General features: G+C 35.5%; 1 long non-coding RNA gene across 1 annotated transcript; it reads left to right on the forward strand.

Annotated features, from left to right (window-relative positions):
- The first annotated feature begins 41446 nt into the window (after positions 1–41446).
- On the forward strand, positions 41447–42580 carry LOC111512016 (uncharacterized). The gene is made up of 2 exons (XR_002723014.2): positions 41447–42283; positions 42338–42580. It is a non-coding gene; the product is annotated as an uncharacterized lncRNA (long non-coding RNA).
- Positions 42581–63713: the final 21133 nt, after the last annotated feature.

Raw genomic sequence — 63713 nt, forward strand, 5'->3', positions numbered from 1 at the left:
AAACCATGTGATACATTAGATAAATTAGAGCAATTATGGAAGAAACAGAAATTCTTTTATAATGATATTTTCAGGCCATGCATCACTATTTAGCAACAGTTGCTTACATGATTCCGATACACCCAGTTTGAAAGAACTATTTTTTCCCTTTGTATTTAATTTGAAACACTTAATAACTTCATTCGGGAAGGCTTCATCCAGAAACGATCGCATAACTTCATAATCTATCTGCCCCTTTATTTTTCCGACATACAGCCATGCTAAATCATCATCTTTTTCAACGCCTTGGATCTTCATGTTCAGCTTTTTGTTGGATCCGATAAGCAGAATCTGGGATTTATCAACTGGACTAATATTAGTTTGAGACTTTCACACGGAAGGTTTGCTGTAATTCACATTCACATTGGTGTTTATTTTATTGGATTTTATTTCAGATGTTTCACTTCTTTCGTTTGGTTTTTTACTTTTTGTTCGGTATGGGTGTTCAGGTTTGACACCTTTTTATCTGTATTCAACCGAAGATTTGACGAAATTTGTTGCTTGTTATCGGAACTAGCTTTTTACCATCTGGTCAGATAGTTTATCTTGAAGTAAACACTCACGTTCAAGTTGCTGGCATTTTTTCGAAATAAACATGCACTCGGATGAACAATTTTTTGAGACATGATCGCCACTAACTACAGAGTTTTTCTCTGGATTCAAGTTTTGAATGGATTTTAGAAAACTTTGTAAAATCTTGTTTTCACCGAAAGTATCGGGAAGAATTTTAGTCACAATTAGATCAATTATTTCACTTTTCTTCAGCTTATTTAGCTCCGTTGATAACACAACCTGCTCAGTCGACGACATGTCGGTTATTAATTAAGAACTATAATTGATAGATGCTATAACGAAATGGGTCGCGATAAAGTGAAAATCTCATAATGAACCACGTTACAACGTGGTAGGAGATCATCACGGAAAATGAGAAATGAAACTTTCTGTGTTTTTTACAACTTATGTTTGTTACTAATGCTACTGCAGTTTCGTCCTTTTGGGACATTATCAAAATATTTATTGTATTAATTTAAAAATTTATTATTCGTTACAAATACAAGTGGTAAAAAACTGAAGGATTCATGTTTCATGAAAATATTATATCAAAGTGATCGTGAATACGTTATTATGGATTTACATCAAGTATCGGGCAATTCTATCACATTTCCAAATTGAACATCCTGTTGAAAACTTGTTGAGTATTAATTCTTCTATTTGCTCACCAACAGCATGGAATGAAATGTTTGGCGGCTGATTTCCATCATTTTCTTCAACATCCTTGTCAATGTTTTCCAAACCTCCCAATCTTCAAAAACGTCCTTTCAGTAGCATATTTTCCACAACTACTCTCTTAGCTGAAAGTCGTCTATTGACACTTAAAAACCCTGTGTCTGAATATGGTGTCACAATCCATTCTAAGTTTGGATACACTCAATCGTCCGATAAAAAATATGACTGATGATCTCAGAATTTTCTGATATTCTTGCATATAGAGCTGATCTTCCTATCAGTCTTGCTTTATGCAACGACACTGATTCATCACGAAATACATCTAAAAACTTTTTACTTTTGTCCACAATACCATCGACCTAAAGTCGATGATATTCCATAATGGAAACCCCCCTCCCCCCACATGCCCCCTCCCGGGTTGTGTGCCCAGGTCGCAAGCTCCCTCCTTACGGAATTGCTTCCGCAGGTTTGGACCTGGCGATCCTTTCCTTCCACCCCCGTTTCTTAAGGAAACGGTCCTCAATCCAGCTGCTGGCACTTCAGCAAGATTGATATCTAACCTCTTTTGGTTGGAAACCAGCCTTTAGGAGCTTTTATTTCCCTATCTAGCTTCTCGTTTTGAATTTTATTTGGCTCTTGTTTGTCGCGGTATTCCTAATTGAATTTTTGCATGGGGGCCCCCAAAACTAACGGCGGCCAGAGTTGTGATAGACGGGCGTTTCCCAGTGAAGCTGGGAAATGTGATTTTGAAAATGAATCGCGGTTTTCCTGAAAGAGAATATATGGTTAGTACATTTTAAAATGCTATACTTGCCGGAGCCGCCTGACGGCGACTCGTGGGGGCGGTCTCTGATTTTGTTTGGTCGGCCTTGGATGTTTGTCCCTTTCTCGGAACCTGGGGTCATCCATGTTCAACGCATCGTGTAGATCGCGAAACGCTGGATTTAAGTGCGATCTGATTCTATCGAACGTGCTTTCTGCATGTTCTCTCATATACACGTCCACATACTGCGTGTCCAGTCCTAGATCTCTGTATATGAATCTGTTTGGGATGTAATACGGTGCATTTTACGGCGGCCCTTACGCTCGTGTTCATAAATGCTTGGATCTTCTTTCTGTATGTCTGCGCGCACTGGCCCCAGGCAGTGCATGCATACAGTATTATCGGCATTAGGATCGTTCTGATCATCAGTAGCTTGACTTTCAGTGCCATGTAACTACTTCTTCCTATGATCGGCGCCAGGCGTCTTCTGGCCTGTTTGGCCATTCCTATTCTCTGTTGTACGTGTTCCTGGAATGTTGGCTTCTTGTCTAGGATGACCCCGAGATATGTTGCTTTGTTTGTCCACGGAATCTCGTGTCCGTTGAAGATGACGTTGCCTTCCGGTTGTACGAACCTGCGGGTGAACAGTATCGCCTGACTCTTGTCAGGGTTGATACTGATCTTCCACAGGTTAGCCCACTCCTCTAATCTGTCTGCCTGTTGTTGTAGGTATCTTGTAACGAGTACTTGACTCCTAGATTTCGCCAGCAGGGCCGTGTCGTCCGCGTAGAGTGCCAACTTGTTAAAGTTGTTCTCTGGCTTGGGCACGTCTGCCGTGTATACGGAGTAGAGGTGTGGTGAAAGGACTGCACCTTGCGGGACTCCTGCCTCCAGTAGTCGAACTGTTGATAATTCGTCTCCTACTTTGCAGCGGCATCGCCTGTCAGCTAGAAAAGACTGGATTAATCTTACCATTGGTTTGGAGTATCCGAAATCGCTCATCTTGGCTAGTAGCCCGTCGTGCCAAACTCTGTCGAACGCCTTGGAGACGTCTAAGAAGATAGCTCCGGTGTTGTGTCCTTTGCCAAGGTTGAAGCCTTCTGTCGCAAATTTCACTACCCTCAGGACTTGTAGCTCTGTTGAGTGTTCTGATCTAAAACCGAATTGTTCGTCGGGGAGGATCCCTAACTCTCTGGTTTGTTCTTCCAGTCTCTTCAGGATGACGCGTTCCGCCACTTTGCTCACGGATGGCAGTAAGCTTATTGGTCGGTGGTTCGCTGGAAACAGGTGGTTCTTCTTGGGCTTTGGTATGTGGATTACCGTTGCCTCTTTGAACTGGTACGGAAAGTGTTGCAGTCTGAGTATAGCATTTATGATGTTGGTTATGGCTGCTATACCGTTTCGTGGCAGCACTTTCAGTGCTCTATTTGTTATATTATCTGGGCCTGGTGCTTTCCAAGTGATAAGGCGCCTCAGAATTTCCTTCACTTCCTCAGGCGATGTCGGGGCCAGGGGTTGCGCATTATCTGTTCGTCGGTTGAGCCTCCGTACCGTTCTCTCCACCTGGTTTTCTATTTCATCTACCTCGTCTGTGAACGGGACGTCATTCTCTTTGCACTGCCTTTCGAAGTTGTCCGCGAATGCTTCCGCCTCCTCATGGTCAGTGTAGACGATTCCCTGCTCGCCATGTATTGGTGGGCAGGGTTGTCGAGGTCCGTTTCTGAGCTTTTTCTGCATTTGCCACGCAGATCTGTCTTCTGTGCTCAGTTCTTCCAGACGGGTGGTCCACTGTCTTTCTCGGATCGCTTTCAGCTCTCCTTTCAGTATCCTTTTTGCTCTATTCATGCACCTTTTGTCCATCGGTGCACGTGTTCTTTGGTACTGTCTTTTCAGGCGTCTTCTTATTCTGATTAGTTCCATCGTTTCTGGTGGAAGGTGCTCTTGGAAGTTATAGCGCGTGGCTGGGACTTCCCTCGCGCTTCTTTCCGTTGTTTGTGTGATCGCCTGCTGAAGCTGGTCCGTGGCGTTCTCCAGATCTGTTTTTGTTTCGATGCGTGGTATCTCACCCAGCGCGTCGTGTATGGTTCGCTGGAATCTTGTCCAGTCTATGATTCGCTTCGTTGGGTTGTCTGTTTCCACTTCTCCCCTTCCTATTGTGAATAGGATGGGATTGTGGTCTGACGAACCTTCATCTAGTACTTCCATCTCCGTAGTATCGACGTTCTGTACTAGTCGATGTCAAGAGTGCTTGGAACTGCGTTTGCTTGCGGGTAGTACGTTAGGCTGTTTGATGCTACCACCTCGATGTCCTCAAATTCTCCTAGTAATCTTACTATATCTCTACCTCTTGTGTTTGCAAATCTGCAATTCCATTCTGGCGACTTTGCGTTGAAGTCGCCGATGGCCACTGTGGAATGGTGATCTGGGAATAATTCTGCCATGTCGATTCTTTCTATTCTTCTACCTTGCGGAGGTAGGTATACCGATGATATTTTCAGCTGCTCGTAGCGTCTCACGTTGACTCTGACCGCTACTGCTTCGCCGATTTGGATTTCTGGTCTTCTTTCTTCGTTTTGCGCTAGGTCTGTTTTTACTAGTAGCGCAACGCCCCCTGCGGCGATGCGCCCCCTGGCCTGTCTGTCCTATATATGTTGTATCCTGGGATTCGATAGCTCTTTTCGCTTCTTAATCGTGTCTCCTGTAGTGCCATGACGTCTATGTCTAGACGTGACAGCAGTTCCAGTAGCTCGTTTCGTCTCTCTATGGAACCATTTATGTTCCATGATCCTACTAGTAAGCTTCCCGGGATTCGTGCGGGCATTACTGTCGACTGGGTGCTTGAATTGAGGCTTGCGCGATCTTTTGCTGCTCAGTCGTCAGATTTCCTAGGATTTGGATCAGCTCGCTTCCTCCGGTTTGTTGTGCCTTCGGTGCTGGCTTCCTTTGAGCTGTTTGCTGTCGGGGCCTCTGACTCTCCGTTTGTCGAGGACTGCTTCCTGCTGCTTACGAGGGTCTGGGTTTGGGGAACATTCTGCACCCCCTGTAACTTGCCGGATGCGCACCCAGGCAGTTTGCGTATTTGGCTGGCTCTTCCCTTTGTTTTTGGCATTCTCTGGTCTCATGTTGCTCTCCGCATTTTACGCAACGTGCGGTTGCGTGGCAACATCTCTGTGCATGCCCAAAATACTGGCATCGGTGGCATTGCCTTATTTCTCTTTTGTTAATTCTTTGCGGTTCCGCCCGCACGAACAAATTTACGCATGTTCTTAATGCGTAGATTTTTTCCTGGTCTTTAGGCACTTTGACCAGGAATAGCGGCAGTATTTGCCTAGTTTTTCTGGACGTCATTCTATGACATTCCAGAACCTCGAACCCTTGTTTGGTTAGGTCTGCCGCGACGTCCGCTTCCTCCACGTTCTCCGGTATCCCCCGGATTACTGCGTGGAGTGGGATTTCTTTCTTCAAGGTAAAGGTGTGGAATTCCAGGCGGAATTCCTCCATGTATCTTGTGGCTTTGCGCCACTCTTCCTCGTTATTCGTATGGATGTATATTCCATCCCTGGTGAGCCTTGCTTTGTTGTACCCGATTTTTCGGGCTTCAAGGCCTTTGGAAATCTCGTTTCATCGTTTGCTGTCGTGGACAGTGTCCATAATTGAAAGAATTCTTTCAGAGTATTTCATTTCTCTTCCGAAGTTGAAGCGAACATCACCAAATGTCACTCCATCTAGTGGACGAGGTACTAACCAACTGCATATCCGTGATAGGCCTTTTCATCATAAGATGAGCGCAAGCGTAGCTATCATATTGAAATGGCGGTAATTCAAAACATTCGTACTGTTTTAATCAACAATGGCTGGGCAAGGTATATCATCTCTACAAACAAATAAATTATTGGAAAAAACATTGATGGTTCTTCACTTGTTGATAATTCAGTTGAGGCTCATAATTGTTAACAATTAAAAAGGTGGTTGAAACGTCATGGGCGTCCGCAAAAAGGAAAAAAAGTGAGCTGATTGAGATGTTAGGTATCAGCATTTGTTTACTATCTAAAAGCATATGAAAAATAGTATTCACAGTTTTATTCTTATGAATGATGTCGATTTATTTGATGTAATTGAAAATATATTTCAGTTGACAAGAGTATTACTTATGAAACTAATAAATAAATCAAGCCATTAATATTTTTAAGCTCTACATATGACATTATTAATTAGACAAATAATATGTAAATACTGAATTGAATATGTTTAGTAATTTTTATCAAAGGAAATATTTAATACAACATAATATATATGAAATTTATGAAATTTACAGTCAAAAATGCAATAAGGAATAATGTACGTATTTTGAAATTTCTGATAGCTTAAAGGATCACGGTTTTGTTCAGTTGAATCACTTTCTCCAATGAAATGTAGTGAGCAAATATAAGTAACATCATCAATAGATTTAAATCTTCGGTCACTCCTGCCACATTTTTCTCCCATAATTCACATTTCGCACATTTTGCACATGCTTCAATATGTAATTTGCTTGATGATTTGATTTTTTTTGCGATATTCAAGACAATGCTTTGGGAAATTTATAAAATAGTATGTGTTGGTCTTGAATGATTTGTATCGTGTATCACTTTTACATACTCCATAAAAACACCGTTATGTTGTTTATTTTTACTTACCACTTTATTTTTTTTTCCACTTTTTTTACAATTAGTAAACTTCAATTTATATTATAATTTTTAAAACATGAGTTGCGGGCTCTTTAACATGGTTGTTTACAAAAAACACTACGGAAAAGATGGCTGATACTGACGCATGCGCACAAAAAAATTTTGATGAAAAGGCCTATTTGCCCGATTCCTCTTAATAAGGAAGAAAAACTTTCTTATTAGTCAGTGGGCTATGCTTGAAGACTGGCAATAAACGAATCTAAAGAAATGAACTTCAAACGTTCCAGCCGGTCTCGATATACCTACGCAGAAGGTTTAATGAACTGACGCCTATCAGAAAACAACTACTCTTCTGGCTAATACTACGAAGGGCGTTGGATTATATCCGACAGGAGTGACATTTCGTGATGTTCGCTCCAACTTCGGAAGAGGAATGAAATACTCTGAAAGAATTCCGATTTTCAATTATGGAATATCATTGACTTTAGGTCGATGATGGTCACTATCTTGCACTGACGAGTGGCTAATGAGCAAGAAACCGGTCTGCAAGTGTGTCCGTTCCAAAATTGAAGGTCGACTCTTTTAGTTGTATTGCCAATTGCATATGTAGGAAATTTTCTGTGAAGATTCCTGCACTGACGCCTGTCTGATATAATCCAACGCCCTTCGTGGTATTAGCCAGGGGAGTAGCTGTTTTCTGCTGTGTAGGTGTATCGAGACTGGCTTGAACGTTTGAAGTTCATTTCTTTAGATTTGTTCATTGCTAGTCTTCAAGCATAGCCCACTGACTAATAAGAAAATAAATTAGGTTGCCATTGATAGCTCCAATTGCTCCAAGTATCCCATCATTCCTGGAGAGATCCTGAGAAACCTGAGGTTCTTGTTATTTATCAGGCCATATTATGTATTTCTTCTTCATTGAAATGGAAAATTTCAGCACCCTTTTTGAACAATTGTGAGCTGTACTGTTAGAAACTCCAAACCTATCAGAAAACTCTCGGCAGAAATTCCTGTTAGCATGATACTATACTGATAATAGCACTGCCTTCTTTTTTGACACATTTCGTCGGCCAGGGGGATAAACAGGATTGAAAAAAGATTGTTGAAAGAGACCTGTAATATTTCAATGCTACAAATCTAATTTGTGACAAAGATTGGACATACCTATTTATAATTTCATTTATTGTTCTCCTCGATACACGTATTTCAGAATTGTTTTTTCTATTTTCGATGAGATGGAGTGCAGAAAGCATGATAAGTTTTATAGGAGTATTCATACATTATGAATCGATCGAGTTGAATGTCGATCCGCAGATAATGTCTGTGTTAAATATGTTAAATATATTTTTCCGTTAACTAGCTGTCGCTCCCCTACGAACGGCAACCCTCAAATGTCGAAACTTGTGCGAGCTAAGGACTAACGAGGTCTTACCTTTCAACGTGTGATTCTTAACACGGGTTGGACGATACCAAGTGCTAATCGATAGTTCTGCCTGCGGCTTGAACCAGGGGAATCAGTCTGCCAATATTTTGTACAAACTTGTTCTTATTGATGACAGCTGAGTTTCAACATAATGCAACTCCAACTGTTGACAAAACTATAGGGATTTTGATGAAACTCTAGGGTTCGACATTGAAGCGGATTTGCTGGGTATTGGATCATAAGTATCAAATCTAGTTCCAATAAAATATATTCATTTTCAATACTTCTTTGGTAACATTTTTCAAGATTGATTTTCAATACCTGCTATAATTCAGTATAGTTCCCAAATTTTTATTACTATTTCAACAACCATCATTTACTTGAAGACATTGCCAACAATATTACTGCAAGAGGTAATGAAGCGGAGAAAATATATCCTGGAACATTTCTATATGCCTCATTGACCTAATTATACCAGAAAATTTGACATGTTTTTGAAATATATAAATTGCAATCACAGAAATGCATAGAACGCATGCAATCGATTTCATCAATGAATTCATTGCAGTAAGCGAGAGAGATTTGATTTGCCTGATTGAAATGTGCATTCTTCAATATGAAAAATTAATCAATGAAATGGTAAAATCATAAATTAGTAGAAACCCGAAATATTTCATTGGAATTCGAGTGAGAACTATATATAGATCCATTAGAATGATGGTTTGTTTCATATGAAAATTAATGAATAAATAAATGTTTCGTCAACATTCATTAGGAAATTGTATATATTTAATCGATAATGCTGATATGAGTCTTACGTTGCACTGTATTTTATGCGTTACTACTAAAAAGTTTCTGCCATTTAATCTCGTCGACTCTCATGATTGGAATGAGTTTACAGCTCCTTTGCAACCTTTTGAAAGCCTTTCCCAACTAACAATTTAAGAACTTTCATTTCAATTGAGGAAGAGAAGATATTTGCCTTGAATTTTGAAAGTCAAAGTATCAACTAGCTCATAATTAGCAACATTGGCAAAAATTAACACATTATCATCAATGATTCTCTTTGAAATTCTATGAATTACTTTTGAAAAACATGTCAACAAGTGGCTATTCTTAACTGTCATGGCCTTGATAGCCTAAAGGAAAGGGATGATCTGAGTTCAGGTATGATATTAGGTATTATTTAGTAGGAATCAACGCCCAATCATTGATATGGTATTTTTTCGAGGTGATATACCGGACTTTATATATGGAATTCATCGTTTCTGGTGGAAGATGCTCTTGTGAGTTGAAGCGCTGGGTATATCTTCTATCGCATCGTAAATGGTGCGTTGGAATCTTTTCCAGTCGACGATTCTCTTTGTTGGATTATCTGGTTCCACTTCACCTCTTCCTATTGTAAATAGTTGTGGGTTTTGGTCTGATGATCCTTCGTCTAGTACTTCCATCTCCGTAGTAGTAATGTTTTGCACTATCGCGAAGTCGATAATGTCTGGGACTTTTTAATGTTTTAGGGATTCTGGTGCTACTACTACGACATTCTCAAATTCTTCTACTATTCTGGATATATGTCTGCCATTTTGATATCCATTCCTGCAGTTCCAGTCGCGCGATTTTGCGTTGATGTCGCCTATGATGACTGTTGGGTGATGATCTGGGAACATTTCTGCTATGCCGTTTGTCTCTAGCCGTATACCACGCGGAGGCAGGTATACCGACAAAATTCTCAGATGTTCGTTGCGTTTCAGTTTCACTCTGACCGCTACTGCTTCTTCTAGTTGTATTTCTGGTTTTTTATCTTCGTTTTGCACTAGTTCGGTTTTGCTAGTAGAGCCGCGCCCTCCGCGGCGCGGTGCCTCCCTAGCCTGTCTATCCTATACCGGGTGTCCCAGAGCTTTTAGGCCAGCAGATATCTCAGTCACCTGCAGAAAAAAATTGAAAAAAAATATGTATATCATAGAAGACCACCAGCACTTTCATGTAGCAGAGCAAAATCCACCCCCTCGCGAGCAACTCCTGCGAAACCACCCCTAACTTTTGTTTTTCAAATGGCAACCCCGTGTTGTTTGTCGTTCAACTGACAGCTCTTGTTATTTCTCAACCAACGATATATCATAATTGTTCGAGAAAATTGAATACGTTAGTGGGTACTATTAACTGGACTGATCGAATTGTTCTGCATTGTAGACACCAGAAAAAGTGGACGCTACGCAGAAAAAGAGGCGATAAAATGTTAGAACTTTTTGTGCTTCCTTTCATTCCTCTGATATCTGCATGACACATTGCCATCAGTCGTGATATTGTTGTTGTATATCAAAATGCCTTTTACCTTCACTCCCAACGAATACGTTGATATGCTTTTAATTTTTGGTGAATGCCGAAATAATAAACGTGCTGCGGAGAGGCTGTATGGGCAGCGCTTTCCTGATCGTCGACAACCAGGTCGTAATACGTTTTCGTATGTAGAAAATACCATGCGAACGGGATCATTTCCAGGAAAAACAGATCAAGTACATCCTACTCCCGTGCGAACTGAGGAAAATTGCATAAATGTGTTGGCCTACGCCGAAGCACATCCTCATATTTCGGTTCGTGCATTGGCGGTAGAGATTGGGATCAGTAAGTCATCTGTGCAAAGAATTTTCAAACAGTACAAGTATCATCCGTTCAAAATTCATTTACGCCAAGGACTCAGACCTACCGATTTCGAAAGACGAACGGCATTCATTGCTCACATTCAAGTTTTAGTCCATGACAATCCAAACATCCTCAATCAAATCTTGTGGAGTGACGAATCCCGCTTCCATAATAATGGTACTGTTAATCGACATAACATGCACTATTGGTCACAGGACAACCCTCACTGGATTAGAGAAACCAATTTTCAAACAATGTGGGGTGTGAACGTGTGGTGTGGTTTACATAATGGACGACTCATCGGGCCCCATTTTTTCCAAGACACTTTGACGGGCCACCGATATTTACATTTCTTGGAAAATTGTTTACCTGCCCTCCTGGAAGATATTCCACTTGAAGAACGACAACAAATGTGGTGGCAACAAAATGGTGCTCCTGCACATAACCATAATGTAGTTACTACATTCCTCAATGATACTTTTCGAGACCGTTGGATTGGAAATAGTGGACCTGTGCGATGGCCTGCACGTTCTCCAGATCTCACGCCATTGGACTTTTTCCTGTGGGGATATCTGAAACGAGTTACCTTCGAAACACAACCAATGAATATGGACGATTTAACCCAAAAAATTTTAGAGGCTTGTCATACCGTTACTCCGGAAATGATTAGGGCTTCCTGTACTCGCGCGCTGATTCGGCGACTTGAAGCATGTGTGGCAAGTGCTGGCCAACATTTTGAACATTTTCTGTAGTATCATGTATCAAAATACAGATGACCTTAAACATTAATATTTCATTTGTGTTTTTATTTTCTATGATTCTGCATGTCATTCTACCTACCATGATACATCATTGACCGAGAAATGAAAAAGACTGTAAGTTGAACCAAAACAAACATGGGCGTGCCATTTGAAAAACAAAAGTTAGGGGTGGTTTCTTGGGTGTTGTTTACCAGGGGGTGGATTTTGCTATGCTGCATGAAAGTGCTTGTGTTCTTCTATGATACATATTTTTGTTTTAATTTTTGTTCTGCAGGTAACTGAGATATCTGCTGGCCTAAAAGCTCTGGGACACCCGGTATAGGTTGTGTCCAAGTACGCGGTAGTTGTTTTCACTCCTTATCCTTGTCTTCTGTAGTGCCATGACGTCTATGTCGTGATAGCAGTTCCAGTAGCTCGTTTCTCCTGCCTGTGAAACCGTTGATGTTCCACGATCCTATCTTTAGCAATTCGGGATTCCGTGCCGGCATTAACGATTTCCATGTGCTTGCAGTAATGCAGCTAATACCGCATGACTGAAGTACTGACATCGGTAGTACTGCGACACTACTCTTTTGTTTATTCGTTGCGGCTCCACCCGCACGATCAGGTTAACGCATGTTCTTAGTGCGAATATTTTTCTTGGTCTTTGGGTACCTTGACCAAGAATAACGGTAGTGTTTGTCTTGGCTGCTACGTCAGCTCCTTCCATGTTCACCGGTATCCCCGGGATGACTGCGTGGAGTAGGACTACTTTCTTGAGTGTGAATGTGTGGAAGTCCAGACGAAATTCCTCCATAAACCTCGTACAGTTTTTCCATTACACCTCGTTTGTTGTGTGAATGTAAATCCCATCTTTCGTGATTCGCGCCCTATTGTACTGTATGCACCGTCTCTCCATCTTTTTAAATACCTCGTTCCATTTCTTCGCGTCGTGCATCACGATTAGCGGTGGTTTAGAAGGGTCTGTGTTCGTGTTCGAGTTTGCTGTCGAACTGGTGTCTTCGTTTGGTGGAGGAGTTGGTACGACTTCTCCGTCTTCGTTTGGCCTTACAGTTGGCCGGCTTTGTGACTGGCACCACTTCGGCACCATTTTCGATGGTTTCGTTTGGTACCACTGGTGTTATGGCTACCGTATACGTCTTAGACTTCATTACTACGTCCACGCACCACCAAACAAATATAATATAATTCCAGCTAGTCATGGAATCTCTCTGCAGTTGATTCTGTGAGATATCCACTGCGCCACCTGCAGATAAAGCCAGGAAACAACTCCACAAGCATACTCCGGGGTGGGAGTCGGAATAATGATTAATATTCCGGAAAGGTGCATTATACTACCACACGTACCTACAACTTTGTAGGTACGTATTGAAATAAAACCATCAGGCACCTGTGCAACGTCTTCGACTTGGAAGATTCGTCGCAAGTTATTTTTCCGTTGGCTGTTGCAATATGACGGTTGGGTGAGGGGTCGCTCTTTTATACGACATTCAAACTGATAGTAATAATTATCGAACTGACGTTGAAGTAATATATCTCTGCTCAGCAATTATAAACGTTTATATTCACGTTATACTGTCTAATCATCAACTTATTTACACCAAGAGGACACATGGTAACGGTGTTCGTGAGCATAATTTCGATAATGTTCACGATATGAATATTAGTTATTTTTATAGTTGAGTGCAAGAACAATCTAGTGACTTCCGGAAATTTAACTGGATTTTTTTTTCGAATAAAAAACAATTGTAGAATAGAAGAAATATACGATATAAATGATAAAAACAAAATTACTTCGAGAATGTTAATATTTCTACCACCCCGAGAAAATCTTTGACATTATTAATCACCATTTGGTATAGGATAATTTACCCTGAGAAAATGAAATTCTGAAATAACACAATTGGCCACAAGGGATAGATATATCTTTCAATCTATGAACCGAGAAATGATTATTCATTCGTTATCCTCTCGAAGATGACTTCTGTACAATTTGATTTTATTTCTCGTTCCAATAAGCGATATATCATTGAAAATTCTAGTTCTCGTTCTGCTCATTCGTGATAGGGCTTGCGCGGACTGAAACTTTAAAGATATGCATTCCTGGACCGATAAAGAATTCGATATATCTTTGGATATAGGGAAAAGGCCTTCGAAATGTCCGTAATATTTCAAATTCCTCCCTGAATCAGGCATGATACAATCTCATCTCGCTAACATTCATTTGATCAATAACTGCGAAACATGGGTGGCACTCGGGGGAGTATTTGATTGGAAATCTCACTGAATTACATTCGGAGAAATTTCAAATAGTGTAACAAAAAAAAATCATAATGAACTTCATAGTAGACATAGCAGTGTCACGAACACTATCTCAGAGGGCAGACTATTTTGCCGAATAGAGGTGAGTTCATCAACAAATGGTATATAGAATGAATCTTTTTTGACCAAGATGAATGATCACATATACTATGAAGGACTACTTGGAGACTTTCTGTGAATCAAATTATCTAAAAGAACCATTCGTTCAGGCCAGTCTCAACTCACCCAACTGTAGGTTAATGGACTAACACCAATCAGAAAACATCTACTTCCCTGGCTGACACCACGTTGAATCATATAGATATAGATTATACATATTAAACGAGGAATTGGGCGATTCGGATATGCAGTTTGTTACCTCATTCACAAGCAGATAAAAAAAGCGATTTATTTCCAACAGGAGTACCCCGTTACAGGAAATGCTATTATTACAGAGTATATATGGACTAAATATTAAAAATAAGTATATATAAATTATTCGTATAAGTAGAATGTCAAAGAGAAATGAAAAATTGAGTATATAACATAAAAAGTTACAAATCATGCAATGTTACAGTACTGACACAAAAGTTATTTATAGTATTATTACAAGTGATTATGGATACAAGATACCAAGGTGTTCAGAGAGTCGAAATAAATATCGCAGTGTTCACAGATTTTATTGAAGCTACCACTCATAGAATTCAATGGTGATCGTAGCATAATATTTGTGCGTGATGCTTCGCAATATAATTTCAGATTGTATCGACTTTCACTTCTTGGCACTAAGAAATTGATCTCGGGTAAAAGAACCGTACTGTCAATATTGTTGTTGAGTAATTTATGCAGGAATTTTATACCAAGGATAACTCTCCTATTTTCCAAAGATGTCATATCAAATCGTGTCAACAATATGTTACGATCGATGCCTCTCGTGGGGTATTGACCATCAACTTGTAGACATAAGTATTTCAGGAACTTCCTTTGTACGCTCTCAATTGATGTTTTTTGGTAATCGTAAACCGGATTCCATAACAAAGATCCATACTCCAACTTAGATCTGGCATACGCAAAATATAATAATTTTTTGCGCATATTCCTTATATGTGTTGTAAATGTTAATTTACTGTCGTATGTTATACCAAGATCTTTTATTCCATGTACGCGGTTGATTGTAGATTTGTTGATTGAATCATCGCTTTTTTGTTGTAAATGATATTATTTTACATTTGAATACGTTCAGTTGTAGACGATTATCATTACACAAAAGTTTGATTACATCTAATTCATGTTGTACACGTTGGCAGTCAGTAATGTCGTCGATTTTATAATATATCTTCAGGTCGTCTGCAAATAGTAGGCTAGGAATATTCAAATAGGTTGCTAAGTCATTAATAAAAATTAAAAATTAAAGAGGTCCAAGATTGGAACCTTGTGGTTCCCCAGATGTAACTACGTACTGAGCCGATTTGAAAGATTCATATTCGACGAATTGTTTTCTGTTAATAAGATATGATTCAATTAGAGTAAGCAGTTGGTTAGAGAGTCCCAATTTTATCAATTTGCTGAGAAGAACGTAATGGTCTATTTGATCGAAGGCTTTTTGAAACTCTAAATAAACAACATCGACTTGTTTTTGCTTGTCCAGGTACGTACAGAGATATTGATTTAAACATGCAAGATTTGTCATACATGATTTTTGTTGTACGAAACCATGCTGAGTTGGAGAAATAACTTTTTGAATATGGGAGTACATAACATTCTGCACACATATCTCGAAGAGTTTAGAAAAGGTACATAAAATTGAAATCGCCCTGTAGTTTTTGATATCGCTAAAGTCACCTTTTTTAATATCGGACAAATTTGAGCCGTTTTCTACATCTCAGGGAAGGCACAAGTTAATAAAATCAAGTTGAATATGCCTATTAGAGGTATAGAGAGAACATCGATACAGTCTTTTATCACAAGACTAGGAACATTGTCAACGCCTGCTGTGACTTTATTTCTTAATTTTTTTGAAGCAGTAATAATATCGATTTTAGAGAAGACAGGGATGTTTAATGCATCTAAATCAGAATCATGGGAATTTTCACGAAGCATATTCTCGTCCGAAACCAAGTATACACTTCTGAAATACTTGGCGAATCCATTGACAATATCGTCAGGCTTATCAAATACCTCATCATCGAGTTTCATTATTTGCGGTTTACGCGAATGTCCTTTTTTACTGTGTACGAAAGACCAGAAAGTCGAGCTGTCAGATAAAATTTTATTTTCAGCTAAGTTTGTAAATTGACTATATGCTTTTAGTTTTGACAGTTTTTCTCAGATCCAAGAATTGATTTTGATGAAATGCTGTTTTATATTTCTTATAGTTTTTATATGCTGATTCATTTTTTTATATGGCTGATAACGTCGGCGTCGAGCGATGGGGTAAATTTACGTGTTTTCAATGTTCTCAGTGGAACTGTTTGAAAGAAGATGCTGTGTAATTTTTGATATAATAAATCACATGCCGAGTCGATGTCAGTACATTCAGAAACGTCACACCATTTGGTTGTTCTGTTCAGTTCATACATAGCTGGAAAGTTTGCTTTGCGAAAATTAAATTGCTTAATAGCGCCTGTTGTATTACTAGCAAAGTCATTGATATGGGGAGTACGACAGTTCAATGAAATAGAAAGTGCAGGATGATGAACGTCTATGCTAACAAAAGGTTGATCACATTTCGAGACGATTCAATCGTCACATTTTGTTATAACTAGATCCAGTTTGCGATTATTAATATTCGTTATCGAGTTGTACTGTTGAGATTCAGTTGCTTGCATAAAGTTAAGGATGTACTGAAGTTTGGTATCATTAAAGTCTATATCGTATTTAGGAATATTGAAGTCACCAATTAATAGAAAATTCCCATTAGTAACAAAATCAGAGCTGTTCAGAAAATCGAATAATGTTTCATAGTGAATATTGGAGCAATAAGGGGGTATATAAACTACAATAATATCCAAAGTAAAGCTGCCAAGTAATAATTTGGAGCCTGCAATATCAACTTCAAGGATGTGTCTCTTAGATCCAAAAACGAAATTGGTAGCAACCTATAATTATCTCACCTTCTCACGTTCACTCATAAAATATTGCAAACCGGAACTCCACCCTATCTGCGTGATAAACTCATTTCACTATCTTTCAACAATAACAGTCGCAATCAACACCTCTTGTTTATATCCAATCATAATTCGGCTATTTTTACACGTAGTTTCTCATACATGGCAGCTAAATTGTATAACACCATACCTGTAGACTTCAAACAGTTACCTCTCAAGAACTTTAAAAAAAGACTCAAAGCTCTAATGTCAACGAGTCAATAAGTTACCACAATACTGTCCTCATGCTTATCAAATAGGTTTCGATTTCCCAGATGTTGTTTTACCATATCGCGATTTTATCATTTTGTGTTATTTCATAGTTATTTTATTTTATATCAATTTATTATTTATTTACGATACCATGCATTCTTTTATAGTTTGAAAGATTAGGTTTGAAAGCAGCTATAATTGCTGAACCTCGCCCATTCATCATATTATGTTTCATCATATCTTTCTACTGTTTATTTTTATTACGATGAATAAAGACCTGTTATTATTATTATTATTATTATTATTATCTTTGGACGCCAACAGGACACCACCTCCTCAAGTAATATTATTGGTTACCAGATCTCGATCACATCGAAATACATTATACATTGATGGGAAGATTTCTTGATTGAACATCGTCCTGAAGATTAGTCTCTGATAGGCAGACCATATCCATTTCTCCACTGAATGCGGAATTATAAAAGGCGGTTGTTTTTGTTTTTAATCCTCTAACGTTCTGGTAGTATATGGAGAGACTATGCGAATTGGGGCGATGATGAGGCGATGACAAATATGCTGTCTGTCGTTCGCCTCAGCCTTGTTCAAGAAATGATACTCTGAAAAGAATTCGATTATTGATTATGAAAAATCATCGACCTTATGTTGATGATGGGAACTACCTTGCACTGACGAGAGGCCAAATAGCCCCAAACCGGTCTGAGAGTGTGTCCGTTCCAATAATTGAAAATCGACTACGATAGATATATCGTCAACAGCATATGATTTGCAAAAATAACTCATGTGAAGGATTCTACACTGACATATGTAGGATTTAATCCAACGCCCTTCGCAGTATTAGTCAGGGTAATAGTTATTTCTTGGTAGGTGTCAGTCTAATAACATACAGTATAGGTGAGTCGAAAGTGGCCTGAATGAATTGTTCTTTCAGATAATTTGATAATTCAAGATGAATGAGGCTCACTTAGGTGTTCCTTTTCAAAGCTGAGCTTCTACATCGACCGCCGAACGAGGATCGTCCTCTTATTTGCTTGAGTAGAGCCCCAAAAACAAAGCATTCGTGATCCAACATCTCTTCATCAAAGATATATCTGGATACTAAAATCATATCATCATTCTGCAATAATTTCATATTTTATTTCAGGAATCTGAATATCAGATGATGAATATTTGAAATTACATTCTGAAACTCCGTTGTTCGTAAGGAAGGTACTACGAAAAGTATAAAGGTTAGGAGAAAAGCTTGGTGATGGTGTTTATACAAAAATATCGAAAACGTGTAAATGGAAGAAGCACAACATCAACGCTGGAAGCTCGATGGATATATATACTTCTGAGTCTAAGCTGATTTAGGACTACAGAACTTGCCTACCATCCTTCTTCTTGATCTGAAATCTATCTGTGAGAGAATAATGCTGCTGAAAGGAATTCAATTGAGAGTCAGACATCATTGGAATTGATTGTCTGAATGATGATGATCGAAAATGGTAATTAGACTACAAGCTATTGCGAGCTTAAATCGCTTTTGGAGATATCGAAAAGAATTTTGGGATTGGTGTCGGATTTCTCACAAAGTTCTAAAATCACAGACAACGAAAAAGCTGATCAGTATGCTAGACTCGTATAGTCAGCTACATATATTGGTTATGAAGCCGATGTGGGGGATCTATGATTCGTGAGAAGATCTGAAAGTGAGTTGATGAGGAATATAAAAAGGGCTGGTAGGAGACTCCTAGAAACACACTCAAAAGAAAACCTTCAGAAAAGAACGTTCCAACAGATCAGAAATCGGCTCTAACTGAACCTAGTCCATTCAGAGGACACCTGAATAAAATAGGTTGTTCAACGGATACCTCAGCTGCAGGTAATATAACTGTGATATATTGGAACTTTATACCAATGGTTGAAATAACTCATGGTTTTAATATGTGTTTATTCCTCATCAACTCCATACATACTGCTTCTCATCTATGCCCCAAAATCAATATACTATGATAACAAAGGAAGAGAAGCAGCTCGGAATATTTGATACGTATGTGGTGCACTCAATATCAAGAGGCATGTGATGTATATACAATCAAATTATTCATAGAAGACCATGATGAACATATTGTTCTATGTTTATTATGGTCTTCTATAAATTGTGCATTGCTTCTACAGTATTCTTTAAGAGACAGTTTTCGTGGAGTAGAATGCTTTTTAGTGCTTTTTGAATGTATAACCTTTCACAATTTGGAAAATAAAAGGAGATAAATCAATAGAGTATTTGCAGAAAGGCAAACTGAAGAGTGCACCGTGAGAAGTTACTTCGTAATATAAACCAGTTAGTAATTCATCTTATTCATGAATTATGCCTACAATTTCAATAATCAATAGAAAAAATTAAATTTTTATACTAATGAACAATTATACCAGAACAATTCACTGTGAACAACGCCTCAATTGCAAACAGTTATATATCCTTTAACGCACACCTTGGGAAATTATTGCGGTAAGCGTGATGAAGGTTGCAGATGCGTTGGTATTTTGCTGTGTTTTCTTCAGGTGAGTAAGTACATAACTATTTCAAAACTGAAAGGGATGGTTATTAACATACTCTTGTTCGAGTTGATTTTATTAAAAGTTTTCATTACTAGGCTCAGAAAGTAGATATTAGATTGTCTGGTAGTTTGAATGACAGGACAACCTTCAAATCATAACTGGTCTTTGAATTTTGCTTCTTTTAACTCTACAATGGGTAGTTCTCAAACGTTCTAGACCCCTCCCGAACATTACAAAATATTCCACAATTTCCGGTATGTTCTGGAATATGGTGGAATGCTCTCGAATAATTTTGACTGTTCTAGACTGTTATGAAAATTTCTATAAGGCGGAAATTTCAGTCCCTATATTCTTAAAAGCACGCCTCACAGATAAAAACAGGAAACTTTTCCTTATACAAGAGTTACAGAAATGACAATATGAAACTCTCTTGATAATTTTACAATAACCTGAATGTTCTCGAACGTTCTATATTATTTATGAACATTCCAAATCATGAAGAATGCTTTCAAATACTTCGAACTTTCTGGATTCTACTAGACTCTGACACTAGACACTGGGCTCTCTGAAGGACTAAACTTCCAGCCCATATATCTTCAAAATTACGCCCTGCAGATGAACACGGAAAACTTCTTCGTATATAAGGTAATGTAACACTATTAGAGAAAAACATGTAGTCATAAATGTTCTGCTACTTGTGCGAAGCCAAATAATTCATTCTTCACTTTCGTTAATCCTGTATTATTTGTTGTAACGAACCTGACACGATTGTTGGCACTGGGATTTTTGCGAACTGTTGTGAAGTGATCTCCCTTGTATAGTACAATATTTATATTCAGTATCTCCCATTAACGATCCGTCGAAAGCAACTCCGCAACACAATTTGATACGAAGAGGGGCATTAAACAGAAAAATACCCCAATATCGAGGCCGTAAAGTCATTCAAACATCCAGAAACTTCTGAATTATTTGTCGTGCGTTGCCATTATGGAAATTCGTTTAAAATACTGACAGATAAATGGGACAAATGGTCCGAAAAACGCCGTAAAGATTCGTTTTCCACCTTCTGGAATGCGAGCAAGACGCCACTAGCAGTTTTGAAAAAGTATAAGGGAACTTTTGACATAGATCACTTTCGCCTTGAATGAGGGGAAGAATGCGCGGGTTAAAGACCTTGAAGAGTTATGTCGTTGCGGCAGTTTTTCATGAAGGGATGAATGAAATTTCATTCAATTATGAAGCGGGAAAGTGCAATGAGAAGCGATATATTGAAGGAAGAGCATGGAGTTGAAATACGATTTCAATTAGGAAAAAAGTTTTCGGCTTTCTACTTCTACAGGGTGTTTATTAAACATGTGGCAAAAAATTAAGGGACTATTCCTTGGACTCCAGAAACAACTACTTTCAATTGAATGTTCAATTTTGTCTGTCTGTCTATCTGAAACTTCAATTACGCGCAAGAAAAAGTACTTTTAAAACATCTGATTTTATATGAACATTGAATTATACGAAAATCATTTTTTCTATTCAGTTTGTAATCCAAACATTCGTTATACATATATCAATGATGGAAACGATACACAATATAATATATGAAAGAGTTTCGATATAGAATTCCACTTAGGGGAGAGGTGGCATGAAAGGGACAAGTGTTGAAAGGGACAGTTGCTTAAACTTTTAATCTACTAACAAAATAAACGTTTGCTACTAACCGATAGATGTCTCTTGTGGTACACAATTTTACCACGAAACCTCGTGGTGTCAGTGAATACTGTTCACAAGTTGATATCTGTTGTGCGTTTGGAGCTGTCAGATTATTAAAAAGCTGTATTGAGTCATTAATGTTAATTCATAGTTATTTGAGCATTACAATTAGTGAAAGTGCGTTGAGTTAAAGTAGATACCTTGTGGATTATTGTATTATATGCTATTTGGCTGAAGGCTTGATAAGTTTTTCATAAATTTCTAAATTTCTCATCTTTGTTCCGTTGTGTTGAAAGAGACATACATTAAAGCATTGAAAGGGACATGTCCCTTTCAATACTGTGTCTTTATTTATATTGTTTTTCTGCTTACTGAAGTAGCTTTATTCAATTACAGAGTCCAAATATTGTGTAATATGGATGCTAAACCCAAAAAGAGGATAAGAAAATCCAAAGAAACTATACAGGAGGCTATAGACATGGTGTTAGATGGTAGAATGTCTATTAGATCAGCAGCATCTGATATAGGTAAATCAATGCCATCTCGACTAGTGGCACAGGCAAAAGCGTGTACTCCTGAAAATAAATTTGTTTATGAGCCACAGATTGGGAACAGAAGAGTATTTTCACTTGAAGAAGAGATAAGCTTAAGCCAATATTTAAAAATGTCCTCAAAAATGGAACATGGTCTCACTTATTCACAAATTCGAGAACTTGCGTACTAATACGCTGAGAAACTAAATGAAGAGATACCAAAAAATTGGAGATCTGACAAAAAAGCAGGAGTAGATTGGATGAAACTGTTTATGAGGAGACATCCCGAGCTGTCTCTGCGCCGCCCGGAGAAAACAAGCTTGTCGCGGGCTACTGCTTTTAATCCAACAACAGTGAAGACATTTTTCGAAAACTTGTAAAAAGTGTTAAAAAGTACTCATTTACAGGAGACAAAATTTATAATGCCGACGAAACAGGCTTAACCACTGTTACTGAGCTTCCTTCCATCATCGCTGAACGTGGAGCCAAGCAAGTCGGTCAGGTTACCTCTGCTGAACGGGGACAGCTTGTAACAATGTTGGCATTTGTTTCGGCTTCAGGTAACTACGTTCCTCCTGTATTCATATTTCCTAGGGTTCAGTTTGAGGACTTTATACTGGAAGATTGCCCTACCGGAAGCCTAGGCTTGTGTCACAAAAGTGGATGGATTACTTCTGATAACTTTTATTTGACATTTAAACATTTTGTGGAAAAAGTACGTCCATCTAAAGAAAACCCGGTGTTACTACTAATTGACAATCACGGGAGTCACATTAATATTGATGTCATATATCATGCCCGTGAAAATGGCATCATAATATTAACATTTCCGCCACACTGCAGTCATAGGCTACAGCCCTTAGACACCTCGGTATTCGGGCCAATTAGCCAATTCTGCTTTTATCAGTGCTTTCACACCCAAGAATATTTGCTTCGGATTTTCAAATGCTGGTATTTATCCGTTTGATAAAAATATATTTGCGGAACAAGATTTCCTATACGCATCTGTAACAGACCACGAAGATCCAAATAAACAAGTTGAACCAGAAAGGGCCCTCTGCTGAACCGCGTCCGTCCTGCTCCACTGACCCATCTTTAATTATATCACCTGCTTCCGTAAAACCATTTCCAAAGGCACCTCCGAGACAACTCAATCGAAGAGGAAGAAAAAGAGGAACTAGTCGCATAATCGCTGCCACACCAGAGAAAAATGAAATAGAGGAAGCCTGTGCATTAAAAAAAGTTAAACTAAACAAGATCAACACGAATGATAAAAAAAAGCAATAAAAAGGAAAGTGTTGCAAAGTAGTAGCAGTGAAAGTAGCAACGAAGAGGATGTTGTCTATGCAGACAGTGACAATTCTTTGGATTGGGAGGTTGAGGAAGAAATGAGGTTCGCCGAAAATGATTCCTTCAACGTGGATGATTTTATCGTCGTTAAATTTGCGAAAAAGAAAATAATCAGATATTTTATTGGGCAAATAAATGAAGTCATGGAAGATAGCGAAGTCAGTGTTGAGTTTTTAAAAAAAGTTAATGACAGTTCCTACTACTTTGTTTTTCCTAAGATTGATGACGTGGCTGATGACAAAAAAGGGGATATAGTACTCAAACTACCTCCACCTCTTGATAATGCCGGGACTGCAAGAGTGAAAGCTTTTACTTCATTCAATATTGATTTATCACACCTACTTCAAATGTTTCTATGTGTTCCTTTCAGCCCCAAATGTGTCCCTTTCAGCCCCAAATGTGCCCCTTTCAATCCAGTGAGATGTGTTGAAAGGGATAAATACAGTGGTTCATATTTTTCTAATTTTTTTAATAACAACTAATTTTTTTATGTTTTTTATACTCAAAATCCTTTTCCAAATGTTGTACCAATTATAATATCAGGTTCAATAAATGTAAAATTTATTGATATTGCTCATATACATATTTACCCTAAAAATGTCCCTTTCATGCCACCTCTCCCCTACATGGAACACTATCATCCTCAATAGTGTACTTCGAAGTTCCGAAATGAAACACTTGTCTCATTACCTCATCAGCACCTTCTCGGATAACAGTACAAGACGAAGCACTAATTCAATTCATAACAGTCATAGAAATATTGTTTTAATAGAAACTACTTGTAAAAAATATGTTTCATTTGATTTAAACAATTTCAATATTTGTGTACTATTTTGTCATATTCGCAGTCCTTTCATTCACTGAATTGGTTTGATATTTTTAGTGACTATCAAATAGAAGAAAGCTTTGTGATCAACCTCAAACACCCACTCTGATCAAATCACTTTGGTTAGGCACCAGAACTGCAAAAAATATTCGCGACATGAGTTTTTAAAATCCCAAATTTTGTTGTGAATGGACTGACCCGTTACTTGTTGAGAATTAATAACTATATCCATGATGATAGTGAAAAATTTTTCATATTTTTGTATTATATACGTGTTTCGCTAACACCGTAGTAGCACTTCATCGGTAGTAGGAGTCGGTAGAAGAATTATTTCTTTGAATATGAACTTCCACATCAATAAAAAAACTCATCGTGAGCGAAATATAAAGCAGTCAAGATTTGGAAATACACACAATTAAATTCTCATAATCATCTCTTTTTTTTCTTGTTGAATGTTTATTTGCCAACTGATTTGAATGTAATATGTGACGCTCTGAGAGTAGCACCTGTATGAATGAAACAAATTTCGTTTGATTTGAAACTACAGTTTTCGAAATATTTATTCTATAAAAAAAGGTTCCCAAGGAGATTAGTTTCGAGTGTACTGAGTCGAATATCAAAGCGGTGAGCATTTCGTACAGAAGAAAAGACCACATAATCATTTCAAATAACTTCCAGTTGGAATTATGAGTTCCAGGAGGAGAAAAATCATTGTTTAAGGGATACATCTCAAAACTCACCAGTAGAATAGTAAATGTAGAATGTTATCATTATGATTCTTTATGATGTCTCCATATTGTCTGATAACAATTAGACCACTATCAGTGGAAGTCAAATCATATCAAATCACTTTATTAATCCTGTAGAACTTACAAAGTTATAGGATAGCTTAACTAACATATTGTACAGAAGATTGAGAAATTCATCTATGTAGTATGAAAATTATGTTCTGATAAAAACCTTTCAAGGGTGGTTTAGAAAACCTGAATTCTATCAGTAGTTTTCAACGATACGGGTAGTTTGTTATAAAGTTTTAGCCCCAAGTAAGAAGGTGAGTTGGCAGTTATACATCGAACATAGTTCGATGTGGTTGTCGTCTTTCGGGATACAAGTTTAATAGTATATTATGCAACGATCATGTAATGATGGTTATTAAGACACGAGCATTAACCGGGATACGAAACGAGCCGAAGGCGAGTTTTGTATGGTATATGCGAGTGTATTAATAACCATTACATGAGAGTTGCATACGCTATTTTTTCTAAACCCGATAAATAATGAAAAACTATAAATATTATATTTGTATTGAACACATTTACAGTAATTAACTCATATTTAAAAAAAAAACACAAACCTAATGGTATTATCATGTATATATGAAAACTATAAAGATTCTAATTATATTTATATTGAATGTAACAACTGTAATTAATCTGATCTTTTAAAAATATTGGAGTCGATGGTATTCCTTCTATATCGCTGTTTTCAGACATTTTGATAATATAGGTAGGTAATATGAAAACTGATTTTGACAAATAAAGCAATTAGTTACTTAGGTTAGAATCTAGGACAAACAAAGGAACAGGATTCTTGATTGAAAAATTATGGGTTTCTATTGGTTGATAATCTGTATCGTTATGAAAAATCTGTATCATAATGGATATCATTATGAAACGGATTATGGTCATATAAGTGTATTGTTAGAGTACGGAAAAATATATTTACGATGTCTTAACACTGCTTCTATCGTATTTGTAATAAATTTATATCATATTCCTTTTTTCTTCATTCGTGAAAGCCATTTTTCGCCAAAAATGCAATGACTTATACAATAACAAAATGTCATTGAGTGTAACAAATTGAATGTCAAATTCAGAAACATCAAAGTCAAAGCCTATTATGATACGAATTAATTTTTATCAATATCTCTATCTTTTCGAGAAAGAATGATAACTTACGATATATCATCGAAAAGGTGAACTGGTTTTATTCAAAACTGAAAAAATCCAATGTAGCGCCCATAAGAAAAAATCAAATCGATGATGGTGATCGGAAGACGAAACATCGGATAATATATCTAAGAACACCATTATGCAGAAGAGAAAAAGTGGCAACGTGGAAGTGCAATTTATTTTCGAATCCTTCGAAAAATAAAGCAAGAAAAAAATAAAATTCATTTTCCGAAATTTCTGTTTTTCCGGGTATCTCCGGATGTACTCAAAATATCAGAACTTTCTCAACGGCATATTATCAGTCAGGTAAATGCACAACTTTGCTTCGATTCAACCATCTTCGTATCTCTCATAGTTTTCGAGATCCCAATGGTGAGGATCGAATTTGATACACCATGTATTATATTTGACGGGATATATGTGAAAATCTTTGCACTTTCTTGTATTTACATTATGGTAAGAGGAAATGCGATCATATTTCGACCTATTGGTGTGTATGAATACACACATTTTCAATGTTTGTATAAATCTTTGCAGAAGGTTCTTTGATTGACGCATGCTAAAATTCGTATAATCTTTTTTTGGGCGATAAATATATTTGAAACCAATGAAGAGCTTCCCCAAAGGCAAGCGCCGTATCTGATTCTTGATTGTATATGTGCATAGTAATAGTTCACTAATTGTTCAATGGTTAATACGACTTGTTTTCGTATCAGATATGTGTTTTCATTCTCATTGATTTCAATTTCAAGATTCAAACATATTTTTTGTCTTTGATGAAACCGTACTAATGAAGTTTTCGAAAGTTAGAATGAAGTGAGTTGGCGGCACACCATGAAACCAAATGATTTGGCATGTGTTAGAATTTCCGTTCGAAATTGTGTAGTCTTTGTCCTAAATTGAAAGTGATGTTTCACCTGCATACATAACGCACGTATTCTCAGCAACCGTGGCCCCAACATCATTACAATATAATATAAATAATAGCGATGCCAACACTGATCCTTGAAGTACTCCAATTGTCAGAACTTGAGTATTTGAAATACATTCATAATGACTATTTTCAGATCTATGATTCACCGAAAAAATTGACTCCTGTTTTTGGTGAAAGACTCTATCCAGTCAAGGGCATTGCCTCTCATTCCATATGAATATAATTCATTCAATAATAATATCGTATGGTCGACGCAGTCGAATGTCCTGCTGACATCACAAAATATTCCAGCAGAGCATTCACCAGCCTCGATGAACTCCAAGTTGTTCGCGTAAAAAGCTGTCACAGTAGTAGTAGTGGACATATTGGATCGAAAACCATGTTGAATCGAGGGAAATGATGTTATGTCTCTCAATGAAACGTAGTAAACGATGTAGGTAAGCATATTCAAATAGTTTTGAGAAATTAGAATGAACAGTGATGGCCTATAGTTCTCTAAAAGATATGCATCCGATTTTTTGTTGTAGATTCATACTGTTTCTTCTTCATTAATATTGAATATATAAAAGAGGGCAGGAGGGCAAATCAACGGAAGATGCAATTATTGAGCTGACAAATCATATTTATGGAGCCTTAGATGAAAGTAGACCATGTCTTGTCATTTTCGTAGACCTTGCAAAGGCTTTTGATACCGTGCCACACCATTTTAATATCTACACTGGATAAAATTGGGATAAGAGACAATTGTCTCCTGTTATTTAAAAACTACGTTGAGAATCAAACACAATGTGTCAGAATAAATGAAACACAATTTCAAAAGAATTGAATATGGTGTGCCTCAGGGTACCGTGCTGGGGCCGGTACCCTGAGCTTATTTTCCATTCAGAGCAAAGGAAAAATAATCAGCTTTGCAGATAATACCAATATTTTATAAGGGCGAGTCATGGCCCACTTTGAAAAAAGATCTGATGTAGAATCAGATTTTTTCCTAATCAAATCGTTCTTTGGAAACAAGCTATTAACATAGATAAAACTCATTTTCTTTCTTCTTCTAATTACGAAACAACAATGCCGAAATTTGATTCTCTATCTCTAGAAAAAAATACACGAATAATGTCGGCAAATAGTTATAGATGTACATCTGAAATGGGACCATCACATCAACTTTCTCCTGAAAAAACTTCGAAAGTCATATCACTTCTGTAGCAGAGAGGTGAAAGATTGTATGTCCATAAATGAAATATTGAATAATGGAGAAAACAACTGCAAATGACAATTCACTTTAACTTCGGTGTTTTTATGGTATATCAATTAAATTGATGGGCCTTTTTAAAAACTTTTACCATTAATTCAATAATATTTACATGTAATCTACTTTTGGACTTACGACTTTTTACCTCTGTTCGAAAACACAGGTAAATATAAAAACTGACCTCTTATAATGCAAAACCAGTTTTATTTTATATCAGTAACATTATTAATACGTGAAACATTTTACAAGATTATGTTATTTTTTTAAAAATGAAAAAATTAGGAATTGTATTAAAGAAAATGTATAGAGAATCCTCCTCATCAGAACTAACTCCATCTTTCTTTTTGCAAATTGGAATGAAATTGTTTAGGGACCCATTCCAAACTTTTTATTGAATAATCATGCTTTTTCTTTGTTATTCCTTTTAAATTACTGCGAAGACTAGGTAATTCATCCGGCCATTGTATTGGATTTCGAATAGATCTCATGACGTTTAGTGTTTTTGATTCTTCATCCTCGCAGAGAGGTGAAAGATTGTATGTCCATAAATGAAATATTGAATAATGGAGAAAACAACTGCAAATGACAATTCACTTTAACTTCGGTGTTTTTATGGTATATCAATTAAATTGATGGGCCTTTTTAAAAACTTTTACCATTAATTCAATAATATTTACATGTAATCTACTTTTGGACTTACGACTTTTTACCTCTGTTCGAAAACACAGGTAAATATAAAAACTGACCTCTTATAATGCAAAACCAGTTTTATTTTATATCAGTAACATTATTAATACGTGAAACATTTTACAAGATTATGTTATTTTTTTAAAAATGAAAAAATTAGGAATTGTATTAAAGAAAATGTATAGAGAATCCTCCTCATCAGAACTAACTCCATCTTTCTTTTTGCAAATTGGAATGAAATTGTTTAGGGACCCATTCCAAACTTTTTATTGAATAATCATGCTTTTTCTTTGTTATTCCTTTTAAATTACTGCGAAGACTAGGTAATTCATCCGGCCATTGTATTGGATTTCGAATAGATCTCATGACGTTTAGTGTTTTTGATTCTTCATCCTCGTAATTTAACTTTGTAAAATATAGTGCCAGGATGATCAGCTCTAACTTGGAAATTATCATCATGTGATATCAGATTTTTTTTTTCAGTATTTCACTTCTTATTAATGAAAGGGGATTTTGGTTGATTGTACAAGTAGTCAACATGTTTAAAATCAGAAAGCTCTAGTTTTATGACAGTTGCACCTGTTGACCTTATTAATTATTGCCAGTTCCAAGGAGTACATATTCCCATAGTTGGTTGCTTTCATATAGATCTTTCAATAAGCGCGTGAACATGATCAGCTTCCATGTGTGTGTGTGACCCCTCAGTAGAAACTCATGTTCAACAGATTTTAAATTTGGACAAACTTTTAATAGCCATAGATACGTGAGCATTTTAATAACGTTACGGTTCTGATTGGGGCAATTATCTGACCATATAATTAAGTGTTCTATGGTAGAATCAGCAATAACACTTTCAGCCCATTTAATTAATGCAGATGCGATTTCATTGCCCCCTCTCCCAGCTTCTGATTCATCCCATACCATGCAATAGGACACATTATTTGTTGAATCAAATATAGTCAAGTTAAGGGTCCACACGGTCAAAATTAACAGATAATAAAAAAACATAAGTTGAAACATGAAGATTCGTGAAAAAAAGAGGCGCCTCATAGGTTTCGCACACAGGCGCTGTGGGGGATCGGTGCGGCCCTAAGTGTCGAAGGAGATAAGTTTTTTTACCCTATTCAATTATGAAGATATTACAATTTCAAAACTAGAAATTTATGCAACCAACATAACGTGACTTACGATTTTTTACCACAATAACAAGTTAAAAGAGTGAAGTCTGAAACAGGTATTAACTCAATTTCGCTTAAAAGTTGAGTTACCACTGTTTACCTCTCTGCTACAGACTTATGGACTACTCGGATAGAAAGGTATATCTAAAAGTCACATCCATTCTCTTAAAGTCATTCAGAAACGATTTCTAAAACTGATGCTATCTAAGAGCTTGAGATATCCAAGTGATACAATTTATAAAGAATCGGGACTACTAGATGTAAGACAATTGTATTACAAAAACTGTAATATGAGACAACATAAAAACAAGAATCAGTTAGTGACACTTACCCATGTCTATAGTACTGGGCATCGTTAGCAGTTCCAATGTCCTCGTGTGCATGAATTGGTGGGCCAGAAATGTCATCAATACTTGGGTCCAAAACTATACAACAGCTTACCTTCGAATATTCAACAATACCAATACCAATACCAATTCAAGAGTAAACTAGTCAGATTTATAAAGAACTTACCTAGAGAGAGTGTTCATAATTTAATTTGATCCAATAACACAAGACAATAGATAAACCGTTTTAAATCATGAAATTTGAACATCGCACTACTAATATATGAACTTGGCCCTTTCTGCATTCTACTCTTTACATGTATATTATTGTATTTTATATATTTCATATTATTAATTTAGTCAATATTTGTATCTCCCTAGTTTATCAATACCTATATATAATGTGTAAAACTTTAATATTTGTTATCTTCACAAACAAGTATGAACTTCCGTGATCTGTCTGTATGTGGTTGTTTGTTTCTAAATTTTTTTGTAACATTTGATTTTGTCTATCAATGCGGGAATGTATAACATTGATATCTTATTATACATTTGTTTTTAGCTATCACAACAAATTGTTTCACGTGAGTAATTGTGATTGTGTTATATGTAACATTATTTTATTATTTTTTTTTTGTTAATTTAACCACACACAGGGTTTGACCTTCAGTGGATTTGCAATTTATTCATCATTATCTTCAAGATGTTAATTCTATTTTGTATGCAACATGGATGAATAAATATTATTATCATTATTATTAATATTCTAAATACCAGTGCAATATATCATCATTCATGATATTTTCTTAGCTTCAAATGCTAGTGTGATTAAGAATATATGATACAGCAAGTTTCTAGGTATGTTTAATGACAAAAACTCAAGTTTGAAGGCCATATTCTCTTAATGAATAAATATCTCTCATATTCATGTTGATCAGTAGGGACAATGAACTGAAATTATATGCATCTGTAGTGTATCTATCATTCATTGGTAGAGTCTCAATTGAGATATGATATTCATTTCTGTGGAGTCTGTTCTTGTTTTTGAAATGCATTAGGATTCTTTCGCAAGGTAAGTCGACGTGATTTTTGTAGGACTTTGTTTATGGTAAACACAATTTTGCCGTTATATGCGAATTTAATGAATGAACTCTATGTCACAAGTTAGAAGCTCGATTCAAATTTCCCCTCACCCATATTCATGTTGATTGAAAATCTAACAACTCATTTGAAATGCATAGTAAACTGTATGAGTTTCCTTATTGATACACCCCATAGTTCGCAAGGATTTCATGACGATAACTTTAATTAGGATTTGGTATATATATGTTACTATTTTTATCTATTTATAGACTTGTATGAATATATTTTTCCATATTTTACTTCATATTTACTACCATTTCATTTTATTTTTCATTGTAGATTCGATATTTCAAAAAATTCTGCTAAGTTTCAGTGTTGGATCATTTATACATTCGTTTATATTTACGAATGCTTATGTATTGGATATTGTCATGCATTTCACTGTTTTTTTTGCAAATCTTACTTTGACAATGAGAGCAACTCTTATGATGAAAATATAAATATTCTCATTTAGTTATAAACTTGTATGAATATATCTTTTCATATTCAATAAACTAATGAATGAATCCGTTATTACGTGGTAGGAACTCATCATGAAAAATGAGAATCGAAAGTTTCTATGTTTTTTACCACTTTTATTTGTAACTATATAACGTTCCTGCAGTTTCGTCCTATAAGAACCTTTTCAAACTTATGCATTGAACTAAAAATGATTTATTACATTAGCCCTTATATAACACCACTGAAGGTAATAACAGAGGTGCTTAGCTTAATTGAGTACCTACCTTAATTTTGTTTATCTATGACAATGTGGATTTGCTTATTTGATAGCCAGTGAATAAACCAGATAGATTCGATCAATTAACAGGTATAACACCCACAATTTTCATGCTTATGAATTTCCAAGGATTCCAAACAATTGAGTTTGCAACCCTTCCGTGAATAGTGCAAAATTTCCGTATCGTTTAGATTCGAAAACTTGTGGTGGCATGCCAAGGAATGGTTTGAAAAATTCGAACCATTTTCACATTTTTGAGAAACTTCGACCACATTGTCCCACATAAACACTATTACACTCCGAACACTCAAGCTTATAAACTCCAGATTTATCCAATTTGTCCACTTTATCTTTGGCATTGAAAAGAAAATCAGATAACCTGGCATGTGGTCTGAATGCCACTTTCACATTGTTTTTTCTGAAGAAACCCGCCATTATCTCTGTTTTTTTACCAATATTTGAAAGTGTTACCCATTTCTTGATTTCTGATTGTTTGATCTGGGAGTATATTATTCTGTAAGTGAATTTACGGCTTTGTTTTCTGACTAACTTCTGGATTGGGCCTGTAATTATTTTAATCTCCCTAGCTAGATTGTTAACAGACAAAGGTAGTGAGAATGCTCTGTGCAACATAGAATTGTAGGCTGCTAATTTATGACTGGATGGAAAGAATCAAAATTTATTCTGATGGTGTGTAATGGTCAGGTCTAAGAAATTTATCTGTTTCATTATCTCTGTTTTGAGGGTGAACTGAATGTTTCTATATTGATATTATTCACGAATGTTATGAATTGGTTCAGCTGTCGTGTATCACCTCTGAAATAGGCGGAAATATCTCCTACATATCTGTATAAAAAATGAATATGTTTTTTACCCAGGTCGGAATTCACTATAGTGGTCTCCAAGCTGTTCATAAGTGACCATTTTTTATGTATATGAATGTATTTGACTGTATTCCCGCAAATCCTACTTCTCAATGAGAGTGGGTCTTCAGACAGTGAGGCATATTTTCATTATTATTGAATATACCTTGAAATTGTTAAATATCAATTGTGGAAATTGAAGTGATTAGCCTATTCTCACCGATAAGGTGATGGAAAAATCGAAGACTAGACCACCAAAACTGAGATTTACAGAAATTATTTCCTTCAAACCGATGAAATGACAATTGAAAGCTGTTTCACGGAAACAAAGCAATAAAACCCTATTTCACATAACTTCATGGAAATAAGACAACAATCCATCAATTCAAACTCCACCTTGAATACCTACAATCTAAAATCTCAATACCCTAATCCAAACCTATTAGTAAAATGAAAACATATTTCATTGAAATCGAAAATAATACGGGACACTCAGTTTATGTATCTTGGATGCCGGTTCTGCGGTCTCATCCCAAGGCATGACAGATTTTAACAATGAAATCCTATTGTTTGATAATACTAGTGTAGCCATACACTACACGTACTGTGTCCATATATCCGGACATCGTATCTTAATGATTGTTTTTTCAAACAAATGTTCGTGTTTGAATTTTTCGTAATACAGGTACCTAATAATATTCATTTGATTTGAGATTTGACATTTTGGTTTTATATCGACCTTATCTGCTGCGAATATTTAAAGAAATGATTTTTACGAATACCGTTTGACCTGAAAGGTTTTTCAAAAAATGGCAATTTTTTCTGCCTTGAATTTTGTTATTTTTGAGCAATCCCAATTGAGCATTCAGCAATAGATAAAACAATTCGTTCTATGAACTCGTGGTTTCAGCATGTTGTTTGTTCTCATGATATTGTTAAATAACGAAGTTCTCGTTGAAAAATGGAAGACTATGAATAAAATTCTGAAGTCTTGTGATATTTATTTTCGAAACGATATTTATAAATAAAGATCTGCAACGTATCTGAATACTTATTCCGAAGTATCTGACAAGTATAACGTCGTAAATGGATCTATTCTCTATGCTCGGACATCATATAAGTATATCCAACATATTTTCCACCCTAGCCGGGAGCAACAACAGCCTCATAAACCGAAACGAGGAAAATTCTGTAATATTTCCAAGAACCGAATCATGCGTTTCTCATATCGCTTTTCCGTCCCACATAACCCGTCTAAACTTTGAATATTTAGATAGTTTAGGGTAAATTTCCTCCATATATAAAGAGTCGAACCCCTGCTGAAATCTTATGACGTGAAAGTTTATAGTATTTTTCGGCGTATCCGAGCATGTTTACGAACTGTGAATATTTTGTGGTTTCGTGTATTGTGAAGTGGATTTTATTAGAGCATGAAATAAAAATGAGCCTGAATGGAAAATCTTGCCTGGTTCGTGTTTTGGTGTATATTATCACATATTTCGTTTCATTTATGTTGTTCTAAGAATAGAGCATTGGTTGTTTTCGGGAAGTCAATCGAATTTGTGAATGCATATATACCTACATATTATTAATGCCAGGAAACAAATCTCGTCTAATTTGTAAAGGGGCAATACCTAATACGAATCCATAATGTATTCATTCATTGTGGTATTTTCACTGGTTTTACTACCGCAACACGGATTTTACTATACAACAGCTTCCTCAAGCGTATATTGAATATATTCTACATAATAAAACATCTGTTTAACGAAACGAACTAAATTATATGTGCTTCTACCTGCTTGATGACTGGTAATTTTACCCAAATTCAAATATAAACTGAATGAGGTAAATCTGAATTCTCGAATCTATCAATCTCCAAGTATTTGAAAAGATGGTAGGACGATAGTCTAGTGGGTTGATGTGGACGGACGATCAATTTTCATTTCCTATTGTTCAACCCGTGTTAGGAATCACACGTTCATACATAAGACCTCGTTAGTCTTCAGGTCGCATAAATTTCGACTTTTGAGAGTAGTCGTTCGTAGGTGGGCGACAGCTGGTTAAGCGAAAAATAGATTTTTCAACAGATCAAGTTTCAAAGCTGTCTTTTTCATACGTCATAGTGGTGGTTGAACTAATGACCCTCTGTCAAAATATGGTTTGCAAATGTAGAATTGGTTTTCACATTCAGGAAACTACTTATGTATTCTTCTATTCTTCGGGAAAAATTTTTTCTCGTTTGGCTTATATGAAGTCATCTTATAACATATGAAGATCCAATCAAATATAACTTTGAGAGCAAAGAATGTTCAGGTATTGAACCAGAGCTGGTTCTGCGGAATACTTCAAGTTGAAATCAACATGTGGCTGCAAATATATTGACGGCTGAACCTGTTGATCCAATCTATTATAAGAGAATGAAAAGTGCAAAATCATTTGAACAAAAATCTATTGATGATGATGTACTGTTTACTAGACCAGACAAGGTCAAACTGTTATTGTGATAGACGAAAAATAATAGGTACGTTTGTAATGGAGCATCCAACTCTATTCCTTAATAATTTTCTATTCAAGTAACACTTCATTGTTATATTATCACTAGACTGTTTTCGAAATCGCAACATGGGTTTCGCTTTAAAATATCTTTTTCGGGCTTGTCTATACTAACAGTTATAAGACGCCTGAAAAAGCTGTTGAATAGCGAAACACGTGTTGAGGTTTTGTAAACTGTGTGATGAAAATATCACATTAACGTGTTTCTCGATTAAGTTATGGATTTTCACCAAGTATCGGCAGATTCCATTATATATCTAAACAATTTTGTTGACTAGTGTAATGTAGCATCAAGCCCAATACCTTAATATTGTTGATCAGTTTATAATACGCTATCTACGTTCAAGGTGGCTAGAGATATCGAATCAGTATCAGCCACCGATGGAGCTTGCTACACACTTCTAATGTTATTTCAGTAAAAGGCTTGACATACCAGGAAACGATAGTCTCTCACGTGTCCAGCTCAGCACACAGAAGCTGTTGTCACTGTCGAGTGACATTGGGTGTGACAAGAGTAAAGTCACAATGAAAAACCTGCAAGAAAATTGTCCTGTGGTGGTCCTGGACGTACAAATTGAAGAAGGAGGGAGGACCTTCAAACCTTATTATCAAAATGAGGTCTGGACAAATGTGGTAAAGCGGATGCAGAAAGCGCACCCGTTGTTCTTATTATCCGATGTTACAACGCAATGCTTGCACCGAATTTCTGCGGATCTTATATAGTTGAAGAAGTCATACCTCCAGTTGTAGTTGTAAGAAATGGGAAAAACTTGGGTGTGATATGAATGCAAAATATACTATTCACTGTCATAATAACTCATTCACATGACAACCGTTCCGATGAAAGTCTGTATAGAGGACGAACAATTTTCATTTCCAACAGTAGTCAAGCTAAAACTACACTCTGGTAAGAAAGTACAAGGTGCGCATTGATGGGAGCCACACGTACCCGACCGCGTATAGTTCTCAAGAATAACGTTTTATTTTGTACCACCTGACGTGCCTTTCTTCTTTTAGAATCCTGAATATATTTCTTTCAAACAAGATACCTGAATAAAGGAAAGCAAAATGAAGGAAACCCATGTTACACGTCGGTGGAACTTTAGATTTTCCTAATTCAGGAACCAATGATATTCTTAGAGATGATCCCCTAACTGTGTAGCAGAATGAGGTAGAGAAAATCATGTTCTCAAGAATGAAGTTTTACTTTGTACCACCTGACGTTCCTTTTTTCTTGTAGAATCCTGGATATATTTCTTTCAAACAAGATACCTGAATGAAGGAAAGCAAAATGAAGGAAACCCATGTAACACGTCAGTAGAACTTTGATTTTCCTAATTCAGAAACCAACGATATTGTTAGAGATGATTTTCCCAACTCTGTAGCAGAATGAGTAAAAGGGAATCCCAACGTCAATGGAGCTGATTATGATTGGAAGTCGTGAACGCAGGTGATAATGAACTCACAACAATCCAAACTCTATTCTCTCATTAAATATCCCAAAACCAGTTCTATAGTTAGACTTGTAGTGCAATTTGTGAGGGCTCCACTAATATCAAACCGCAATTCAATGTACAAAATACATATCAATTAGTAAATATCATTAAAAACATAATTATTTCTGATTATGCTGAATTTATATCGGTTGTTATATTTGTTTATCTCAAAATTTTTTTCAATTTATACTATCAGAAAGTAATTTTCAGCAAAAGCTGAATTTTATTATGGTAATGTAGAAATTGGTTAGTTTTAGGTTATTACACGTCCATACCCAAACTCAGATAAAACTATCAGTCAATAACCAGGTAGTAGGTTGAGTGGAAGGTCCAAAGCTGTTTTGCTTTTGGAAATATGTCCACTCGATTAAGAGATACGAAGGTGAGAAGTTCCATCAATAGGCAATAAGCATCAAGAATGCAAAAATGGAATAGATTTTTCCCAAAACTTACTCTATCAATGGAGTGAGTGATAAAAATATTGATCGTTAACCTCCGTACAATAATAAAGGTTATTTCCAAACGAATATCTTTTACTTTGGAGCTCTTGCGGTGTCATTACATAACATATATTGATTCGTCCTCACAGATCTTTGAGTGAATTGAAGTGACACATTTCGTGAAGCGTGTAGCAGCGAAGTTAGTTTCTAAATTACTGAATTTTGAACGAAAAAACCGTCGCATGAGCATTGCTTACGAATTATTGAATGACGTCAACGGTGATCCAGATTTGTTAGAAAGGGTCATAACTGGTGACAAATCATATGTATGTGGTTATGATGTCGGAACCAAAGTCCAGTCATCCCAATGGAAGAGCCCAATAGAGCCAACACCAAAAAAACACATCAAGTTCGATCAAATTTGAATGTATTGCTTTATGTTTTCCTCGATTACCGTGGCGTAGTGAATCAGGAGTTCTTGCCACATAGTCGTACGGTCAATAAAAATTATTATCTTATTGTTATGCGCCGATTGCTAGAAATGATGCCACGAAAACGTCCGGTAAAAAACAATTCATGGCTTTGGCATCACGATAATGTACCTGCTGACCTATCAGTTTCTGGTCAAAAACAATATAATCGTGCTTCATCCACTGTATTCATCAGATTTGGTCCTCTGTGACTTTTTCATTGCCAATATAGAAGAGATCCATGAAAGGGCGGCGTTTTGCGATGATCGAGGAGAAAGAAACCAAATCACTGAGATAGCTCAAGGACACACCAAAAAGTGCATATCAGAACTGCTTTAACGATTGGAAAAAACGCCGACACAAGTGTTTTATATCTGAGAGGAACTACTTTGAAGGGTACAAAACGGAAATTGAATGCATCAATATTTTTGAGAAAAATGAAAATTCACATTATTTTTTTAACAGGAAACATATTTCGAATTAATCCAGTTTCGCGACATTTTGGCACATATTTCCTTAGAAAGATGTCTGTCAGGTTGCCGTTGGGTAAATAGTGCGGCAACCCAATCTGATTCATATTTCAGTTCCCATATTTAGCAATTCAAATGATTTGATAATTCATTGAAAACTTTCCAATAATCAACATGCAAACGATGTGAACTGTCAAACAAATACTACTTCACCAGTTGATTTCAAAATCTGAGAAATTAACGACGACTCACGTTTGAATAGTAAAGAAATGTCTTTTAGATCTGCCAAACTGAAGTTTTCTTTGATCCAACTGCTTTGTCTTTTTTTCAGAAGAAAAGGATGCTATATAAAAGTATGTGTTTCATTCCGTATTTTGTTGATGACAAATGTATATTTTTTCGTTGAACCAACTGTATATTGACAAAATGGTTAAGGCTTTCTCGGCCGAGGTTTTCAGTGCCACTATTTTCCGGATTTGAAGTCATCGGAGATATTAACTGAGTATGTACGAAACTATGACAGCAAAACGTCAGGAAATTCCAAAAATCCACGGCCTTCAAACCTGGAAAATAGGGACACTGAATATTGATTATTGTGATTCTGCCATATTACTCATACCTATTTTGTAATAGCCCCGTAGACTGAAACAGTCCGTTTTAAAATCACTAACCAGCTACAAGAAATGCACATTAGGTATCATTACATGTACCTCCTTGTCTAATTAATAAAGAAATATTGTTGGATGAATGAATAATCAAATTGATCAATAAATAACTGAAAAATATGTCGAAAAATCAGAAATTAAACTTTCTATGTTTTATACCACTTTTATCTGTAACTAATATTACTGCAGTTTCATCCTATAAGGACATTTTCTAATAATCACAATAAACTGTCATATTAATCGTTCGAAAATGTCCTCATAGAACAAAACTGCAGTAACATTAGTAACAACTAAAAAATGTAAAAAATATAGGAAGGTCAATTTATTATGTTACATGATGATTTCCTTCCGTGTAGTATCGGCTACATCTTTCAGTTCATTAAAAAATATGTTCCTCTTCGAAGAACAAAAAACAATTTGTAAAAATTGAAATGTGTCTGCTCAGTAGTCATAATATTCCAAGATCTCAATCGAAGTAAAAAAAATTATTTTTTTAAGCAAATTGACAACGGTAATATCAATTATAATGATAATTAATTCTCATTTCCATTCATAATAATTCACTCATTGAATTTTCAAGTTTATTTTCACAAAACAAGTAATTCAACAGAATGAGATCATTTTGAATATGGAAGCGAGTACTATCTGGTAACAATTCTTACTCTTTGTTTTACCAGCATTTGTGAAATTCTGAAAAAAATATAATTTATTCACAGACTATTCAATTTACTGATAAGTTGATTTATCATCTTAAATATTGTACACTTCAGTAATGAAAATTGAACCTTAAAATATGTTTTTATGCTTCAGGAACTGGTCTCAATTCTTTTTGACAGTCTATCAAAAACTGTCTCAAACAATATTGAATTGAGCAACATGAGTTTTTTCTTATTCTATATTAAATTCACAATATCAGTCATTTCTAAAATTCACTGAAATATATGTTCCGCTCTCTCTTTGACATAGATCGTTTGACACCTATATTTGTATAAAGATAGAGAAGTAGAAAGCCAAAGCCTTTTCTTCCTTAAAGTTATTCTCTCTGAAAAATATACTCCTATCAATTCATTTTTCACATTCTGAATTTGAATCATCATTTGTACAGATTCGGCTTCTGTGATTTACCTTCCGATAAAATCGTGATTTGATATTCTGTTTCCTTTTGGAACACATCACCTATACTGACCAGTGTTGAGTAATTGAGACATTCAATTTTACTGCATCAACTGAATCTCAATGTTGAGTTGGATACTTTGGAATCTACCTAAGTTGCTTCATTCTCATATCAGTTATGACAATCTTCATTGTCTTTCAAAAATCAAATCAAACATGTCATTTATTTCTCACATCCGTTTTTTTTTCTACTTTCGAATACATGAAATTTTCAAAAGATTTTCAACATGGATTTGATATATCAAATTCAACTGGTGAAAGATACGAAATTTTTCATTTCTTTTCATTCAAGATATATTTCTTTCGAAATATATTTTCATTTCATCAGGTATAACTCTTAATTTACATTCACACTGCGGTTACTGACATTTTATGAATACTGTATATAAAATATTCTAATGGATATTATATTCTATTGTGAACTATTTTGTTCCAATCTGTTTTTAACCTTTCCATTTCGTACTGTTCTGTTTCGTTTCTTTCGTTCCTTTTCGTTCAACTCTGGTCTGATCTATTCTCTTTGGTTCCTTTCCGTTCTATTCGTGTCGATCCGCTTCGATCGACTCCGATCGGTTGTGATCCGTTCCATTTCATTTTGTACCGTTCCAAATCATTGAAATCTGTCATAACACATTTTATTCCGTTCTGTTCTGTCTCGTTATAATCAGCTTCATTTCGTTTCTAATCCATTTTCAATCCTTTTCTTTTCCATCCCCTTCCCCTCCCCATCCTTCCATTCCATTCCCGTCCCATACCATCCCGTTCTGTCCCTTTCCATCCCTTTCCATTCCATCCTATCCCTTTCCCTCCCAGCCCGTCTTATCCTATCCCATCCCATTTAATCCTACCCATCTTATCGTATCCTTTCCTTTCCTATCAAATACTGCTTTACCCTACCCTACCCTATCCTACCATATATACTAACTCTACCCCTACCCTACCCTTCCTGTTCTGTTTAAAATCTGTTTTTTTCGTTAATCAGCTGTCGCCCCCATACGAACTCTCAGAAGTTGAGGAACTTGTGCTAGCTAAGGACTAACGAGGTCATAACTTTTAACGTGTGATTCCTAACACGGTTGCAGAAGCATTCCAGCTTCAACCAGATAAAATCTCTCGAGAAAAATATCTGGTCGAGCCGGGAATCGAACCCACGGCCAATTCCACAACACATATACTACCATATATACTAACTCCACCCCTACCCTATCCCACCCCATACTATCCTTTCTTATTTCATTCTGTTCGAGCGATATTCATGAATATATGTCTTGCAAACTGTTTTCGAGTTATGGATCTGCCCTGAAGATTGCACTGGGGTGCCTTGTTTGCCTTTCATATTCGTGGATTGAGTTTTTCCTCATTGTAGGGAGAGATGTCATCGAATTTTCTCAGACTTGTCTTTTGAGAAGATATGTATCAAGCAATGCTTTGAGGTTCGTCCTTGAACCACTGGTTTTTGAGTTCTGTTTTCAAGTAAACATTTTGATTGCGAATCATGTTCATTTGTAGAAATGTTGCTATAATGATTTTTCCTTCAATCAAAGCATGATTGAATATTCCCTACTCCTGAAGCAAACAATATTCATAATGATGTGTAGTCAGATAATGAACATAGATGATTTCTATCAACGAATAGAATAACGCTGCGTACAAAAGAGAGTAGCTATAGCCGATGAACACTTCTGTCAAATATTCAAAATTGTCAAAGTTCAATCACTCAAATGAATAAAAAAATATGCCTTACCATACTATGTTACAACTATCATCAGTTATGTGTTGATAACTGAAAGAGTACAAGAATAAAATAAGTATGGAAATGAATATCACGAAAATCATAATCATCCTTGTTATTTATTTGACAGGATTTTATTTATGTGAGCATTACCTGAATCTGTTTCTTATAATGACCGGAGTGAAATTCCTTCTTGGAAAAACCAAGAACGAAAATTGGACGGATATTAGCCTAAGAAAAAGTTACGGACTACCTCAAAAATATGTATTTTTAACGTGAAATCTATGAAGATATAACAAGGAAAGTTGAAAGTGAATTTTGGAATTGAATGTTCCCTTGTCTGTAAATGAATAAATATATGTATGAAACCTTTTGTAAGTCTCATCCAAGACGGTAAGAAAAAAGTGAATTTTCCAATTTACTCATGCGAATATTACTTACTCAACCTAGCAGAAGAAGTATCAGAGTTCTCTTGGAAAATCTGCATTTTTTGACCGCTTCAGCTATGTTTTCATTTACATTTTTCTCTGAATTATATTTTTGTCTGAAAAAATATTGATGTATTTTTTCGGGAAAGTTTGGTAGATATATCAGTATATTTTCCCAACATATCAAATTCTACACTCCTTGATTTGAATTTGTGAGTAATTCTCGATTAAATGAATGTAGTAATCATATGGAAGTCGATATGTCTAAATTTTGGATTAGATAGGCTTCTGGGGCCAATTCAATAAGATTCATGTTGATGAAGAAATTGCCAAAGAAGATAAGTTCAATACTTATTGCAATCAATGGAACCAGGTTCAAAGGCGCAAGAGCTGGTCGAAAGATATCCATCGTCAGGAGTGTTCCATATAACAATTTTCTGATGAAAATGGAATCAATGCATACTGTCGCAACTCAGTTCTCGCTTGGCTATTAACGAGAGGATTTTTATTTGCTGTTTCACCCATTCATTCATCCAAATAATAAAAGAACTCATTTAAAACTTAATTAAATGTTTATTGTAAAAGAAACGGAAAAAATACTTTAAATAAACTGAAACTCAAATGTTAATAAGAAAAATACATTAAAATAATCAAAAAACTTACATTATACTGCCACCCAGCAGGATTGAAGAGAAGGAGATGTGCTGCATTTCTGATGACCCAATCGATACGTAAATGAATACTGTCTGTTGACTGTTAACTGTTAACTACTAACTATGATCTTGACCTCCCTCAATATTTATAAAGAATTATACGCTGACATTGCGACTTTGATCCGGTCACTGTACTGAGGTAAAATGCACAGCATGCAATCTGTGCCAAGTTTGCATATTTGGAGATTGTTTTATATTCCATATCCTGTGATCGGATCAATTTCGATGTCTATGAACTTGAAATATCAAAAGATGGAATTCTGAATACTGAGTGTTCTTGTGTTGAAATATTGAAGTGAGGTTGGAATATCTTTCAATTCATATATTTACTCAAATGAATCTGAATCATTTCATGATTATTTTCTATATTTGACACATCTCCCCTCCACGTTAAAGCTGGCCCCCAGCTTTCAGAGTCAACCCGTTTCCGGAAAAATTACCTGCATTTTTCCTCACATCCATTTTCGAAGTGGTTTTGATAGAATCCTCACAGAAACAACTATGGCATTTTTATAATATTTCATTGAATTAGTTGTTCAATAAAAAAATTATTACAGTTTTACTCACTTATATAGTTACTAAATGAGATGAAAGATGAGAATGACCGTGATACCAGTGCTGCCTGTTATTGTTACAAGAATTTTGTAATTACATGTATTTGCCTATTTTCTGTGGAATGCTGCAGAAAGACAGGAATAGATTGATTCTCCATTAAGTGATTAGAGTTATTAACATTTGGGTTGGTTGATTTTAAGTTACATTGGCGGTTGTAAGAAGGGCCCTGCTAAAGGCTTATGCCTCTTTAGGGTTAGAGTTTTGTGTCGATACTTTATGTATTGTCATTATGAAAAAAATGGTCATGCTCACATTAACTTGTGGAAAATTTTTGTTGAGTACAGCTGACCTACAAAATTTTGATATTCTGAAGAAATTTATGGTAGGTATATTGAAGAAGTGCCGTGTGTGATGAATATTTCTTCAACTATAAACAGTGTCAAACCTGCATTTGATAATCATGATTTCCGAAACTGACGCTCATTCACTATGAAATTGAAATACTCTTGGAGAAAGTGTCACATTTTTTGTTCGAATGGTGAGTGGCCCTGTCATTATGAAAGATATATAAAGAAATCTTCTACTTCACTCTCTCCCTAATATTTCATTCATTTGAGTATGATTACTGGAAAGTAAGCCAGTGCTGAAACAAACATCGACAATCATCTATATCCAGGCTGCACCTTCCATACATGATTTTTCTCTATGTCTGACGTGACATCTCTTGCAAATGAAATGAAACACTGGAACTTCAAAACTTCGATGTGATTTAGGATAACATCACACAAAATTTGTAGATAGACCTTCAAATAACATACAGTTTAGTGCACTATATGCACTATATGCGTTTTGAGAAATTTTGGCCACAGCATCCCACATAAACACTAGTACACTCCGAACACTTGATCTCATGACCTCCAGATTCTTCCATCTTGTCCTCTTTATCTTTGGCACTTTCACATTGTTTTTTTAACACGCTTGTATTAGCTTCACCTGTATGTATGTTTGTTTGTAACTATTCTTTCCCGTTTGAATGCTCGGGATCTGTATTTGACAGAATTATCGACATTATTGCTTGATCTATTTACGATATAATTCGAACTCACTTCACATGTATTTCTTCATTTGAAAATATGCTTTTATAGCATACAAAAATGAAAAATGAAAAATAAATATAATTTAAAAAAACTAAAAAACACGCTTTTGAAAAACATCGAACTAAAAAGTTGAAAATATTTTGTTTTAAATAAGCTCAGAACAATAACGAACGAAAAATATTATTGTGAAAAAAGCCTGGATGCTTTGTGCCATATTTTTTGTTTATCAAGCGCCCGTCGCTTTTTCACAGTTATACTAGTATTTTTCAAAGATATTTTCAACTCTTTAGTTCGACGTTCTTTGAAAGCGTGTTTTTTTGTTTTTTCAAAATATGTTTATCAAGGAAACATACGTTGAAAGGTTAGACCTCGTTAGTCTTTAGCTTGCACAAGTTTCTCAACTTCTGAGAGTTGTCGTTCGTATGGGGGCGACAGCTGATTAACGGAAAAACAGATTTTAGACAGATTTTTTTTAAACAGATTTGAAAAATCCTGCAATTATCTCTGTTATTTTACCAAAATATATTTTTGTTACAATTTTTTTTATTTCTGATTGTTTGATTTGAGGGTATATTAATCTGTACTTAAATTAGAGGCTTTGTTTTCTGACTAACTTCTGGGTTGTTTCTGACCCGAATCTACGGAAATTCTGTACTATGCAGGTAACGGTTGGAAACTCATTTATTTATAATCCTCGAAAATGAAAAAGCATTGCGGATGTAATCTGCTGAATGACCAAATCGACGTAGTGTATTCGCTGGTTTTCAGATTAGTGTACCCACATTATTACAGGTTAAAAAAATCAGGATATACAGTCATTAAGGTCCGTTCGTTATTACCTACAGTGGTATATAGATATATCGGGGTTAACATTGGGAATCTTTTCACTTTATTGTATAAGTTTAAAAATGCAATAACGTTGGTTACATGGGAACTTTCTTTTTTGATGATGATCTTCTACCACGTAGTAACAGCTGCATTCATCAACTTATCATAACCATTCGTTTAGATTAGCTTCATATATTCAAACAGTAGCGCCAATTTCTGCCACTCGCTGGCTATGCCCATATTTGACAACGGCAGTCAAATCCTTAACAAATTGCAAAAAAAGTAATTTTTAATCTAATTTACAAAGTTCACGGACTCAACGACATTAACCAAAGGAGGAACCATGACAACTCTTGCATTTTTATATAACTTCTAGAATTTTGACGCCAAGAAAGAATCGTTCTGAAACGTATTTATGATTCCCCTACGCTACTGATGCGGGGTGGATTCCACGTGTCTCTGGGCGAAATAGTGAATATGCGGCAGTAAAACGGCTGCATTGGCACAAATGGTTTGAAATGATCGAATCTCCGCGTTTATGCCTCGTTTGATTATCATGGGCAAAGTTCTTGAGAGATTTCATTGTCCTTTCTGGCCTTCTCTGATTAACAGAAGGCATTAGCAGATTAAAGTATTAACTGTTATGTCGCGGTTCTATTTGTCAACGGAAACGGGGGTGCTATATTGTGCACGAATAATTCGATTTTGTTTGAGACATTGTATGATGTTTAATGTAACATTTTCAATTTATACATACACTCAATCTGGAAAACACAAGTAAAACAGTACTGATTCGGGTTATTGGAAAATGTTTTTGTTAATGAATCTTAAACCATCAGAATCTATATAATTTTTCGAAACTTGGGTAGATCGTAAAGTCAACTGGAAGAAACATATCAAGCATACGTGTGAAAAGATCAAGACAAATTTTTATGCACTGCTACAACTTAAAGGAACTCTAGATAGAGAGTCCCTAATTGACATATATTATGCTTTGATGTACTCTATCTTAGCGTATAATATAACTTTATGTGGCAGTAGTAGCGATATCAATCGAACTTTTTTACGAAAACGAGTAATAGGTTTGATTTTCGACCTAAAGTGGAATGAATCCTGCAGGTCAACTATTATAAAAAGTGGTATATTCCAATTGTCTAATATATGTGAAGAAAAATGAAAATAGCATCGAAACAATTTCGCAATGGTACAGTTATCCCACAAAGAGAGGTGAATTAGTAGTGAATTATATAAAACGAGTTTATATAATGCTGGATCAAAGTTTAAAAATTGTCTACTTTTTTGTGTCAAAACTCAACAACCTAAGAAAGAACTAGAATTACTTTTAGTCCAAAACAGTTTTTATCCATGGAGACGAAAGTTTATGACTTTCTAGTACTCCATCTTGGGACAAAAAGTTGGGAATCTTTCAAGGAAAGGAAGGTAGCAATCAATTTTTAAAGAAGTAACTCTATACAAACATGTGTAGATCATGGAAAAAAGTGAGTTTCAGACACATATTGGAAGAAAAAGCCCTCCCGAAACATTGAATTAAACGAAAGAAAAAATCTTTCATACTTTTATATGAACACTGAATTATACAAAAACACTTTTTTTTCTACTCAGTTTGTATTACAAACATTCGTTTGTATTACAAACATTCATTATGGAATTAAATCAGATATCATTCACAGGATTTCTACACAGTATACTGAATGACAGGTAAATATTTCACTTACATGGAACACTGTCATCTTCACTGGTAGACATCAATGTTTCGTTGTGAGACGCTCTTCAGTACCAATCTGGATATAATTATAAGATTAGGGTGCTTTCCAGCACCCTAATTTTACAATATCTTACATTCTGGAGAGAGTATGAAAAATCCGAAGTATACATCAATTTTATAGTTTGAGTAGTGAATATTTAAAGACCTTGTGATTCAAATTTCTGCTATGGGTATATGTTACACTTAGAAGAAAATGTAGAATATATATTTTTTCAATAGGATCCGAATGTATTATATTTCAACACAAAATCACTTTCAAAAGTTATGGAAGTAGTTATTAATTGTCTGCGAAGATAGTGATGAGTTTTAGGTTACTAACTATTGTATATGAGGTCGACGACAGCTTTCCTCATGAAGAAGTCATGTATGGGATCGACATAGAACTCAATCTTCAATTAAAAAAGATAAGCGAGGCTCCCGAAGAGGTTAGTTGAGTAATGTAGCTAGGAGATAAGCCCCAGAGTCCCTATAGCTCATCTACTGATTTGAATTTCCCGCTGTACGCGCGGTAGCTTCTGATTGGTCGACTGTATGACGGTGAAAGTGGAGGAGTTGAGGTGGCCTGAAGTGGGCATTGAAGGCTATGGCTCAGTTCATACATAATGGACGTCTGATAGAGACGAGGCGCTGACCTTTATCCCTTCCGTGTGAACTGGGCCTGAGGTCCAAAAAGGTCAAGAATGGACCTGCTCAAATTTGCACGTGTTTTTTTTTTTTATAAAGAATGAGCCAGAATTCTCCTAGCTACATTACTCAGATGCAAAATCAAGCTTTGACATCGATCAACAATGAAATTTTTCCTCTGTCTCCTACTGGAGCTTTTACTGCAGGGCATTTGACCATAAGAAAGTTACATCACTTGTTATGCTCGATTCTTCGGAAGCTTTCGATAATATAAACCATCCTTGAATCTATTGGTTTATCAAAACCATGGTTCAACTTTTTAAAAACTATTTGAGCGAACGACGGCAAAGATTCAAGTTAGACAATATGCTATTCAGTCCATTGAAGATAAATCGCGGTGTTCTACAAGGCTCGATTTCAGGTCCTCTTCTATTCATATTGTTTACCTCAAACTTTGTGAACGTAGTTGAATACTCCAAAATAAACCTTTACGCCGATGACAAACAAATACATCTCTCATTGCACCCAGCGGACATGAATACCGCAATGCAGATACTGAATGAAGACATATCCCCATTGATTTCTACCTCTGTGCATTATCTTCAATTCGATGCTAATAAAATTCAATTTTGATCTTTGGGGCTAAGAGAGAACTGAATGATTTCCAATTAACTGTAGAGAAGAATGTGGTTGCACCGACTGAACATGCAAAAATTTAGATATCATTCTTGATTCACACACGAAATTCGAAAGTCACATCAATTGATGCATCAGTATTTTCTATATGAACATGAAACATATTTATACCAAAAGGCAATGTCACAACAGAAAAGTCAAAACCATACTCTGTGAATCTCTTGTATTATTCATGCATTGAATATTAAGACAAACGAAGAATTCATGTTGATCAAGTTCAAAATAATTGTCTACGTTTAATACACGGTTTAAGACGTGGCCAACATAAACTCAAAGATACCAACTGGTTCAATATGGCAAAACGGCAATCATTACATAATGTATATGTCATAAAATGACATATACATCATGTAATAATGATGTATATGTCATTTTATAATGATGTATATGTCATAAAATGACAAATACATCATGTAGTCGAAAAGCTCCCAAATATTTATACTCAAAGGTGTTATCGACTGTATGATTTAACACATAAGAACAGCAAACCACGTAGGAGTTATTGAAGCTTCAAATCCTTTTTGTTAACATTGTATTACTGAAAATAAAGGAAAATTATAATCGAGAAAGTTTATTGCAGACAAGCTGCTGGAAAATATTTCCATGAAAATCAAAAAATTATTAGACAAGTAAAATTCTGATCCTTCCCATATTGATTGCAATTAAGAGCTGTTTCAGTCTATTGGGCATCGTCAGTACCGGGCAGGCGACCCTCGATTGAAGGCAAAATGTGAATAATCAAGTACTCAATAGAAATAATTGCGTAAACGCAAGCGAGACATAGGTGGTTTCACTTGCGTTCATGCAGTTATTTTTATTTAGTACTTTTTTTGGTTATTCACATTTTGTCTTCAATCGAGGACTGCCTGCCCGGTACTGACGATGCCCAATAGGTTGAAACAGCTGTCTACCGGTGGCTCTTGACTGAAATCAATATGGAAATGATCAGAATTGTACTTTTCTATTAATGTATATGCGCATATTGGCGCATATTGGTATTAATAATTTCATAATTTTCGGATATTTGATATCAGTAATGCCATGTTCAAAGCTTACTGTAATAACAAGAGTGACATTATCATTGAAAATATTCTTATTTCATATGGAATCGGTGGTGCTAGGCTGAAATGAATGCATTGTTGTTCTTAAAAGAAAAGTCTGAGTAGAAAAGGACGATGATATCTCTTTTTACGAAGACGCCATCTATGGAATCTAGATGCCTTGCAGTAGGAGTTGCAGTGAAGGACAGACAACAATTTTTGTCGGTGGGCTTTGAAACTGATCATCTTGGGAAGCCTCGTTCATCTTTGATATTCGAGGATTGAGTTCTTTATCGATCCCATAGATGGCGGTTGCGTCAGGGAAGATCTCGCCATTGTTCACTCAGGCTTGTTCTTTGATGACAGTAATACATTAGGGGTTCAGCCTAGTACCACTGATACTGGGTCGAAATAGCTTGTCTGTTATTGCATCGTAAACGTGTTGTGTTTGTGGTTTGTTTGTTTGAAGTGAAAACTGAACATTTTATGGCCAGAATGAACATCAGGATTTTCTTTGTCCCCAACAAATTTTGAACAACAGATATAAAAAGTGTCGTATTTCATTGACAAAAAAATCTGATCGTAAAATTTAAAGTTATGTTATAGTACAAAATCATACATGGTCTTTTCATAGGCATCTCTGTGATGTGTTAGTTGTGTTTGTTTTCTTGTTAAATGTCACCCATTACAAGCGACAACCTTCAGAGATCGAAATGCTACCTGCTGGCCAAAACTATTTTTGATTCCAACATTATTATTTTCACTTCCAAAATACAAATCATGAACTTATAAAACAACAAAAATTATTTGCCGTTCCGGGGCGACTACATTAATTCCAGTGGAATCCGGAAAACCCAGGAAAAACTTGCAGCACGAAGATCTTGAAGATCTTGATCTGCCAATGTCCTACCTCTCATTAAACAGAATGTGGGGTCCCTCTAGAGGATCCAATAAATTCAATATATCACCAAAACACTTAGTGACACGACTATCGTCAAACTTAAACCAGTCCGTTTCGTCTTTGACCAAGGCCCAATAATGACCAGATTCAACGCCAGAACCACATTGAACAATGACTGCATGAATATTATAATAATGGTCTGCTATATTGAAGTGTTATTTCGAACCTTCGTTAGAGTTTGGTGTTTTCATCAGAGGTTGAGCCATGTTTGAAGATCATCAGTGTTATTATAAGATTGACTGGTGCCTCAGCTATCCTTGTTTCCTTATAACAGTCAGTTAGTTTGGCGCATGTTTGGCAATACAGTGGATCATCACCTGTTGAAAGTTCCATTTTCAGATGATTCAATAATAAGCTCTGCACGGTCTGATTATCAGTCATAATATTGGAAAACGTTAGTTGAAGTTCTAGTAATCCACATACGATTTTGCTACCTCTTAAACATCTACTACATCTCACTAAACGAGTGAGAATTTTTCCAGCGGAAGATTCACAAACACAAAACGAGAGCGGTCCAGAGCGGTCAGGAGTATTGATTCTGCTGTTGTTTTGCTCACGAAGAGTATTCAACAAGATCCCCAAGAATTCGGAACAATCCTTTTGTTGTCCTAACAAGTATCTACCTCAAAGATTCCAGGAAATTGGTTGGAGAGAAAGATGATACGTTCTTACGCAACTGCAGTTGCATGAACAGGTGTTTGAGTTTGGTGAATAAGAAGGAAACATTATCGTTCTCGTTCATCATTAAAACCTCGTTCTTTAAATTCTTTGTCATGAAAAACATTTGTAAAATGCTATTCATGTAGCAAGTGTTTCCTAAATTATCTAATCCAATTTTCTTTTCAAAATTTTCAGAACAACTCTCTACTGATTCGTAAGGAAAACATGTTTCACATAAAGTGCATAAGAACCATTTCTCAAGCTGCGATCGATCCTTCCAACTGATGAAGGGTTTCGTAGAGGGATCGATTCGGCTCTACCTTCATGAAGCTCTTCCATTGAAAGGGAACCAGAACCACGAGGACTGCAACTCATTCATGGGGGGTAAGAATGGCCTAAGTCCATTGACCATACTGAAAAAGAAGAAGGTGGATCAATCACTTGTGAATTAACCTTGATAGGAGACTGATGAGTATCCACATATATCGGCTTGTTTCGAAGAGATTTTAGTTCCGGATGAGGGCAATGCATGATCTCAGCAAAATTATGTGAAGGAGGAATAGTTCCAAGGACCTATGCAGCATTACAATAATGTAAAACATGTAAAACTCACTACGGAGTTCATTTACCACAGTATCGCTTAAAATAATGTTTTCATATTGTTGGGGTGAAAAGTTTTCTGGGAAAAATATTTTTTGATGTTCTACTTTTCCATCATCAAACAAATAATGTAAAAAACTGAAAAAATAACTATAACGAAAACTCTTTACAAAAATCCATACCTAGATCACGCACAAATACAAACTGAATTTCCAAACAAATAGACACACCTCAAGGAATAATTTTCGAGTCTCCCAATCTCTTCTCCAGAATCTTTCACAGCGGGCTCATCCATCATCATCAAAAACATCGAGAGCGTTAGTAACACGTGGAATGTTTCAATTTTTCTAAAACGTGAAAGGAAAAGACAATAAGCATACTGAGTGAATTTCCCACTCAACATTTGTATTCCTGTCTGTGGAAACTTTTAGTGGTTTCAGCAAAAAAAACAAATGAATTTTCAGGCGTTTGTACACGGCTGAGGGATGTGTTACTGTCAAGTTTCACTCTTTCCAGGAATGAGTATATCTCTCTATCTGATGCACTGGGAATACCCAACGTGACATACGTGAAATAGTGGACTAGCTCGAGATCAATATTTAGAATAAGGTGTGTGATATCTATAATAAAAAAATGTTTAATGTTTGAATAGGAATAAATCCCAATAACAAGACAAATTAATATCATTAGCAAGCATGTTACCGTTTTATATCTGCCTATATATGAATACAATACTAATTTATCTATTAGAAACACCTAAAGATAGTGAACAAAAAAAAACAAAATAAGGGAAACATTTAGAAGAGTTAAGCGAAAAAATTAGGTGAAAACTTGTGTGCAGCAAGCTAGGAGACTAATTGAAAAAAAAAACATAAGTCAGACGTAGTGCTGACAAGTAAAAACATAGTTCAGGTGTATTACAGAAAAACGTAATTCAGCTGTATCACAGTAGTAGTAATAAGCTCACATAGTAGAGTAACTTTCAAGTTAGGTTCATGTATTTTCACTGAAGTGTAAAAGTTTTTTAACTTGACCAATAGGTTCATAATAAATGTCAAAATTTTCACAGAGTTGATTGTAGAGTTTGCTCATTGCAACAACTGGTAACTTGAGTAATAGGTTTGTTCTAGAATTTGGTACATAAAAAGTCAGTTCATTTCTAGAATTAATTCGTGGAATATGAAAGTTGAAGTGGGAGAGTAGTCCGGGACAGTCAATCAGATCATTCACTAGTTTATAAATTGAAATTATAAAGCAGTAGGTTCTTCGGATTTCAAGGGATGATACATTCAATTTATTCAGTAGTATTCTGTTGTCGATGCCTTGTTCAGAGTAAACTCCTTCTAGCTTGTAAGTAATATATTTCATGAAGCTTCTTTGTATGTACTCGATTTTGTTTATGTGGACATTGATATAGGTGACCATATGACGGAGGCATTGAAAAGAGTTAAAAAACTGTCTCAGCCATGACAGTTACGGTATTACAGTTACGGTATATGAGCCCTATCACCTGTTTGGTTGAGCATGTTATTGTGTCATAGTGTATGGAGAAACTCAGTTTAGGGTCAAATGTGACTCCAGAGATCCCTTTGATGAGTGCTTATTTGAAGAGGTGTGTTTTTTATGCAGTAATCATGAGAAATATCATTATATTTAAGGGTGTATTTACATTTGATTGTGTTGAGGGGAAGATTATTTTCGGTACATCACAGGTACAAAAAGTCAAGTTCTTTTTGTAAGATCAAGCAGTCCTCCTCTGATGTAATGTGTCGAAAGATTTTTAAATCATCTGCAAAGAGTAAGAAATTACTAGAGATATTATTTCCTATATCGTTAATGAAGAGTGATAATAAAAGAGGTGCTAAATTGCTTCCTTGAGGGGCACCACTGTTAGCAATAAATTGGAACGACTTGTGACCTCTATAATCTACGAATAGAATACGTTCAGTTGAGGATGAGCGAAAATGGTTTAAGAGTTTAGAGTCGAATCCATATTGGTGAAGTTTATTGATGAAAATGTTATGATCTAACTTGTCAAATGTGTTCAAAAAATCTGTGTAGATACTTACTGATTGTGTGAAGCACATTAAGTTAGTTTTTGTTGATCTTTTGCTAAAGAAACCGTATTTATTGTTTGAAATTAAATTCTCAACATCAGGAAAGATTCTGTTTTACAAGCACATCTCAGAAGCCTCATAAATATTCTATATTCAAACATTTCTTTCATAATGGGAGTATGTGAATTGTTAATTGTTTTTGTTTGAGCTTGGCTAATAATTCCTCGTGTCTCATGTCTCAATCATCTTGAGTTTCAACTATATCAATTCTTTAACGTAACCTAACGAGGTATCAAACAATACCGCATGCAACAAGCATACGCGATATATAATAATAATAATAATAATGAATTTCACTAGTTCGGACTTCCATTGTCTACTATATAAAATGATTTGAAATCCCTGAAACAAGTAAAAAAGAATAATTAAAAAAGAATAGTTGAAAATAACAATTATATTAAGCAACAATAAACCTGAAATGAAATGATAGTGAAATAACCTACAAGTAAAAATATAATAATTGAATAAATAAAAATTAAAGGAATGAAAAAAGAAAATAATAAAAAATAAAAAAGTGTAGAGATTCCAAGTCACGTTAGTTCACGACGTTTCGATTGTTGGTATCTACAGTCGTCTTCGGGAGATGACTGGACTGATTCCCCCGAGAGATGACTATTTTATAGGTCGTTGAAATACTTTCACTTTCTCTACTTCCCATTTTCCGCTTCACTGATTCCGTGAGAGATGACCGTTTTGGTGGGAGTTGGTCATTTTTCGTTTGATGATGGGTTTCCATATGTTTCGTATATCTACGCTGGCCTGGCTGAATACGTTGTTGGACAACATGTATGCGGCTTCCTTAAATTTTCTCCTGAACCAATGTTCCTCTCTGTGCAAGATCTCAGCTTGGGACCACTCGATGTTGTGTTGATGGGTCCAAACATGGTCTGCTATTCCTGATTTGCTGGTTTCTCCTCGCTGTGTGTGCTTCTTGTGCTCGGCAATGCGAACATTCAATGGCGTCTTAGTTTCACCAATATAGGATTTTCCGCACTCACAGGGTATCCGATAAATGCAATTCTTGGAATCGCAGTCCGCGTTTGGGGGCCTGGTTTTCGTGAGGCTGCTACGGATAGTATTACCGGATCTGAAACAGGTTCTTATGAACGGAAGTCCGAACTAGTGAAATTCATCACGAAACATTGTCAATCACCTTCAAACAAATAATAATAATATTTATTCACATAGGAAAGAAGAATACAGAACAATGTAGTAAGAAGATAAAGATGAATAAATAAGTACTCGATAAGTGTTTCTCACACTTATATATAATAAACATACTGACTGACAATTGCGGAAATATGAAAAAATCCAATAAGTGTCAGTCTGTGTCTGAATCTGAAAATGAATATTCACAAATCATTCGTACATACGCATATAAATGTGTAACTATAAATTAATACAATGGTTTCTGCGTGTGAGTGATATAGTATTGTTTGTATGACATTTAAATGACGCAAATGTTATAAGCGGTGTGTTAGAAATTATAATAAATAATTAGGGTGAAATGGACAATCCTGATGTACTAATATATAATATATAATAGTAATAACAATATTGTTCTTTCACACATTTTTTACATTGAGATAAACTTCATTTCAAATATTTTTTGTCAACAAAATAAGAAATCATTTGTCTTGATGTCTTGTGGAATTGGCCGCGGTGGTAGTGCGTCCGACTCACGATCGGAAGGTCGTGTGTTCGATTCCCGCCTCGACCAGATATTTTCCTCGAGAGAATTTATCTGGTTGAAGCTGGAATGATTCTGCAACTGTGTTAGGAATCACACGTTGAAAGGTAAGACCTCGTTAGTCCTTAGCTCGCACAAGTTTCTCAACTTCTGAGAGTTGTCGTTTGTATGGGGGCGGCAGCTGATTAACGGAAAAACAGATTTTTTTAAACAGATGTAAATTGCTTCAATGACTTTTTGAAGTGGTGAAATATATTGATGCTTGTATTGGGAAGAGTATTGAATAATTTTGGAGCCAGGTAAGTATATGTATGCTGCAAAAGTGATTTTTGTGTTAATGGAATTACATGATTTTTTTTTCGGTTGTTGTAATTGTGTAACGGTGAGAGATAACTTCTCTTCTTTGGTACGTTAAGATTACATTGAAATGAAAAAGTTGACGAATGTCAAAACACCGGCTTCACATAGTAAATTGTCTGTAGGAAAGCGTTTTGAATTTGTGTAGAATACATCGCATTTTTTTGCAAATGAAGTGTATGTGCTCATTCCATTTAAGATGTGAATCAATAATTACTCCTAAATACTTCATCTTATTTTCAGGACGAATCAATTGTTGATTGCCTAGGTCTATACAGGGAAAGTGGTTTGTTCGTGCTATTGCAGCTGAATGGAATATACTGGGTTTTCTTCAAATTTATGGTTGATAGCTTATATTCAAGCCAGTTTTTTATTGTATCAAATTCTGGTTCTACAGTATATTTTAATTCTTGCCAATTATTTGCCTCATAGAATATTGTTGTGTCGTATGCAAATCTCAAAATGTTTCCTTTACTTTCAAGAAAGAATAAGTCATTTATGTACAGATTGAATAGAGTAGGTCCAAGAACCGTACCCTGAGGTATCCCAGTATCAATATACTTCTCACTGATTATAGTTTCGTCTACTCTCACCGTTTGTACTCTGTTCGTGAGGTAACTCCTGAATAGATTCAAGGAAGTACCCCTTATACTATTATCTTCCATTGTTTGTAGAAGCAATGTGTGGTCGACGGTGTCAAATGCTTTCGATAAGTCTATGAATCCAAACTGATGATCAGATATTGAATTGTATTTTGAGATGTATGATGTTAGTCTTTTTTTGAGTAATTTCCTGAAAACTTTAGTTAGATGTGTTATCAGCGATATGGGGCGATACTTTGTCACAATATGATAATAATAATCATTATAATATTATCGTTTATTAGGCATGAAAATACATTTATACGTAAAAGGAAAAGGCTTAGCCAAAGGCTATCTTCCATCTCTCCCAAAAATTATACAGTGAATATAAGAAAATAATTATAAACATACTTATTTACTATCATAACAATAATAGAGAAGAGAAAAAAATGATACATCAAATAGTTGCTGATAACTCTTAATATTCTCAACATTATTTTGGTCAATTTAACAATTTCATTACACTACCATACATTGAATTTTAAATTTTTAAATTAGCACTGAGCAGTAAGCATCTGTGATTTTATTTCTTTCCCAAATTGATGAATAGTATGATTTGAAAGCGGTAAAATTTCATTCAGATAAGAAGGGGCTATATAAGAAAAATATTCTTGAAATTTGAAAGTACGTTTCCTAGGTATGTTGAATGAGTTAATTCTCAAATTGACCATATGTATGTCAGAATACCTGCTTAATAAACTATATAAATAACTAGGTGTTTTAGTTTGAAGCAACTTGAACAAAAACATTTTTATCAAATATTGGACTCTGTACCTCACATTCAGCTCCTTCATTTTCAACAAAAATTGGGTGACATGTTCACCATATGGTATACAGAATACGAATCGTATGCAAGCATTTTGTATACGTTGTAACTTCTGTTTGTTATATTGCGGCAGATAATGGTAACACACCGAACAACAATACTCGATATGGGGGTAAATGAGAGTTTTAACTAACCTCATTTTATTTCTTCTGATAACTGATACTTAAATTTATATAGCGATTTGAGTTTGAAGAATGATACTTTGAAAATGTTTGTCACATGTCCATGGAAAGACAAAGAGCTATCCATGGTTACGCCAAGATTTTTAGCACTTGCTACCCAGTCAATGTCTGCGTTATCGAGAGTGAGCCTGAAGCTACACTGAGTTTCTACTATTTGTCTTTGAGACCCTATGCATAAGGCTAAAGTTTTATTTGGATTGATTTTCAGTCCATGATTCTCCGAGTATTGTGTTTTTATTGGCCACTCAACTTTCTGTATCGGTGTTATGAGAAGACAAATATAGACAAATATATGATCTGCTTATTGATATACTCAACAATGTGATAAGAAAGTGGAGTAGTCAAAAATAAACACTGAAAACATCAGGGGTCCTAAAATACTTCTTTGCGGTACACCTGATATTGTTTCTTTCAGGGATGACCATGAGTAATCATCCAGTTTGACCCTCTGTGATCGGCCTGTGAGATAGCTGGTCATCCATTTAAGAGAAATGTCATCGATCCTATGAACTTGAGCTTGCTGATGAGTAAATCGAAATTAACTCAATCGAAAGCTTTACTTTGATCAAACAGAACTAAAATGGTGACTTTTGATTGATCTCTGAATCACGCAAGATCGTCGATTACTTTCAAGAGGGCAGTCTGTGTTCCGTGTTTTTTGCAAAACCCAGTCTGCTCGTACGGAAGTATTCGATTTTCTTTGAAAAAAGCTCTTATTCGACGGGAAACATTTTTCTCGAATATTTAAGAGAATGAGGGCAGAATGCCCTCATTCTCTTAAATATTCGAGATTTTATGTCTTTGATAGCAGTCAAAATATCATCATCACATATATCGGTGAGGGAAAAGTTCATAGGAGCGATCAATTTATTATTATTAAAGAATTGAGAGTGTCATTATTTACTATTGAATGTCCAGCCACGTTTGAAAAATAGTCACTGATTTTTTCAGGTCTACGTAATTCAATTGGCAGGCTATTGGTTTGCGAGGATGATTTTGTAGTAGCACCCCAATCTGCAAGATTTCTCCATGTCATTTTTGAATGGTTTTTATTTTTGTTCAAAACAAATTGTATATATGCTGTTTTTTCACGTTTTACTGCGTCATTGACGTAGTTGAGTGAAGTTACATAATACTGTCTAGCGGCTGCTGTCTTTTCTTTGAGATATTTGGCATGGCTTAACTTATAATATCATCAATTCGATATTATAAGTTATATACGGGGATGCTTTATGTTTTCTGTTTACAGTGCAAATTGGAGCATGTTTGTCAAAAAGCATAATGATGCATTCCTTGAGAAAATTTATTTTGGAATTAATATCTTGCATAGTTACAATATCACCCCATGGTAAGTTAGCAGCATCTTGAGAAAAAAGTTCATGATTGAAATTCTTGAAATTTCTATAAAAAATCAGTTATCATAAGTATCTTCACCTTCGAAATCAATATCGCAAAATACCATCAGATGATCAGTTATACCATATCTGCATTACCCTTTTCAAACAAAGGAATAACAATCGATTTTTTGAATGCTGTTGGCCAGTATCCTTTCTCCATACATAAATTATGCTAATGGCTCCTCAATATGCTGAGATATTGATTTTAATATATCAGCGTTAATACCATCAAAACCTGTGGATTTTTTAGATTTTAGTTTGCAATCACTTTTTTATTCCACTTGCATCGGTTGGTAAGAGGACGAGTGAATTTGGGACCGTTTTTTTTTGTGTGAGTAATTGGAATTTCTCTGTATCTTTTCCGCCATTTTTTTTCCTATGTTAGAATATATTGAATTGAATTCGTTTGCTATTCCTAGTTTTGTGTTAACAGTAACTCCTGCTTCATTTTTTATTGATATTATTGATCTTTTATTTCTTTTCGTTTTGGTTATTTCTTGAATTATTTTCCATAACTGGATGTTATCTGAGGAGTTTGAATTGATTTCTTTTTGAGAGTATTCAAATTTTGTTTCCCTTATTATGTTTGTGAGCTTATTTCGAAAGGTCCTTTCTTTTGGATCTCATATGAACACTACATTTTTCTATAGAATTGAGTAGAATATTTATAAATGTATCCGTTGCGGAATCGGGAATGTTGGTTCTGAAACATCGGCCTAAGATATATTGGTTATCAAGTTTTTGAGTTCGTTGAGATTTATGTGAATATTGACTTTTTGACATTTGTTCTCTTGTTGAATTGTGGAGACTCTAAAATAATTTGAAAGGCAGTCATATAGTGGTCTGTTATATTTGTTCTTATGATGAGAGGTAATATTTTGTCCAGAACCTCAGGTTTTGCTTTGATGAAAATGTGGTCTATGCAAGATTCGCTTTCACCTTGAACTCGGGTTGAACTCAGTTGAACACTAAGTGTATTCAGATATTCTTTGCAGATATCGTCTTTTTTCAGTATATCTATGTTAATGTCTCCTAGAAGAATCGAGTATGCTGCTGTATGAGGATAACTCGACTACAGGGGAATATAGGAGAAAAATGGGAAACTTTCAAATTTTATTTTTTATCACATTTTAAACAAGTTTCCTTATATTCAGCTGGGTGGAAATTTAGGTTGTTTTACTCTTATTTTCTCGTCTAATTTGACCGGAACATTCACTAGAATCAACTACACTCCACATACGAAATCGTTGCCATTTCATCCTTTCGCCGATTAATCCAGTCATTTAAGCTTAAATTAGGTAAGAATTTCGGAATTCGAGATACCCAGATGTAAGTCTGTAAATACTTGTATATTGACACCCTAAAAGTTGTCTCAAAACCTACATATGATGGGGTGTAAGCAACTATTAAATTTCAAGGTCAAAGGTCACAAAAATCGGTTTTTTGCGCTTTTCTCATTTCCTATGGGTTTTTTGCTATTTGTATTTATTATCAATATTGTAGAATACAAAATTCTCTACAAATTTTGTTGAGAAAAATTTTTTATACGGTGAACCGTTTTCGACATAGAGGGCGGAGAGCGCGCGGTCACAGCATCACTTCAGGTCAACCGGTACCTCCGGTCGAAAACGCGCCATATATAGTTGATGAAGTATCGTTAAATAAATGATTATAAATGTTTGTCAATTTTTATTAACTATATATTATATTTTGTCATTTTCTTCATGCATTATATCTATATCTATTCAATAATACTGATAACCGCTTTTTAAAAAGGGAAAAAAATCATTTTCAAAAGTTTCTGAGAAACTGACAAATTTGGATGAACTAGCTGCAGCATTTGAGGAAGAAAATTGTTCGGCCCAGAGATTATTAGAGAGTGGAACTCAAACCTTATTGGCAGTTTATAATGCTCCGAAATCTGTGAAAAGTCTCGATCATCTTCGTTATATGCATTACATCAAGTCTTCAAAACTTAATAAACCTGTGCAGCTTTCAAATATTCCACCAACAAGTGCAGCTGCTCATCAACATTTCAACCGTGTATATTATCAAGTTCAAACTTGGTTAGGACATGATTTGGAACCCCAGGTATGGGGTTGCGAAACGATTTTCTGGAGCCTATCATGATAATTTTACCACCTGCTCCAGAAGATTTGCTAAATACAATTTTCTGCAACTGCAAGAGTGGTTGTGGTTCGCGATGCGGATGCAGGAAAGCGGGCTTGCAATGATCTTTAGCTTGTGGCCAATGTAATGGGCAAGCTTGTCTCAATGCTCTACCATATCAGAGCGACATTAACGAAGATGGAACCTTTGACCCCGAAATCATGAAAGAACTTGAGACAAATATCGTTGAAGACGATAATGAAGGCCAGTTTGAAATTTACCAGCAGCCAGAAGATGACGATGAAGAGGAAGAAGATGATTAAAATTATAAATTGTAGTTTTTGTACCCTTTATTCCATTTCTTTACTTTCAATAAAAATAAATGTATTCAATGATATTTTTTAATAAAAAGAATAATTCATAATTTATTTGTTTTTTTTTTCATCATGTAAGAAGTTATAAATATTAATTAGGTTAAAATTCAAATATAATTCCTATATTTTCATTAACAATTCTGCAATTACATGGGCAGGTAAGTGTTGTTGAATAAATTAAAAAGTGGATAAGTTAGGAAAAAAATGGTAAAATATAATATAATAGTTAATAAAAATTAACTAATATTTATAATCATTGATTTATCGATAGTTCATCAAATATATATGGCGCGTTTTCGACCGGAGGCACCGGTTGACCTGAAGAGATGCTGTGACCGCGTGCTCTCCGCCTTCTATCTCAAAAACAGTTCACCATATAAAAATTTTTTTTCAACAAAATTTGTAGAAAATTTTGTATTCTACAATATTAATAATAAATACAAATAGCAAAAAACCCATAGGAAATGAGATATTTCCAAAAAAAGCGCAAAAAACCGATTTTTGTGACCTTTGACCTTGAAATTTAATAGTTGCTTACACCCTACCATATGTAGGTTTTGAGATAACTTTTAGGGTGTCAATATACAAGTATTTACAGACTTACAGCTGGGTATCTCGAATTCCGAGGTGAACTTACTATAATGACTGGACTAGATTTCAAGAAATCATGATGAAATAAATTTGGCAGTTGCTGCTCGCCCATTTCCCTCGGAGTGAGTGCTCATCCACCAATCACAGACGTATTTTGAGCCAGCTCATTTTCATTTCGAAACGATACAGTTTCGCAAAGTTTTGCCATCAATTCGCGAAAAATTTTGCCAAGAAGATATCTGTTCGAATTCATTTGGTTGAATAACTGAGTTGAAAAGCTGAAAAGTTATGAAATAATTTAAGAAATCTGCTCCACAATTCACAAGACAGACTCTGCCTGTCTGAATCTTTCGGCAAACAAATATCCAATTTTTTTTACTGCAAAAACTGTTAATTGTTCAGAAAGAGTATTTTATTTATTGAATATACTGAACCCTTACTTGGTGAACATTAAAATCACTATTGATGATAATAATAACTCATTCCCAATTCTATATTGTGAATTTTTTTTAAAAAATTTTTATCGTCATTAATATTATCTTATTCATAATATATTTATTCTTTTTCATTATACAGAAAACGTATTGTTGGCAATAGAGAGCCCAAAACTTCAGAACGTCTGAACCTCGTTAGTCCTTAGCTCGCACAAGTTTCGACTTCTGAGGGTTGCCGTTCGTAGGAATGCGATAGCTGGTTAACGGTAAAAACATATTTTAAACAACAACATTATATAGGAAAATGAAAGTATTTCAATGAGGTATCAGTCCATTCTCAATTTTTGGAAAATAGAAAAATTGGAGAATTCCACCCCCCCGATACTTGTTTAGATTACAAAAAATATGTAATATGTGAAATAAATTTTTGAAAGAACTGAAAGGGTTATATTATTTTACTCTTCGTTGCTGATAATTATATATTCAATTCCATAGCAAATGTTTGGAGTACAAACCGAAAAGAAAAAAAATATTCGTATAATTTAATGTTGGTGAAAGGAGTTTCTTTGAAATGTTTTTCCTGTGGAAGTTGTTGTTTCGAAAGTGATTTTTCTCCAGTGTGTGTCTGAAAGTAATTTCTATGCATTATCTAAACAGTATTGTAAAGAGTTTAATTTGATCTTGATGTTTTTTACCCCTTTTATTTGTAACTATCGTTACTGCAGTTCCGTCCTATATTGGACATTTTCAAACTGAACTTACTGAACTAACAAATATAGTTTGAGAAACTATAAATCACA

The sequence above is a fragment of the Leptinotarsa decemlineata genome, unplaced genomic scaffold (genome assembly GCF_025532065.1).
Source record: "Leptinotarsa decemlineata unplaced genomic scaffold, Ldec_3_MD MMD2_tig00000576_RagTag_RagTag, whole genome shotgun sequence".
In the NCBI taxonomy this organism is placed as follows: domain Eukaryota; kingdom Metazoa; phylum Arthropoda; class Insecta; order Coleoptera; family Chrysomelidae; genus Leptinotarsa; species Leptinotarsa decemlineata.